We start from the raw sequence: 69,450 nt of genomic DNA, 5'->3' as shown, positions 1-69,450 counted from the left end.
CCTTGACAAGGCCCCCCACTACGCACTGCTGGCAGGCAAGATTGCAGGTGTGGGGACCTCTGGACCTGAGGCACTTTCCTGCACTTCCTCCCACGGAAGCTGCTGCAGAGTTTGGCCCACACAAACACCAAACACTTTCCTCGGGTCAGTATTTCACATCTGTTGTCAAGAGTCAAACACATCTTCAACATCTCCCTGGGTTGTTGTTCTCTGCCCTGTCACCTCTGACCCCCTCAAGGTCTCAGCCCCACAAAGAGACTCTCTACAGGCCCCCCAGGGAGGGGTAGGAGGTGGTGCTTTCTCCACTTCCTCTCCTCTCCTTTTTAATCCCGGTAACCTTTGCCTGAGTCAATAACCTCCTCCTGCAAATTAAAGGGAGAAGCCCCCTCCATCTGGAAGCCTTCTCTGCTTCCCGAACACACAGGCGCCTAGCAAATGATTGTTGCCTCATATTAAATTCTGGGACCCCTGCCTCATCCCTGCTGCCCCCTCTGCTTTTGTCATTAAATGACCAAGTCCCTAGTATCTGCCAGTAAGCTGGCGTACCTTCTGATCAGATGCCTGGCTGTCATTCTGTGCTTCTTAACCTCAGGAGCCCTGGGGGCACAGCTACATTTGAATGCCATCTGAAAATAGAAGGGGACAGGATAGTCCTTAAAGAGTAGAAACTGGGGCCTCCCCGGTGGCACAGCAGGTTGAGTGCAGCGCTGTGAAGCTGTCCGCAGCCTCTGTAGTATCGGTTCGATTCCCGGCCTGTTTAAAAAAAATTTGTTTAATTAAAAAAAAAGAGTAGAAATTGTTTCCAGTATTGTGTTTCTGCTCCCCACCACCAGCCAGAAAAGACATTTTCAAATTGCATTTCTATCGACTTCTGCTTATTTTGTCCCTGCAATCAGCTCCCAAGAATAGGGACAGACTCTGTTCCCTATTCCTTACTCTCAGTGTCAATCTGACCCCAGGATTCACCATTTATTATTTAAATCCAACATAGATTGAGTTTTTACTATGAGTGACTGTCATTGTCATCCCTTTTATAGATGAGAGAGCCAAGATTAGTGAGGATGCGGAACTGGAAAGGGTTGTACAGGCACAGGAGGCCAGCCTGGCCCAGGGTTTCAGATTATAACACTGTCCAGTGCTGGGAAACAGCACATCCAGCTGTGGGGGAAGGGATGTGGTGGTCAGGGACCGAAGCCAAAGTTGATTTTCTCTCACCCAGTCCTTGTATCCTCCCTACAATAAAGGTCAGAGTCCAGTAAATTCCCTGCACGTGACAATGACTCTGAAACTTTCCTGAAATAAGAATTGCTTGGCCAGGTCTTCCTGACCACTTGCCACCCCTTCGGCTGATGCTCCGTAACTCACTGTTCTCCAGTAGCCAGGTTTTCCGGGTTACCTTCCAGTCAGGGCAAGTCATCGCAATGAGGCTTAGAGATTTCCAACCCCGGATCCAGGACCGGCCCTTCAGAGGGTCCATCCCTGCCACCTCACCAATCCCACCTCTCCCTCCCTTTCTTTCTTCTGGGAATTTCTGCAGCTCAGCTCCCACTGAACCAAAGAAAAGTAAGTGTTATTGATAAGCAGTGGGGAGGGTTTGGGGGGGAGGGGCCCAGAAGTTACTTTTAAAACATTTACTCAGGTCCAGGAAACAGCTGTAAAATGGGACCTTGGCAATGTGGGTTCTTCGTCTCCTGGTTGTAAACCTGAGTGACACCCAGCACATCTAAAGGGGCGTTGTTTCTCATCTGGGGTTCAGAAGCCACACAGCACCCAGCCATTCCCAGAGAATCTCCCCCAGGCCTCTGCCTCCAGAAATGACCATGCCCCCCAAACACATGAAGACCACTCGCAGGAAGAAACCAAGGAGCTACTACCACAATTTGCTTGGGGCTTCACATTTTTGTTGCTGAGAAATTCCAGTCCCCACAAGAAACCATTAACGTTAACATGAGCCATGATTGAAGGTATCATAAGATCCCCACCTTACTGATGGCAAGCCAAGACTGGGAGAGGTGAAGTAAATCACGCAGGAACAGAGCTGGCTGAATTCAGAGTTTAACTTCAGAATCCATGTGCTTAATTAGTAATAAATACATTCTCTCTCCCTATAGTTTTCCTTTCTCCAAGTGGGATAATTCCCCCTCCATACACCCATCCTTACTATTCCCTTGGACAGGAAAACTACCGTTGATCCCAGGACCTTGAATAGATTTAGATCAGGATCCAGAGCTGTTGATGGTTTCCTTTCCATCACCAGCCTCTGACCACATCCACACCAGCTGAACCGTTACCCCGCACAGCTCCATCCTTCTCAGCAAAGTGGTTCCTAACCCCGCCTTAGCGGGAGGATCCGCTTAACCTTCCAGGAAAGCTCTGGCAGACCAGGGGCCCAGGTCACAAGGGAAAAAGGAGTCCCTACTTGCAAAACTGCTCTATTTGCTGATGAAAAGCCACTTCTACGGAATGCCTTTAAGGAAAAGTTATTTGGGGAAGCAGCAAGCTGTCAGTGGTTTCAATAGGAACTCAGCATTGAATTCCTGCTGAGGCAACAGTGGAGAAAAATCACTCTGAACACGTCCCATGGCCGGCTTCTCCTTCCCATCCCCTCCTCCTCACATAGTCGCGCGTGCCTCTGCACCCCTCTGATTCTCCACCTGCCTCCACACACAGTAGGCCGGTGCACCTCGTTCCAGAGCCCGGACTCTGGAGCCAGGTTGTCTGGCGTAGCTTTAGTCAAGGTACTTACCCTACCTGGCCTTGGTTTCCCCATTTGTAAAATGGCAGTGAAAATTATAGTCTCCACATCAACTAAATGAATTAAAATGTGTCAAGCCTATAGGACAGTATCTGACACATTGATTATAAGCACTCAGTAAATGCTCTGCTCTGCGACTTAATTAATAGCCCTGTAAAACTGGGCAGCCACTTTTGTTTATTGTTTTGGGCCACTTTGAAACCAGGTATGATGCAATGATTAAGAGCGCTGAGTTTGAAGTCAGACAGCCTCGCCCTTGAATCCAGACTTCCAGCAACTTGCTTAACCTCTCTGAACCTCAGTTTCCCTGTCTGTAAAATGAGCCTAATAATATCTGCATCTCAGGGCCTCCCTGATGGCCTAGGAGTTAAGTCTCAGCGCTATCACTGCTACAGCCTGAGTTTGAACCCCAGCCAGGGAGCTGACCCACATGGCACAGCAGACCTCTCCTGTCTGGCCCCGCTGTTCCCCTCAGCAGTGTATTTCAGTTGATCCGCCTGCTCTGCTCCCCACTCTGTCTCTGGTGAATCCTCTCACCCCGGCACCTCTGGCCTATATTCCAGTTCTTCTATGCAAAATTAAAAAATTAAATTAAAAAATAACAATAAAGGGGGATTCCTTCTTAAAAAATAATAATGATAATATCTACCTCTAGAAGATTAAATGAAATGATATATTTGGGGCTTAGCATCGAGTCTGGCTGGAAGTAAGCATGTAAGTGGCTCTTGATACTATTATGATTAACTCCCTAAATTCAGTCCCTTCATGTATAAACTGGAGATGACACCGCAAGAATTCTACAAGGCCTGAAGGGCCTGCCATGTAGTTTCCTCCCTTGCCCTCCTCCTCTTTTACGATCTTTCACTACTTACTGCCTGTGTCATGCTAACTCACCTGTCAAAACCCACCCAAAATGCTGCCTCTTCCAGGAAGCCTCCCTGGGTCCCACCCAGTACTTTAGAGTGCCCAAGTGGTTCTGACTTGAATTCAGAATCACTGAACAGAGTTCTGTGTTTATCTCCTATCTATTCCACCCATGGGCCACCCCAGTGGACATACCATACCCTTTCCTAGTCAGTATTTCCCCAGTGTGGGAAATTACGTAAATGAAATCCCACCCGTCTCCCATCTTACCTTGAGATCAAGAAAGATGGTGTTTGAGGGCAGCTGTGAACTGTTATCCTCTCGAGCTTAGCTCTGGAGGCTTCAGCAAAGCAACCTGTGACTCAGCAGCTGAATGAAAGCTCAGTGCCCTGGACCTCTGGCAAGGAGTCCAGGTTTCCGTGGACCACCCCCGTTCTGCTTACCTCCTCCAGGGATCTTTCCAAGGGCATCAAGAACCTTCACACTTCAGGAGTGCCCATACATGTCAGCAATACTAAGTCGCAGTTACACCCACATGAAATGTACTTATACACAAACTAAGCGCAGGTGGGGCTGCAGTTGACTGGTTGGTGTTTTATAGCCAATTATTTAAATATTTATATTTTCCATTTTGCAATTTTCTTTTTTCATTTTGAAACCAATAACTTTTTTTTAATGTTTAAACATAGTTTTAGGGCTAAGCTGATGTAAGGCACAGATGAGCAGTGACTCCAGTGCTTAAATCAGCTGTGCTCCTATCCCAGCTCCCAGAGCTTGTCAATTCCAGAGCCTTCTGGACCACACCCACCCATATATCCACCCACCTAGCCACCCATCCACCCATCCATCATCTATCTGTCTATCTATCATCTGTCATCTATACACACATACGTGTGTGTATGTGTGTATCTATAGCAAAGCTACCTAAGGTAGAAAAAGAGCTAGTAGGCAGTCTAGAGAAGCCGCGTGTGGTGTGAGACTGCCCTCTAGAGGTTGCTCCCAGAAGGTGCAGGTGCCGGGTCCCCTCTTCTGTCAGGCTAAGATCAACAACCCAGTCACTGGCATTTATTGAGTACCTGCCTATACCGGGCACGGTGGACACGCCAGGGACAAAGGGTAATACAAAGGGGGATAAAACTCATCCCCATCCTCCAGGGGGTTACCATTTTAGAGCAGCAGGTGCAGACACGTCAACACACCATTACCGTCAGGTGGTTAACATGATAGATGTGTGTGCCACGTTCTATGGAACACAGAGGGGCAACAGGGGAAGGTGTCACAAGGGAAGTGACCTGTGGGGGCCATGGCGCGGGGTGCTCCCAAGTTGGAAGCAATTATGAGGTACAATTAAGCTCTGTGTGGTACACTTCACAGTCTCTCCAAGGGCTCAGATTGAGGCTAATCTCCCAGGAAATCATATCCTTGCTTCCCTTTTCCCGGCTTCCCTCATTTCTCTTCTCCCGAAGGGAGTGGTCCTACTCCGTCACTTGCACGAGCACCCTGCCCAGGCTGTGCTCCGCAGCAGGCAACCTAAGCAGTCAAGGGCATGGGAAATGGACTTACCATGACTCACTTCAAGTTGTGCTCTGAGATTTTGCATGGAGCCCCTTCTCCCAAGTAAACGTTTTGGGAAAAGTACACTGGCCCCAAACAGAAGGCCATTAAAAAGGAAGAAAAAAGGATGACGTGATTATTTCTAAGGCAAACCAATGGAGCACTCTAGCAAATGACATTCTTAGGGGAAGCAAAGAAGGAATTTTGTCACATTTGGGCTTCCCATTGTATAAGGTGCAAGGATGGGGGTTTATGAAAGTTAAGTCTCAGTGTTTGCTGCCTGTGAAACACCTCTTTCTATCTGCCCACCATTTTAATAAATGACTTGATGTGGATTTTTTTGTTTGTTTGTTTTTACTTGCAAACAGAATCCCAAATAACCTGGAGATGATACCTGAATGAAGTTCATAAAACAAACCTTGAGAGAAATTGTGAACTTGGCTGAATGGGGGGAGGGTGTGAGGAAGAATATGTGACCCCAGAAAGGGAAGCTGGCAGTCATTGTCATGTGTAGTGAAGCAGTTGGTTAAGCTATGCTCTGATGTCTCCTGATGTATCCAGTCCATGTGTCCACTGAGGTCAAGACTTCAAGTAACTTTATAGCAAAACAGAGTGTCTTGGTCATTACTTGTGGACTGAAATAAGGTGCAGTCAGAGACAAGCTACTACCCAGATATCAGGCCCAGTTGACAAAAGATGGTAAAAACTGAGATTGCTGTGGTCCCAGTCAAGAATTAGCCTTGACCACTATTATTCAACATAGTATTGGAAGTCTTAGAGTAATTAGATATGAAAAAAATAGAAGGAATTCAGATCGCAAAAGAATAAAACCATCAGTACTTGCAGATCATATGATAATATACATAGAAAATCCTAAAGACTTTATTATTTTTTTTAAGATTTATTTATTTATTTACAAGCACTGGGTATAGTCAGAAGCGCAGGAGGGTGAGAGGATTCACCAGAGCCAGAGTGGGGAACAGAACAGCAGACTGATGAAATACACTGCTGAGGGGAGCAGGGGGCGCGGCAGGAAAGGTCTGCGCGCCATGTGGGACCCTCGCTGGCGGCTGGGATCGAACCAGCGCTGCAGAGACTGTGGGCAGCTTCACAGCCCAACGCTCAACCGCTGCGCCACCAGGGGAGGCCCCCTAAAGACTTTTTCAAAAAACTATTCAAAACAGTAAATGCAGTAAAGGGGAAGACTACAAAATCAATATACAAAAATATGTTGTGTTTCTATATGCAAACAACAAACTAAAGAGAAATCAAGATAACAATTGTTGGAGGCGGCCACCCTGCGTAGTAAGCAGAAGGGCCTTGACCCGAGTCTCTAAGGCATGTGAAAACACATGAGTCTCGGAGGAAAACCTCTGAGTGACAGGACCTGGTGTTGAGAGCCTGGAAAGTGACCTGCGTGGAGTCGGGCTTTTACATCTCCACAGTTTGAGAATAACAAAATGGAGAGATCCTGCGCAGTGAGCAGAAGGGCCTTGACCTGAGTCCCTAAGGCATGTGAAAACACATGTGTCTCGGAGGAGAACCTCTAGGTGACAGGACTTGGTGTTGAGAGCCTGGAAGTGAACTGCGTACATCTCCACAGATTGACAACAACAAAATAATGAGCGAACTTCCCAGGCTCAGGCTAGGAGGCGATAAGATTATGTGTGTGAGAACTAACCGCCTGGTATCCTACTGTCTGAAGTAAATAGATAATAGTAAGAAAATAGACTAATCATTCATACGTGTTATTATTATGTGGTATGCTTTGATGTTACACCTGCTACAATTAAAATAGTATATAATAAGCACTAAGACAATAAAGATTTGCTGCATGCTGGACATGACAGTCCCCCATGTCTGATTTCCTTCACCATCGCGGGTCAGGACTCACTAGAAGTCCACAAACAATAATTCCATTTAAAATCACATTAAAATAAGTTTAAAAATTAAGTAGTTTGGACTAAAAAGAGGCAAGAGATTTATGCAATGAAAGCTATATGACATTGTTAAAAAAAAATAGGAGACACATAAAAAAGGAAAGCTATCCCATGTGTATGGATTACAAGAATTAACATTGTTAAAATGGCCATTTTACCCAAAGCAACATACAGATTCAATTCAATCCCAATCAAAATTCCAACGGTTTTCTTCAAGGAATGAAACAAACATTACTAAAATTGGTATTGAACCACAAAGAACCCCTAATAGCGTAGGTAATCCTGAGAAAAAAAGGAGGGTGAAAGTATCACAGCCCCAATTCTTTTTTTAAAAAGATTTATTTATTTATGCATACAAGAACTGGGCTACAGGGCCTCCCCGGTGGCGCAGCGGTTGAGCGCTGGGTTGCGAAGCTGCCTGCAGCCTCTGCAGCGCCGGTTCGATCCCCGGCTGCTCCCCGGCCACCAGAGGAGGGTCCCACATGGCGCGCAGACCTCTCCTGCCGCCCGCTGCTCCCCTCAGCAGTGTCCTTCGGTCCTTCTGCCTGCTCTGCTCCCCGCTCTGGCTCTGGTGAATTCTTTCACCCTCCTGTGTGTCTGACTGTACCCAGTGCTTGTATAAACAAACAAACAAATAAATAAATAAATAAATAAATAAATATCTTAAAAAAAAAAAAAAAAAAACCTGGGCTACAGAGCCTCCCTGGTGGCGCAAGTGGTTAAGCACAGCACTGTGAAGCTATCCACAGCTTCCGCAGCACCAGTTTGATCCCCAGGCAGGGAGCTGACCCATGTGGCGCTTCAGACCTCTCCTGTCTCATTCACTGCTCCCCTCAGCAGTGTGTTTCAGTTAGTCTGCCTGTTCTGTTCCCCACTCTGTCTCTGGGGGATCCTCTCACCCCCTGCACCACTGGGAAGAGCAAGAACGTTCCTTGTGTTCAAGCAACAGCCAGAAGGTGGGTAGAGCTGGAACAGAGCTTGATGGGGGGAGTTACAAGGGAAGTCAGACCAAGTCAGGTGGAGTTTAAGACTTTGGCTTTCACTCTGAGGGAAATGGGAAGCAACTGTGGGACTTAAGAAAAAGGGATGACAGAGTGAATTTACATCTTAAAGGAAATCTTCTGGTTGCTGGATTAGATGAGGATGGATGGTAAGGGAGCAAGTTAATGCAGGCCAAGTGTTTGGTCTGCAGTATCCTGGATTAGAAAATGAGGGGAGTTAAGAAGGAACCTTAGCACTGGAGGTGTGTGAAGGTAGTCAACCCTGTACAGATTTTGAGGGCAGAAGTAGCGTGGTTTCCTGGTATTGAATGTAGTGCGCAAGAGACGCCAGCTTTATTTTATTTTAAAAAAAATTCTAAACCCCCAGGTCTCCCCAAAGTGTCTTCCATTGAGCCCCCTCTTCTGGACAAATGTGGAACTGCCTCCCTTTTTTTTTTTTTTTAAGATTTTTTATTTATGCATACAAGAACTGAGGTGTAGGTCAGAGGTGTGGAGGGTGAGAGGATTCACAAGAAACGGAATGGGGAGCAGGATAGGCAGATCTACTGAAATACACTGCTGAGGGGAGCAGCGGGCAAGACAGGAGAGGTCTGCTGGGCCAGGGATCGAACTCATATTGCAGTGACTGGCAATAGCTTGATAGCGCTGAGACTTTAACCCCTGCACCACCAGGGAAGCCCCCTGAATGCATGGATTTTTTAGTTCGTATTTAATTACATTGTGGTCAGAGAATGCGGTCTGTGTAATATTGATTCTTTGGTATTTATTGAAGCTTGCTTGTGGCTTAGTAAATGTTCAATTTTTTAAGTGCTCGTGTGTGCTTGAAAAGGATGTACACTCTGTAATTGCTGATTGCAGAGTTCCACGTAAGTTCAATAAATGAAGGTAGTTAATAGCATTGTTCAAATCGCCTGATCTATTGGATTTGTCAACTAAAACAAAGATGTGTTTACTCTCCCATCATATAGTGAAGTTCTGAGTTTTGCCTTATAATTCTGTCAATTTTCAGTTTACATGCATGTTATTAGCTGCATACAATTTAGAATTATACCCTCTTCGAATATAGGGGCACTAAATAAGACATCAGGGGAAAAAATAATAACAATACAAAACCAGCAAAACAAAACAAAAACAAACCAACAATTATAAACCAGAGACATCATGCAGGGGAGGAGGAGGGAGAGGGATCAGAGGGTGGGAGGGAGGAGCACAGGGGACTGTGGTGAGGTGCATGGGTACAATGGTGAAGGAAATTCTATGGGGACTATACCTGAGGGTGGGGCGGAGGGAAGCAAACATTGTTTAAAAATGAACAGTGATGTAAAATATATATAAATTTTAAAAAAAAGAATTATACCAGGCCTCCCCGGTGGCGCAGCGGTTAAGCGCTGGGTTGCCAAGCTGCCCGCAGCCTCTGCAGCGCCGCTTCGATCCCCGGTCCCACATGGCGCGCAGACCTCTCCTGCTGTGCCCACTGCTCCCCTCAACAGTGTATTTCGTCAGTCTGCCTGTTCTGTTCCCCGCTCTGGCTCTGGTGAATTCTCTCACCCTCCCGCACTTCTGACTGTACCCAGTGCTTGTATAAATAAATAAATAAATCTTAAAAAAAAAAAAAAAAGAATTATACACTCTTCGAATGAACCCTCTGGTTTAATAACTGTCCTTCATGTTCATTTGTCTATGCCAGGAGCCAGTGGCCATGCATTGCATCCAGTCTTCTATATGATCCCCCTTTGCATGACACTAACTTGGTGAAGGGACTAGACTAGCCATCCTACCTTCTCTTCTGGGTTTGTCTTGTAATACCAGCATGATATTAGTTAGCTTCTTCTATCACCTGAATTTGCTATAAAATGAATGTTTGATCTAAAGACTTAATGGATTCAAGTTAGATGACCTTGAATGGATATAGGCTAGATGATATCGTATACTTATATTGCATGTCATCAGAAAACATAATATTTTGTGATACATCTATTTAGACAGCACCATTGGCCGTTAGTTCAGGGTGATTCATCCATTATAAATTTCATTTCCTGGGGTCTCCCCTGGTGGCACTGCAGTTGAGCGCTGGGCTGCTAAGCTGCCTGCAGCCTCTGCAGCACCGGTTCCATCCCTGGCTGCCAGCAAGAGTCCCACATGGGGCAACAGACCTCTCCTGCCATGCCCGCTGCTCCCCTCAGCAGTGTATTTCATTAGTCTGCCTTTTCTCTTCTCTGCTCTGGCTCTGGTGAATTCTCTCACCCTCCTGTACTTCTGACTGTACCCAGTGCTTATATAAATAAATAAATAAATCTTTGAAATAAATAAATAAATAAATAAATAAATACATTACATTTCCTGTTTGTGACAACCTCTGTGGGGCCTCCCTGGTGGCTCAGGGGTTAAAGGCATAGTGCTATCAAGCTATTGCCAGCCACTGCAACAGGAGTTCAATCCCTGGCCAGGGAGATAACCCATATGGTGCAGCAGATCTCTCCTGTCTTGCCCACTGCTCCCCTCAGCAGTGTATTTCAGTCTATCTACTTGCTCTGCTCCCCATTCTGTTTCTTTTTTTTTTTCTTTTTTTTTTTTAATAGAGGCATGTTTTATTTATTTGTTTGTTTGTTTTGTTTATACATGCACTGGGTACAGTCAGAAGCGCAGGAGAGTGAGAGAATTCACCAGAGCCAGAGCGGGGTGCAGAGCAGGCAGAAGGACCGAAGTACACTGCTGAGGGGAGCAGCGGGCGGCAGGAGAGGTCTGCGCGCCATGTGGGACCCTCGCTGGCGGCCGGGATCGAACTGGCGCTGCAGAGGAGGCGGGCAGCTTCGCAACCCAGCGCTCAACCGCTGCGCCACCGGGGAGGCCCTCCCCATTCTGTTTCTGGTGAATCTTCTCACCCCCTGCACCTCTGGCCTATACCCCATTTCTTGTATGCATCAACAAAAAAATAATAATACAATAACTTCCAACTGACATTCCTACTTGTCCTCTTGTCTCCCCAACCTAATCTCAATATACTCTATTCTCAGAGTTATCCTTTTAAAACATAAGTCAGACTCTGGTAGTCTCCAAAATCCACTAATGGCTCATTATTTAACTTAAATTAAAAGCCACCATTTTTACTTCTAAACTTTATAAGAATTTCTTCTCTACCCCCACTGCTACCATTATCTCTGACTTCATTTCTAATGACTCATCCCATTGCTCCATCTACTCTATTCAAAGGAGTTCCTTGTTATTCTTTCTTCTGTCACAGGTTTTTTGCACTTGCTCTTCTTTCTGCCTAGAATACATACTCCTCCAAGTCTTTTTTCAAATGTTACCTTTTCAGTAAAACTTTCTGTTGTAGATAAACATTTTTTAATTTGTACTATCTTTGAATAACTTCTCTTTGTAGAATGATCTGTAGTTTCACTACAGTAGAAATGGTGGATTTTTTAAATATTAATTATCTTACTTGGGATTTGTTGAGGTTCCTAGGCCTGCAGATTTGTATAGTTCATTGGTCTAGAAATTTCTTAACCATTATATATTTTTTTTTAAAGATTTATTTTTTATTTATTTATACATGCACTGGGTACAGTCAGAAGCACGGGAGGGTGAGAGAATTCACCAGAGCCAGAGCGGGGAGCAGAGCAGGCAGAAGGACCGAAGTACACTGCTGAGGAGAGCAGCGGGCGGCAGGAGAGGTCTGCGCACCATGTGGGACCCTCCTCCGGTGGCCGGGGAGCAGCCGGGGATCGAATCAGCGCTGCAGAGGCAGCGGGCAGCTTCGCATCCCAGCGTTCAACCGCTGTGCCACCGGGGAGGCCCAACCATTATATTTTCAAATATTGCCTATTGCTATTCTCTCTACTCTCCACTTCCAGTATTCTAGTTCTATAGATGTTAGCTCTCATCCAGCCCTCCATGTCTCTTGACCTCCTTTTCTTATTTTTGATCTATTTCTCTGTGCTTCATTCTGAATAATTTCTGCAGACCTATTTCCAGCTTGCTAACTTTCCCTTCAGTTGTTCCTAACCTGGTTTAACCTATCCATTAACGTTTCTTCTTAATTTCAATTGCTATATTTTTCATTTTAAAAGTTCCATTATTTATTTTTGTAATTTGCAAGTTCTTTTCTATACCATCTTGATCTTTTCTTTTTTAATCTGTATGTTTTTAATCATTGTCAACATACCTGTTTTAAATAATAATAAATACTTCTGCACCACGATATGCCAAGCACTGTTCTAGACACCTTATAACTAGTAATTCATTTAATCCTCATTAACAATGTTTTATAAGGAAATGAAGGCACAGAGAAGTTAATCAACCCCCCAAGATCACCTGAATAGTAAGTAGAAATCCTAGACAAGAATCAATTGGTCTAGCTTGAAAGTCCATCTCTTAATCACTGCACTTTACTCCCTCTTTTATAATTGAGATGCCATCTGAAAATCCTGCTATCTGAAATCCTTGCTGTTGGTTATGTTAGGGGGAAAAGGATGTCCTAAAGCTAATTCCATGCAGGCTTTGTGGACTTCACCCACACCCCAGGCCAAAGCCAAAGACACTGGGAACTCCAAATCCCATCACCACCAAAGGGAAGGTGGCTGGGACTTGAGGGTGGGGTTAAGCAGCCAGGTTGGTATAAAGCCAGACACGTGGGCTTTGGAGGGGTCCCCCATTTTGGCTCTCCGCCAGCTCGCAGCGTCCGGCCAGCTCTGAGAGTGCTTTTTGGGTTTCCAGGTCAGCGGATCGGGTAGGACGCATTAAAGACTTTATTTCCCTATTTTCTCCCTGAGTTGTACATTTTCCTTATTTCCTTTTCCCTTGTAAATAAACCTTTTATTAACCTTTTGTGTGTGCCTGTAGTGGAGAATTAATAAGTCCCTTGTAAGCGCGTGGGTGAGGACCCACAGGCAGGAACCCGTTAAATATCGGGGCTACCCTATAACAGTTATATGTGTTGATCCTTGTTAATTGTAGAGTGTTCCTTTATGGCAATCACTTTTCAGTTATTGTGTGAATGCTGCATGTATCTTTTTTTTTTTTTTTGAATTTTTTTTTTAAATTATGTATTTTTTTTTTTTTTTAAGATTTATTTGTTTTATTTATACAAGCACTGGGTACAGTCCGAAGCGGGGGAGGGTGAGAGAACTCACCAGAGCCAGAGCGGGGAGCAGAGCAGGCAGAAGGACCGAAGCACACTGCCGAGGGGAGCAGCGGGCGGCAGGAGAGGTCTGCGCGCCATGTGGGACCCTCCTCCTGTGGCCGGGGTGCAGCGGGGGATCGAACTGGCGCCGCAGAGGCTGCAGGCAGCTTCACAACCCAGCGCTCAACCGCTGCGCCACCAGGGAGGCCCTGCTGCATGTATCTTGAAGAATTTTACATTGTTTCAGTCCCAGGACACCCCAGGTTCACAACCACTTTTATTTTTAAAGATTCTCTTTATTTTTGCATAGAAGAACTGGGGTGCAGGCCACAGGACTCACCAGAGACATAATGGGGAGCAGAACAGGCAGGGCTACTGAAATACACAGCTAAAGGTGTTAGGGGGAAAGGATGTCCTGAGTTAATCCCACACAGGCTTTGTGGACCCCACCCCCACTCCAGACTAAAGCCATCAAGACATTGGGAAAGACAAATCCCGTCACCACCAAGGGAGGGTGGCTGGGACCTGAGGGTGGAGTTGGGCAGCCAGGTTGGATATAAAAACCAAACACGTGGGCCTTGGGGGGCTCGCTATTGCTCGCCTCCTGGCTTCACCGCTCCTGGCTGGTGGCCAGCTCTCAGAGCGCCATTTTGGGATTCCTGATCGGTGGATTGGGTAAGACTCATTTAAAACTTTGTCTCCCACTTTTCTCCCAGAGCTGTACATTTCCTCATTTCCCCTTCCCTTGTAAATAAACCTTTTATTAACCTTTCGTGTGTGCCTGCAGTAGAGCATTGATAAGTCCTTTTAAGCGCGCGGGTGAGGACCCACAGTCAGACACCCCGTTTTGTATCGGGGTTGCTCTACAACAAAGGGAGCAGCAGCAGAAACAGAAGAGGTCTGCTGTGCCATGTGGTTAGCTCCCTGGCCGGCCGGGGATCGAACTGAGACCTATGAGTTGGGCCTTTGTGGTGGTAGCGCTGAGACTCAACCCCTAGGCCACCAGGGAGGCCCTCAGAACCACTTTTAATGCCAATTCCTCAGTCTGGGCATTCCTGGATGACAGGGTATAGATTCAAATATGAAGCCAACATTAAGTATAGTCCTGTATTTACAAATTCTCAGCAAATTTTTCCCCACCCAGACAGAGAAGCATCCTTATTACCTCCCTGTGAATATGAATTTTAAAAAGAAAACTCCCCCTTCAAAGAGGGTGGCCTTTTGAGGATCTTGGCTTTATTTGGAAATTTCAATTTCAACTTCTTACCTTGCACAGGCCCCAAGCCCTTCTGTCCCCACCAAGGATTGAAACTCAAGCCACTGAATTCCTATCACTGACCCCACTTTCGCTTTTCCTCCATATTCTCAGCCTTGGCAGCTTCAGTTTAATGTTACTTGTTTACTGTTCTGGTTTTATGTTCTCTCTTTGCTTGCAGTCCCTAAGGACTTTCCATACTTTCTTGTGAGCACAGTGATGCATTTGAAAGGCAGCATTTATCACCATGAATCATTTCTCCCCTTCCCCCCACACCTCCTTCCAACTAACCCCCACTCAAACACCCTCCATTTATATTTCTTCCTAATGTTGTTTCAGAATATATCATCACCAGCTGGGTCATTGAGTTGAGAAGGTGTCGTTTCAGTCTGTGGGAAATTGGTGATTTGGATATAATATAGATAATATTTTCTTTTAGCTATCAAAAGCAAGATTATGCATTATATTTGTTATATTTTATGTAGCATGTTTAGGGGTCACAGCACTTTTGGTGCAGCAGTATTTCCAGAAAGGGAAGTGCCACAGTATTATTGGTGCTGCCAGTTGGCCATGGCTGATTAGCTTAAGACTGGATACATCGGGCCTCCCCGGTGGCACAGCGGTTGAGCGCTGGGTTGCGAAGCTGCCCGCGGCCTCTGCAGCGCTGGTTCCATCCCCGGCTGCTCCTCCCCGGCCACCGGAGGAGGGTCCCACATGGCGCGCAGACCTCTCCTGCTGCCCGCTGCTCCCCTCAGCAGTGTGCTTTGGTCCTTCTGCCTGCTCTGCTCCCCGCTCTGGCTCTGGTGAATTCTCTCATCCTCCTGCACTTCTGACTGTACCCAGTGCATGTATAAACAAAACAAACGAATAAATAAATAAAAACACATGCCTCTTTAAAAAAAAAAAAAAAAAAGACTGGATACATCAACTCTCCTCTTGCTTTTCTACGTGCTGTTCCAGCTGCCTGGAGCAGCATCCATTCAACCCCTTTCCCGTGACACGTGTAGCTGACTTATTTTATCCTCAAAACTCAGTCCAGAGACCACCTTTTTCCTAAAGTGCTCCCTTGGTTCTGTTCATTTGGAGTTAGTCCCTCTCTTCTTTGTACTTTGCAGATAGTTTTTTTGTGGTGTTCATTAGCATAAATTTTAATTATTTGTTTATGTATTTATTTTGCTAATTTTGAGGGTTTTTAATATTCTGAGACTTTTTCTCTATTTTTTTAAAGATTTATTTATTTATGTATACAAGAGCCAGGGTGTAGGCCAGAGGTGTGGGTGGTGAGAGGATTCACCAGAGACAGAGTGGGGAGCAGAACAGAACAGGCAGGGCCTCCCCGGTGGCGCAGCTGTTGAGCGCTGGGTTGCGAAGCTGCCCGCAGCCTCTGCAGCGCCGGTTCGATCCCCGGCTGCTCCCCGGTCACCGGAGGAGGGTCCCACATGGCGCGCAGACCTCTCCTGCCGCCCGCTGCTCCCCTCAGCAGTGTACTTCAGTCCTTCTGCCTGCTCTGCTCCCTGCTCTGGCTCTGGTGAATTCTCTCACCCTCCCGCGCTTCTGAATGTACCCAGTGCTTGTATAAATAAATAAATAAATCTTTAAAAAAAAAAAAAGAACAGAACAGGCAAATTGACTGAAATACACTGCTGAGGGGAGCAGTGGGCGAGACAGGAGAGGTCTGCTGAGCCATGTGAGTCAGTTCCCTGGCCAGGGATTGAACTTGTGCTGCAGTGACTGGCGATGGCTTCATAGTGCTGATACTTAACCCCTTGTGCCGCCAGGGAGGCCCCTGAAACTTTTATATATTATTTATGCATAGAAGAACTGGGGTATAGGCTAGAGGCGTGAGCAAGTGACAAGATTCAACCAGAACCAGAGTGGGGAGCAGAACAGGTGGATTTACTGAAATACACAGGTAAGGGAAGCAATGGGCGAGACAGGAGAGGTCTACTGTGCCATGTAGGTTAGCTCCCTGGCCGGGGACTGAACTTGGGATCAAACTTGCGATTGAACTCAGGCCATAGTGGTGATAGCCTGAGGCTTAAATCCTGGGCCACCAGAGAGGCCCCTAATTTTGAGTTTCTTGAGGGTAAAAACTGGTTTTATTCATCTGTGTCCTGCCAGCATCAAGTACAATGCTCAGGGTGTTTAGTACTCAAAAATGTTCTGTTGAACTGAATTCCTAAATTAAGAGTGAGGAAATGGGCTGGAAAGAAAGGGGAGATCTGAGATAAGACTCTAAAAATGGAGAAGAGCATAAGGGACTACGATGATGGTTCATGGGTGAGTTGGTGGTGGGAATTCCATGGGGACTACACCTGAGAAAAGAAAGCAAATATCATATAAAAATGAGCAATGATGTAAAATATATATAAATAAATAATTTTTTTTAAAAAGACTAAGAAGTGAGTTCTGAGAGTCAGAAATGCCTTTGGCAAGAGGACCTGCTGATTTATAATCCACAAGCTTGCCCTTTGCCTCTGTCATCGAAAGTTTTTCTACCTACTCAGGAATTCTGAGTTTCCAGAGGTTGTCTGGCCTCCTCCAAGCCAGGAGGGTATCACCCCCAAGATGCCAGGGCTGGACTTAGGCTATCTTTCACTTGGCACAGCCTCTTCTGGGATACCAATACTTTCTACTTCAGTAATTAATTAAAAGAGCACTTCTGCGTACACTATCTCATTTATTCCTTTCCACTATCCTGTTGAAAAAGGATTATCATCCACCCTTTTATAGATGAAGGCAGTCTTAGAGAGGCTAAGAAAGTTTCTTCCAATCACACAGACAGTAGGAAGTGACAGTGCCAAGATTTAAATCCTATTTAACTCCCAAATTCACATTCTAAACTTGACACTGAACTTCCTGGTTTCCAATCAGTCACAGGATAAACCTGACAGCTTTGAATGTTTGCTCTAAGTAAAGCTATGTCACAAATCTGTATGCAGAAAAACAAAACATGTAGACAAGTCAGGGATGATCCAAATGAAACATAATTGCTCAGAGACTAGTAACAGAAGGGGCACATTCACCATACCAAGGTATGTCTGGCATTTAGCTCATATTTATTTTATAAGGTGATTTTAACTCTGTTTTACAGTGTGAAAAAGAAACAACAGGCCCCAAATGGAGTTACTTGTGCTAAGCCCAAATCCCTAAACCGAGACTTAATACCTAACCTAAGTGCAATTTCGACCTTCTCTAGGAAGGTTGAATGTCATCTTAACCAGTCAGTCTGGAATCTTCCGGTCAGCAGGAATGAGATAATCTGCCACACAGCCCCCTTCCATTCCTCATAGCTAGGTAGCCTGAAAAAAAAAATCCTTTTTTAAAATTTCAATTTCCTACTCCTGACTTTAAATCTTTCCATTTTGTTAGCTCTTTGGAACTCTTTTCTATTTCCAGATGAGAGGCTGTCCGGTTCATGAATTCCCTAATAAAATAAATTAGATCTTTAAATGGACTCAGTTGAATTTTTGTTATTTAACAACTAGTTACTTGGCTTTAGGGAGACCAGGAAGCTGATGGCAAGGCCTTCTGTTTTGGACCCAGAAAGACCTGGGTTCAAATACTTGACTTTACCTCCTACTAAATACATCACAATGGTAAAAGACATACTGTAAAATGAGGTGACCTGTAAAATGGGAATACTAATGCCTACCTGAACACTAGCTGCAGGATTAAATCATACAATGTGTGAATACCACAATACTTGCCATATTGTCCTGCCTTAATAAATAATAAATTGTAACACTAAGAGAGATTTGATCATCTATTCAGGGGTGCACCTAGCCAGTTAAACAGTAGAGTCACACTAACCCAATTCTGTGATTTCAAAACACCACAATCTTTCCATTATACTGTGCTGGCAGGACATCTTAAGTCTCCTTAATCTTGAAATGTTTTTCTAAGATCACAGACTTTCCAGATTTGTATTTTTTTTCTGTTGAAAATTTGATACTCACAAAATATGTAAGTCAATCTTACTACAGATCCAGAATTAGCTATTTATTTTCTCGCAATCTTTTTCTATATTTTTCACAATGCTGTATTTTACATTTTTCTTGTCTTACATCATGAAAATTTTCTCAGTATAAGATATTCTGCAAATAATTAAACTCTTAAGAACCATTTTAAATGTCTACTTATTTCGTTAAATGGTCTAATTTATGTAACCATGTACTTGTTTCCATGTCAATAAACTGCACAGAATAAAATCTTTGCATTTCTGAGTTTTTCTCCAGGATTCCTTGTCAAAGACGATGGAGAGGTTAAAGGCTCTCAATTCCTCAAGAATTTCTGGGTCAAAGAGGATGGACCATTCAAAGCCTTTCAATAAACATTACCAAACTGCTTTCGAGGTTTTCTAATTTTCTCACCAGCAGTATAGCCAAGTGTCTGCCTTACAATAAAAAGAATTCTATTCTTCTGAAAAGTGCAAAATGTTGCACTTAAACTTCTATTTCTTTGATTAGTGTTTCCAGTGACATGTCTTCTTTAGTAAGTGGCCTGTCTCGGGATATTAAGTGCTTTATTCTTAGAATGTTTTTACAATATAAAGATATTTTCCACAAAAAAAAAAAAATCTGGTTGCTGGCCCAGAAGTGCTAAACGCCGGCCGAGGACCACGAAAGCAATCTCGCCGAGGAAACAACTTTCAAAGCCAGCGGCCGGGTTTATCCTCCATGGCGGAAACGGACCCCACAAATCACTACCGCGGGAATTGCTGCAAAGGCGTTGGCTCTCCGGGCCTTGGAAGAAGGTCTCGCGGGATCTCCTTGGCGTCCTTGGCGTTCCGATTCGACTACACATCCCAACATGCAACGCGCCCCAAGGCACGAGCGCCCAAATGAAGGCTCAGGTCCAAGGTCATGTGCCTGTGCGCGTAAGGCGTCCGGTCATCTCTCCCACGCCTTTTTCAGCAGCTTCCACCTTGGTCGCCATTTTGTGCGGGAGGTTGTGGCACTTCGAGCCCCACCGACTCTATGGTCGAGCGTCTCGGGAATCGACCAATCGGAAGCCAAAGATCGGGGACAAACCCCGCCTTTACCCGCAAGGAGGCGGGACCTGCCACGAAGCGCCTGTGGAGAGAAAGGAAGAAGCTGCGGAGGACCAATAAGAAAGGAGGACTCGAGGACGTTAACCAATAGGAGTTCGGGGGGATTCCGGCCAATGAGAGTGGGGGGACCTCGGGACACGTGGGTGGGGAAGCTGAGCGCCTAGACCTAGAGCAAAAGCTGGGAGGTGAGTCAGTCACCTTGAGCGGGGCGAGCTGTCGTCTGAGCAGGGGCAGCTGGGCAGTGGGAGTGCAGGTGACTCGGGGCCGGCAGCCAGCGATCGGCCGAGGTGTGGGCTGGGCTGTGCAGAGGGGTCTTGGTGCTCAGGGCCGGCAGAGGCGGCGGGCGTCCGCAGCCTTAATAATGTTAATTACCAACGGTAATGAGGGATTAAAGGTTTCGGCTGTGGGGGACCGAGGACAGCTGTTAAAATGGGCAGCTCCCTGCACGGATCTTGCCCAATATCTGCCTCCAGGCCTCCCGGGGGACCATCCTCTTGAGCAACATTTCCCTCCTGGGGCTCAGGCCTCCTGCCTTTATTTCCGATCTCTGTGACCTTCCTTTGCAGACCTGTCCCGTTGAAAGTGGTGGACTGTGGAGTTCGCTCTGTTCTCTGACCTCTAATGCCCTCCTCAGCTGGGGCACGGTGCGAGGAAGAGCGTGGTCCAGGGAGGACGGGCGGGTGAAGGGGACGATCGAAGGTCGCCACTATAAGCAAACAACCAGGTTGTCGACGGATTTTTTTTTTCCTCTGCAGACTGAAAAAATGCAGACCACCGGGGCGCTGCTCATTTCTCCAGCTCTGGTAAGCTGCGGCTTTGGGGTGCTCTGTAATGCTAGATGTGGAAGCCATCAATATTTAATGAATGAACTGAAAGGAGCTTGGCATGCTGATGATGTTGGCTCTCTGGAGGAGGCCGCAGGATGCGATGCAGTTAGTCCCCGTTTATTTCAGCCTGTAAACCAAGCTATCTTTGGCTTTGGAATGTCCTCAGAATATGGAACTGACCTTTACCCTCAGTCTGACTTGGCCACAGTCAGACATCCCAGTAAAGCAGTGATTCTCAATCTCGGTTGTACATAGGAATCATGGAGAGCTTTTAAAAACCCTGATGCCCAGCTGCATCCCCTGCCAATTCATCAGACCCTGGGAATGGTGGAATCTCTTTGGTTTTTAAGAATTCCTTAGGTTTTCCCAAAGTTCCACCAAATTTGAGAATCACTCCATTCTGTTTCTGGAAACATTTTAGGAAAGCCATGTTACAGGGGGCTGTGCTCCAATCCATACTCAGGGATCCTCACCAGGCTTCCTGGTCCTGGTCCACTCCAGGGTATATAGCACCGTATGTTTTAGCAAAATAAGATTTTCCCCTCTGATTCCTTTGGTTATCTGGGCCAGATCCTTCCTGTATCTGGTTTGGTAATGGGGTAGGCTTTTGTTCCATTCTAGGATACTGATTAGGGCCATCCCCATAGAAGTGAACTTTGGTACCTGGTTTTTAATGGGAAGGTTGCCACTGCTGACTACACCAAGCCTTTGGGACAGCTGTCTCTGGTGCAGGCCTGCCTGGTAGAAACAGGAATATATTAATTGACCTTTAGATGCACTGGACTTTTTCAGTTTATGATATTTGTAGTTATTTTTGATAACACTTAGTTGGTTTTTTCTTGCCTGATTTTTTGTGGGGGGAATGAGCTATCTTCTGATTTTACAGATGCGCTGCTGTACCAGGGGCCTGATCAGGCCTGTGTCTGCCTCCTTCCTGAACAGGCCAGAGATCCCATCTATACAGGTAAGGGATTGTGGGCCCTCTTCTGAATTTTCCCCAAATGGGTCTTTCAAGTTAGTGGAGTCCCTTTTAGGCCAAAGTGGGAGGAGAGTAATACAATCTGGTACTTTAATAGTTTCTAGGTACCCCAGTGTGAGCTTATTTCCCTATCCTATCTGGAAATGAACCCTAAAACTAATCTCCAGCATGCTCTGCAGTCCAAGCATTCTGTAACTTGCCAGTTTGCCAACAATTTCAGAGCTCAGGTGGGTGGGGTAGGGGGTGGAGTCTGACACCTGTCCTGTGCCTTACTATCTCCTCTCTCCCTCCCTCCTCCAGCCTTCCTACAGCAGCTCCCCGCTCCAGGAGGCCAGACGGGAGTTCCAAACCAGCGTTGTCTCCCGGGACATTGACACAGCAGCCAAATTTATTGGTGCTGGTGCCGCCACAGTTGGTGTGGCTGGGTCAGGGGCTGGCATCGGGACAGTGTTTGGCAGCTTGATAATTGGTTATGCCAGGTAAGTTTAGGGATAACCTAGAGTATCTCCCACCATAAATTCCACCCTATTTGGAGAAAGCCTCAGCAAGAGGAGCTCCCTTTAGGAGCCTATTTTCCCCAGTGAGCTCTAAATTCAAATTTGTTTCCAGCCTACACTTGCCACTTAAAGTTTCTCATTTAAACATACCACATGTTGGTACTCTGTCCAGATCCCCAGGTATATGTGGGTTTCTCCCAGTTCCAGCACTCCCCACTCACCTAACCTACCTCGTCCTCCACCACCACCCGTGCCCTTACCCCGCCCGCCTTTGCCCGGGCTGGCTCCAACCTCTGTCCCTGGCAGGAATCCGTCTCTCAAGCAGCAGCTCTTCTCCTATGCCATTCTGGGCTTTGCCCTGTCCGAGGCCATGGGGCTCTTCTGTTTGATGGTCGCCTTCCTCATCCTGTTCGCCATGTGAGGCTCCGTGGGGTCACCTACCCATCCCTGCTGCTTCGACTCCTGGCCACACCCGGTGCTGGAGTGTGCTGAGCTTTACCATTAAACACAACGTTTCTCTAAACCCTGTGCCTGTGCCTCTGTCCTTTGCCCTGGGGGAGGGCCTTGGTGGAAAGGTAGGATGGGGAAGTGGGACTGGGTCAAGCATCGGTGATTAGGAAGCAGCTTGCCAGACTGTAAGAACTTGGAATGTTCTCTGTATCTCTCAGGGGAATGTGGATTTGTCTGAGCAATAACCTGTTTTTTTTTTTCCCTGTATTATTAGTAGTATAATAACTTCTTGCGGAGTTTATTTTGCATCAAGCACTATATGGTGTTTTATGCTTGTTATCTCAACCTATGAATTATAAGTACATTCACAAAACCTGTTTTGCAAATGAGGGAGCTGAAGCTCAGGGAAGCAAAATAACTTGTCCAACACCATAGAGGTTTTAAGTGTCAGAATCGGAAAGTCCCCCACTCACACCAGCCTAAACCTTTAATTGCCATGCTAACCCGTCTATTCCATTTTGGCCACATAACTGAGGGGCACAGAGAGGGAAACTTAGTCTCTCCCCTGATCACCCAGGGGAGAGAAAGCTAAATTGCTAGATCTACAGCTGCTGTTCTCTCAGCCCAAGCATGAACAATCCATGGGCAGAACAAATATAGAGGAAAAGGAGTAATCACTTATAAGAGGCACCCGTTCTGTGAAAACCTTTTATCTCAACTGGTTGGAAAAGTTGTATGAAACAGTGACACCAAGAACTTCCTTAATTAGTATGAACTCCCAGCTAAAAGGCAGCTACCAGTTAGAGATGGGGCCAGGCTTCCTTCTGCCCGCATTTAATTTCACTTTGTAATGCAACTTGTAAGTTTCATTTTCATTTTCTATTGGCCTCTCTTAGACTCCTTAATAAAGTGAATAAGGAATGCAGTGCTAGTTCTTAGAGAATTGCAATCTTAGTTTTACTAGGGAGGAAAAAAAAGAGTGTTTTCTGCGAGTGAATTGCTTGAGTGAATTGCTCAGAGAACTTCATGCAGCGTCTTCCTTGTGGTCTCAGTCAGGCACCCCTAACTGAAGGGTGGGGCTAATCACCCAGGGGAGAGAAAGCTAAACTGCTACATCTACAGCTGCTGTTCTCTCAGCCCAAGCACTAGCAATCCTTGGACAGAACAAATGTAGAGGAAAAGGAGTAATCACTTATAAGAGGCACCCGTTCTGTGAAAACCTTTTATCTCAACTGGTTGGAAAAGTTGTATGAAATAGTGACACCAAAAAGTTCCTTAATTAGTATGAACTCTGCTAAAAGGCAGCTACCAAAGAGAGATTAAAAAGAATTTTTTTTGAGTAAGAATGGTTTCAACTTACATACGATCTTAAAGCCTGGTATTTAGGTACTTAAGCACCCTCCTAGGTGCTTTGAGAAAGGCGAAGAAATCTCAGGTCCTTGCCTTCAAGGAATTTTGGCAATCAACACAGTGGGAACAATAGTGAATGATGCCTTGCATTGTGGAGAGAATGTGGGTGGAGAAGCTGTGTGCTGTGAAGGTGTAAGGAAGAGTAAGGAAGCTAATGCTTGTTGTCATAACACCACCTAACACTGGAGCACATGTAGGTCAGGCTCAGTGCTAAGCACTTTCTCAGATTACTTTCTACAACCCTGTAAAATAAGTTATTTTACAGATAAGGAAACAGGGAGGTGAGGGGCACATGGCTGGTTAGAAAAGCTGGTGTTCGAATTGCAAAACCTGCCTTCCCACCGCTGTGCTGACTCGCCTGGCTCAGTGACAAGCCCAAGCTCTACAGCAGGCCAGTGTTCCTAATTCACTCAGTCATGGTCTTTTTACTTTGGCACATTTGGCATCCTAATTCACTGTTGGGCATTATGGGATGTGAGCAGCATTAGATGCTGGTAATAACCAGCCTTCCCCAGTTCAGATGGTCAACTACCAAATATCAGATATTAACAAGTGTCTCCTGGCTTGGGGACAAAATTTCTCCCAGTTGAGAACTGGTCTACTGTAATCTCCTCTTAGCCCTTTCTCTGTTAGTAACCCGAGGTTGTCCACAACAAGCCAGTGGTGAACTTGATGCACAGACCAGGAATCTCAGGGCCCAAAAAAAAGAATGGGACTGAGGCTGACCTGGCAGCTGAGGTATCACCAAGGGAGCAATGGATTAAGTGGTAATGCTGTTACGAAAACAGTACTGTAACCCTTTTGGGATGTCACACTGGCATCCTTGCCAGGCCACTACCTTCCGGTGGTAATCAAGGAACAGCCTCTAGGGAAGGTGGTTGCATTTTTCTTACTGTGGCATTTCAGGAACCTAGTTTTACCAGTGGATTGGTAAGAATTTCTCTTCATCATGGGTTCCAAATAGCCTTGGAATTGCTGAACTTGCAAGTCCAAATCAGCGGGGTTGGGAATGTGGTTGGTAGGCCCATGGAGCCCAAGGTCAAGGGAGAAATTCCTTTTATCCTCAACCTGGTTAGTCAGTTAAATTACCATAAAGAACAATAAGTAAGGGCCTCCCCGGTGGCTCAGCGGTTGAGCGCGCTGGGTTGCGAGGCCGCCCCGCGGCCTCTGTGGCACCGGTTCGATCCCCTGCTGCTCCCTGGCCACCGGAGGAGGATCCCGCATGGCGCGCAGACCTCTCCTGCCGCCCGCTGCTCCCCTCAGCAGTGTACTTCGGTCGTTCTGCCTGCTCTGCTCCCCGCTCTGGCTCTGGTGGATTCTCTCACCCTCCCGCGCTTCTGACTGTACCCAGTGCATGTATAAACAAAACAAACAAATAAATAAATAAATAAAACATGCCTCTATTTAAAAAAAAAAAAATGCACTGATCTTTAAAAAAAAAAAAAAAGAACAATAAGTAACCAGTGCCTTAATATTAGTTCAACATGGGACCTCCCTAGTGGCCTAGGGGTTAAGTCTCAGCGTTATCACCACTATTGCCTGAGTTGGATCACCAGCCAGGCAGCTGACCCACATGGCAGAGCAGACCTCTGGGGTCTCGCCTGCTGCTCCTTTCAGCAGTGTAGTTCAGTAGATCCACTTGTTCTGCTCCTCAATCTGTCTCTGGTGAATCCTCTCACCCCCTGTACCTCTGACCTATAGCCCAGTTCTTAAAAAAAAAAAAAAAAAGTTCAATATGGTGGCACAGGAAAGGACTTGGGAGTCAGACAGGACAGTAAATCCCAGCCCTGCCTCTTCCTGTCTGGGAAGCTAATTATCTTCTCTGTGCCTTGATTTCCTCATCTCTTCTGTGGGGATGAGAACAATTCATGGTGGTTGTAACAACAAAATGAGATGATACAGATAGATAAATGCAAATAAATGGTAATACTGTGATATATACATATATAGTATTCAAGAAACATATGCAGTGCCTATGAAAGGGAGAGCTGTAGTGATGAGCTAACACACGTGGATTTTAAATATAACTATGAGTACTTATAATCAGAAGCTTCAAACACCCAGTCCAAGTTAAGATTTTTCCTTGTAATTCAGGAACTCAATTTTCATCTATCCCTGGCATTGAGCCCAGAAAAGGCTGGGCCCTGGAGGGAAAGGGCTGCTCCACAGGGTGGTGGGACAAGGGCCTTTGGGGAAGGGGAGAAGGATCTTCAAGCTTTATCTACTTAGAGAGGGTTGAGGCCCAGCAATGACCTGAACACCAGGACACTTGGCCTCTGTCCTTGGGTGAGGGCACTTGCCTAGTTGCCATGAGCATGTGCTACCAAATTTTGTTGCACAAAGAGAAGTTTCAGTGAAGGACAGTGCAGTGCTGGGGAGGAGAGGTTTGGATACCAGTTCCAGGGAGAAGACCTCTCAGTTGTGTCAGCCATCCCCAGAGGGTATGGGAGCAGCTCCAGAAAATATGCTTGCGCTCTGGCCACAAAGCCAGGTGTTGCCTTGAAAAAGTCAGGGAGCAGCAGGCTAAGCCATGCCCACTTATGAGGCCCCGCCCACTAGCCTCTTCGAGCTCCTTCCTCCTCCCCAGTTTAGAGGCCTCCTGGAGTTCCATTGGAGGCAATGAGCTGGTATTTAAGCAGTTGCTATCCCCTGCAGCCCTTCTGGCCTTGACTTGTACTTCTCTTTGCAAACTTGGCTCAGTCTTTTTGGAAAAAACAGGCATATCAGAGGAGGAGGAGGGGGAAGAGTCCTAAAGATCCGTGGCCAGGGGCAGCTGGCTACCGTGGCCTCACTTTGTTAACTGTTTCTTCAGTAACTACTGAATGTCAGGTCCTAGAGGCACAGAATAGTTGCCTCATGCTCCCTGCCCTCTGGTAGTAACCAGACAGGTGAGTAACCAAACCACTAACATAAATGGTGTGGCTAGGTAATAAAGGCATGAGTAGTCAGCCATGAGGACCAGAGAATGGTGTCATTAGGAATGACTAATTAATAATACTATGTCTGGAGGTATTAAATCTTGGCAGAGAAAGTAATATTCCAGATGAGTAAAAATAATGAGTTAATAAATTGAAACATATGCCCTGGCCAAGCGTTGTACACATTCATTATCACATCTCTTCTTAGCAACTACTATTATTTTACCAATGTCACTGATGAAATGAGTCAACTAGGATTTCTCCTGACAGAGAGAAAGGGTATTCCATGTAGAGAAACTACGTGATGAGCAATGGCCTGGAGGAGAGAAAGTACCTGGGAAAGCAAGGTGTCAAGTATTAAGACTGTGCCTATCACCTTAAAAACACTTCTGGAAATGTCACACTTTATCCTCAGAAAAATCCCTGAGTTAGGATGATCACCAGTCTGTGGGTGTAAAATAGATATTTGCAAAGTGGTACAAATGAAAAGCTTGAAACTCCTTCAGGATCTAAAGTGTTTTCTGTTCATTGCTACATCACTAACAGACCCTGCACTTGAAAACGGTTCGGTAGTAACAAAGGGACCCACTGAGGAATCCTCCCACCAGTGGCCATCACTGGGCCTCTTTAGTCTAGCCAAGGGGGGAGTATGGAATAGGTTTATTTCTTTGTGTGAGGTTACCTAGAGCATTGACTTGGACCATCTTACTAAATAAGACCCAAGCAAAATTCTGTAATCTTTTAAAAATGAATAAAACATACACAACATCTAACAGGTACAAAAAGACTGTTAGCAACCAAACCATTCAGAGGCAACCACTGTTCACATTTTCTTGAAATTCTTTACAAGGTATTCAGGCATCTTTATTATAAAGTGGTAAAACATGCCAACAAAACATGAACTCTGTGTGAAATAATTATACTGATTCATTTTCTTAAAGTTAAGAAGCTAAGCTGTGCCTGGCGCTGTGCTGGATTCATAGATGAAAGAGACGTAACAGAGTTAGATAATACATGGACTGACTAGAGCCCCAAGTGTGTTGGGGGGGGAGGGAGATGGGAACAGCAGATAACAAAGGACCATAGTTAGTACAAAGCAAAATTCAGTTAAGTGTGGGAGAGTTTCACGCTCTAACAGTATCTCATAGTGGCTAGACCCTGTTCTCTGGAGTCACATCTGGCTTAGAGTCTCAATTCTTCTCTTGCTTTCAGTATGACCCAAGGAAGGTAAGTGAAACTGTCAGCCTATTTTTCCATCCGTCAAAATGGACTAATAATAGTAGTTACTTCATAGGGTTGTTGAAAGGGATATATAAGATAAAGTATAAAAAGCACTTGGCACATAGTAAGCGCTCAATAAATATGAGCTAAAGCCAAAAGCTTAGCTCTCAATAAATGCTGGCCATTATCATTCAAGTCAACGGTCTCTTATTGGAAAAATCACAAAGCTCTGAAAATTCGCTTTAAAAAAAAAGTGGGCATCAAAATATAACCCAAAGTGAGACTATTTCTCTGATTAACTATGAATATTCATAAATGTACCAAACTAGTATGAATTTTCATACTTTGCTGCAGAAATATCACTATATTTGGTTACAGGGAATGACCCAGCCCTACTGGTAGTGTTACTCTAAACTCTGAAACACTGCTGGCCCCAAGGGTTTCGGGATAAGCTTAGACTAACCCTTTATCCTTGCTAGAGAGAAATGGGAGCTTTTTTTTAAGATTTATTTTTATTTATGCATATAAGACCTAGGTGTAGGCTACAAAGGTTGGGGGCAGATGAAAGGTGGAGGGGGCAGGGGTGAAAGGATTCACCAGAGATTCACCAGGATTCGAACTTCCCCGCAGGACAAAGGCAGGCCCATAACCTAGAGCCTCCGGCTAGCTCTTGGCTAGCTCTGGCGGGCTGCTAGCTCATAGTTCCTCCCGCCCTAGGGAGCCCTAGGGAGTAGAACAGGCATATCTACTTAAATACATTGCTGAGGGGGGAGCAGTGTGCAAGACAGGAGAAGTCTGCTGCGCCATGTGGGTTAGCGCCCTGGCCTGGGATCGAACTCAAGCCTCAGTGGCTACCGATAGCGCTGACTTTAACCCCTGCGCCACCAGGGAGACCGTGGGAGCTCTTTTTAAGAACAATTGTTTTCTTAGCCCATAGTATTATTTTTCACCTTACATAGTTCAGAAAAGTCCTTCGGAATCCTCCCAGGATTTAAGCTCACAGCTCCCTGATTCCTGTATATTCAAAGACTTGTGGGAGGAAAAAAATACCTGGCTTGGTGTCAGCACTGATTTTCCTCCTTTTACCAAGCCTCTCCAGGGCTGTTTCATTATCCCTATGGCAACGCCTAGCAACAGTGCTTGGCATTTAGTAGGCCCTTTTCAAGTACACTGAATAAACTCTAAAACGGGGTAGTTTATCATTCGCAAGTTCTGATTCCTTCCTTCCTCCTGGTCCCGCCGCAGGCACGGGGCACTCACTGGCGGACTGCCCTGGGCGGCTGAGGGTGCGCGAGGAAGGATGAGCTAAGCCTCTCGGGCAGGAGGGGCTGCCCCAGCCAACGCACACCCGACCCGGAGACTCTCCTCAAGCCGGATCCCCATCCTACCCCACGTGCACGACTGAGAGTCGCTCTCTTTAAGGATGGGTATGGTCCTCCCTTTCAGTACTTAAAAATACTCCGCGGACTCGGGCTCTCAACCGCACCTCGGCGCCCCAGGACGCCCGCGCACTTCCCGCGGGACAAACACAGGCCCAGAACCCAGCGCCGCCGGCTAGCGCCGGGCCCCGCCCGCCCTGGAGGACCGTGGGTGGACGCTCTTGCAGCGCGCCTCTCGCTGGTCGGGGCGGGGGAGGGCGGAGCCAGCGCCGCCCGTGCTGGGGAAGCGGAGGGTGGGGACACTCTGGCCCGGCTCTCGGTGGTGCGGGAGCGGGAGCGCGCAGCGGCCGCTCTGGTCGGCGGACGTGCTGCCGAGCAGTCCCGGAAGCGAAGCAGCGATGGCGGAGAGTCCGACTGAGGAGGCGGCCACGGCGACGGCGGGCGCCGGGGCGGCGGGCCCGGGGCAAGCGGCGTCGCCGGCGTTGTGGGCGTCAGCGGCAGCGGCGGCGGGTTCGGGCCGCCTTTCCTGCCGGATGTGTGGGCGGCGGCGGCAGCGGCGGGCGGGGCCGGGGGACCGGGCAGCGGCCTGGCCCCGCTGCCGGGACTCCCGCCCTCGGCCGCTGCCCACGGGGCCGCGCTGCTCAGCCACTGGGACCCCACGCTCAGCTCGGACTGGGACGGCGAGCGGACCGCGCCGCAGTGCCTCCTCCGGATCAAGCGGTGAGCCGGGGTTTTTCCTCCCCTAGCCCCACGCTCCGCGCCGGGGCTCGGCCTTCCCCGCCCCCGCCCCCCTCCACCACCCTTCCGCGGCCTCAGCGCCTCCCTCGCGGCGGCCCGGCTCGGAGGCCCGCGTCCTGCCTGCCCGGAGCGTCGAGCCCCGAGTCCCCGCTCCACCCCCACTGCCGGCAGCTCACGCAGCAAACCCCACCTCGCGCGCCCAGGTCCGACCCCGCCCCTCGCAGCCTCCCGCGAGCCCCGGTCCTCGCCCGGACGCCCTCCCCCCACCTCCCGCCCGAAACCCGACCCTGGCGCGCTCCAGTAACACCCCCTCCCGCCCTCCGCGCCGCCCTCTCCCCCCCCTTCCCCACCCCAGTCTTGTTAGATGCTGCCCAGAGGCCCCACCCATTGCTCGTCCCTCTCTCCCCTACCTCCGTCTCCTCCCGAGCCCCGTTTGTAACACACACCCACACACACAGCCACAGCCACACAGCTTCTTCGCGCGGCCTCTCACTCGAGGCCAGTCTTTCCTTTCATTACCGGTTTCTCGAATCCCCTCCGCAAGCCTATATTGCTTCCCTCACATACCCGCAATCTTCTCTTGAGCCACTTTTCCAGAACCCCAAAACTGTCCTTAGACCTATCCACTCTCACACCTGTTCCAGAAACTCAGATTTCCTCTCCCCAGTGTCACTCTGGTTTGCAATATGCCACTCAAGCCTTTCTTCCCTGGATTTTTTGCTCTGGATCATACAGTTTACTTTTCTGAAGCAAATATAACAGTTCCAATATGAGAACAAAGGCCTGAAGTCCTTTCTGTGCTTATTTCTTGGGTGACTGATCTTAGATCATATCTTTTAGTAAATAATATTTTTGCAAAAATGCTTTGCATAGTAATGATTGCACTGGAAAGGGTAATACTTTTTAGCTGCTGTTAATCCTGAAACCTGTTTCCTGAAGACCAGACTCTTCCTCCCCCATGCTCCCATCACAATCATCCTCATCTAGGTATTCTCAACCTTTCACATTCCAAATCCCTACAAATAACTCTCTACCTGCTTTTCAAGGTTTTGATAAAAATGTTAAATGGCACATTGTATTTAAAGTACCTGGCCCAGAGCCTGAACCAGGATGCCAACTCTATCAGCTTTGCCACCTCTAACTTAAGAAATCCAACCCTCCCCCTCTCTCTTACTTCTTCAGCCATTTCAGTCTTCCAGTCCTGATACATCTTGAGTTCCACTAGTGCTACTTTGCTCTGCCATTTACACATGCTCTTTGTATCCTTACATACCCTAGCAATTCCTAGACTTTTTACTAACCAGAATGCCCTTCCTTAGACCCATATTTCCAATGGGACCATTGTAGTTTGTGACATCCAACCTAGAAATCTTCCAAAGTAGTCACTGCATGTCATTTTTCAGATAGGATGTTTTCAGCAACTTCAGAGGGTCCCCTCCCCAACCTGAAGCCAACTCTACCTTGCTAGCCCCCTTGGCAAGACTACTGTTCTTGCTCCCTTCTAGCTTTCTTACTTCATATAACCCTATTGCCAACATAGTCCACTGTGTGGCTTACACAATTAGTTTTTAGTGGAGTTGATTATGCCCCCCAGTTACTAAAAATATCTTTTAGCATGCAGTTGTACCTGGTACTCTTGGAGGTAGGGAGTGACTGTATTGTCACGTGGGAGGAAGTGAGAGTAAATGGGATGTGACTTTTCCAGGGTGACATCTGATGCCATTGGGATCTCTGATTTTTTTTCCCCCCTCTTCTTGCCCTCCCCCTAAGGAAACAATACCCCTTTGATAATTTGCTCTCTGCCTGCCTGACAAGTACTCAGCTGAGCTTTCTCAGCCAACAAGACAGTGCAAACATTTGTGGTACCAAGCACCACTTTCTCAGCCCTGGTCTCATTGAGGTGATAACAGCTGTCCTGCTTAAGGGATTCCCCTTTTTTCTCTCCCTCACTCCCTCCCCCCACCTCCTCTTGGTGTTATACAGGGATATCATGTCCATTTATAAGGAGCCTCCTCCAGGAATGTTCGTTGTACCTGATACTGTTGACATGACTAAGGTATGTAACTGTGGGGGCTGGGTTATTGGGAAATTGGGCCCATAATGTTGGAAGAATCTAAAAGTATTTGATTTACATCTCTGATTATAAAAGTGAGAAACCAGACCCCAAAAGAGTAGCGGCTTGCACAGTGAGGTGGAGCAGAACCTTGAGTAGCTGTCTGTTTATTAGGGTCCCAGTGGTCTTGGTTGGCTTGGGAAATACCAGTTTACACCTATTGTCCCAGCTTCACTATTAGTAGGGCACTCACTCACTCTCAGAAGCGCTCCAGTTTGGATGATAAATTACATGGTCACCCTATCCATTGTGCCCCTAGCCCTTCCCCCTTTCCTCTGCTGTTGAACTAAGTGTGCTGCTATTAAAGTAGATGCAGAGAAAGTTGAGGATGGGGCAAGCTTGGGTGAACCGTGTTTATAAAGGACCTTGTTTAGGCTCCTATACGTGTTGCTTTTGAATATCCCTTCTACCCCAAAGACCATTTCTCTATCTTCCACATACAGGCACAGAGAACATTTAGTATGTAATGTCACATTCCTCGCTTCTCTGTCATTGAATTCTCTGCCCCCAGAAGTCAGTTTATGCTTGCAGTGATATTGGGAAGAAATCAGACTTGTAATCTCGTGTTGTTTAAATGAAAAGTTCTAGTTTCACATTTCTTACAATAAATACTCAGGTTTTATATTGTTGGTATCTGTTTTGTTTTTAATAATTTTCCCTTTTCATTGATTTTTTTTTTTCCTTTTTATGTGGTTGGAAATGTTTTTCCTGGGATATTTTGCCCTTAGTCAAGTATCAGTGTTAATATGCTAGTCCCCGGGGTCCCAGAATTGGTGCCATAATTGTACCAGTTGCGCTTTCTCTTCCAAATAACTGAAGGCTAAAAGGTAAACCTGGGTGTCACCAGGGCAAGGTAGGGACTGTAGAGGCATTGTGTTGCAGGTCCTTTTACTTCTTTCTGTTCAAATTCTGAGCAGACTTAACTGCCTGGGTACTTTTCTAGAAGAAGAAATCTAACTGAATTAGTTCAGGTTGCCCTCCCCCCACCTTTGGGGAGGGAAATCTTGCGCAATAATCATGGCTGGAGAAGATAATTTAGCGTTCTAAGTGCTACCGCTGATTTTATCATTTAGTTATTAACCTTCAGTGTTGGAAAGTTCTGGGGATGGTCTTATGGCTCTAAGTGGCCCCTGAGTTTTCCCCATTTTTCTTTGTATCTTTGACACACCTGGTTGCTGACTGCTCCATACCTTCCACAATGGGTTTTATCCTCTGTGGAGGAAGCAGACACCTTAGGCCTCCATCACGACCCTTGGCTCTGCACTGTGACTGGCACAGGTGCTGTGACCGCCCCCACCCCAGACCCTTTCCTCTTTTCCATCCATCTTATCTCCCCTTTGTGCCATGTACATGGAGGGTGGAATTGCATCATTAGCTGTTTATTTAACCTAGGCAAATTCAAACATGCATACTGTGTAAAAATACATTGATCTCTTAAAATTAAACATGCAAGGGTAATATTTTACAGCTGTATATTATATTTTGCACATCGGTACTCTGTCCATTTGTTACACATAGCACTGTTCAGGGAAGTCCAAATGAAAACATTCTTTGGGGGAGTTTTAAGGGTGATCTTGACTAGATTCACTTTTCACCTTGGACTCTAGAGTGTAATCCCATTGTAATGGGATTTCTTAAAATTTCAGTTATTAGTATGAGAGAGAGTAGGCTGTTCATTCTGTATGATACGGAACATGGATGCCAAGTGAAGGTCCTGCTTTTGGCGTGGGCAGCGAGTGGAAGCCAGGAGGGGTTGGGATGGGACATCACCTCACAATTTTGAGATGGGGTTTTATTTTGCAGATTCATGCATTGATCACAGGCCCATTTGACACTCCTTATGAAGGGGGTTTCTTCCTGTTCGTGTTTCGGTGTCCGCCCGACTATCCCATCCACCCACCTCGGGTCAAACTGATGACAACGGGCAATAACACAGTGAGGTTTAACCCCAACTTCTACCGCAATGGGAAAGTCTGCTTGAGTATTCTAGGGTAAGAGGAGACTTCTAAGTGGCCAAGTTGGTTGTTAGCAAATTATTGCTCTAGGCCAGCCTTTATCAACCAGGGTTCCTCATCTGACCCACAGAACTCAGAAACTAATTGGTATGACTATTTCCTCAGTTCTCCCCAGGATGGTACAAGACTAGCATCATTCTAGATGCAAAGGAGGTTAATTCATTACATAAAACGATTACCTTAGTGAAGTGGTTCTCGCTGAGCAGTGGTAGCACCTGGGAACTTGAAGCTGTGCAGATTCTGGGCCCCACTCTAGATTTACTGTATCAGAAACTCTGGGGTTTGGACCCAATAGTCTGTCTCTTAAAAACCTTCCAGGAGGTTCTGGTGTACACTCCAGCTTGAGAACCATTTCATTAGGGCATCAAGACTTAATTCTCTCCCAAACAGGTTGAGAAAGGCTGCAGATCTGTGCCATTCAGGATTGTGGGTGTCTTATTTCTGAGTCTCAATGAGTGCTTTGGAGGCGGTGGTGGTGGTGATGATGATTGTGATATTTTAACAAGTGAATGAAAAATGTTTGAGGTTGGAAATCACATAAGATACAAAACGCAGAAGTATCAAGTACATCTGTTTCTGAGTGCTACTGAGATTTTGGTTCATGTCGTTCTCTTCTATTCCCTTTTAATTGTATTTGGGGGTTAAAAATTCAGAATGGAAATGTCTTCTAGCGTATTCTGGATTGATCATATTAGTGTGGTCTGAATTTCCCTGGGGTGGAGAAAAAAATGCAGGTTGAAGTTGAGAAGGTTGGCCAAACTGGTGGTACTGTTTTCTTTCTTCCCGTCCAACGTTTCCAGGTTTGTGTGAGGGGAAGGGCAGCTGAAACGAAGTGGAGACAAGACTTCTCTTTTTTTTAATCCCTTAAATCCAGATATAAGTTCTGTGATTGTGGCAGTAAGGAAGTCCTTTAAAGATTGTATTTCAAGAAATCTGTCATCTCATGAGGGTACATAATGGTCTGCACGGTGGGGTAGTATATATATAACCCATAGTGGTAAAGAAATTAGTTGTTTCCTTACGAAATTTGTTCCTGAAAGTTTTTTGTCATAGGCTCTCATTCATTAGGCCAATATAAAATTATTTCCAGCAAACAGTAGCTCATAGTAGAAATAGGGGAGAGAGATGGTGGGGGTAAAAGTGGTAGAAGTGTGTTGGGTGGAAAGAAGCTCCCCTGACATGAAAGTGTGCTATGAATCAGAGAAACTTCCCCTGTATTTGTAGTTGACTGTGTTAACTTCATCAGCCTCATTCCTTCCCTCCCTATCTAGAAAAAAATTGGGCTGGCTTACTGTCAAAAGAAATTTAATGAACAATTACCAATTGACTTGAGTCCCTGAGTTTATAAAGCCTTATGAGTGCAAGGTCTAGAGTTCTTGGCAGCAAAGCAGAGAAGAGAGGTTGAGAGGCACTGCGGAGCAAGCTCTGGTGAAGTTACTGTTACACTTACTTGGGCTTCCTGGAGTCTGGCAGGGCGAGGGAAATGGCCTGTGTACTTGAACAAACCAGGTGTGGCTCAGATTGTGTTCAGCTTCCAGCATAGGTGCCCCCTCTTCAAAAAGTTGAACTAAAAACAAATGTCAAGGGCCACGTGGCCTGCTCCTCCCCCTCCACCTCCCCATACTTAACTAGATATAAAAATGAGGAGCAATTTTGATGTCTCTTGCTCAAGATGTTTCCTATATATTATATTCAGACATTCCACAGTCTGGAAGTACCCCTTATTCTCTTCCTGTCTTTTGGCAGAGTTCTGTAGTCTCTGGAGAATTTGTCACTCCTGGGGGCTTGATACAGAAATGAATCCCTAATTGTCACCAAATGGCCTCAGTCCCCTCTGCCTCTGTGTTCAGTGTCTCTCTCCTCACTAACTCCATCACTACCCAGACATAACAAAAAAATAAGCAAGCTCTTTGAGGTCCACTAGGTTAACATTTAGTCTGCCTTGGGAGCCGCTTCTTACTTTAGTTCTTTCATGGTGATGCTCAGTACCTGCCCTGGCTAATCTTTCTTTCATAGCCTAAAGAAAATCCCCTCAAAGTTATCTTGCTCGCTTTTGCCTCTCTTCTTTTGTCCTACTTGATAAGAGGATTAGGCAGTTGGCTGATTTCTGGTGAATGAGGGTTAGAGGGAAGCTGGGGAATTCCGAATATTGATAGTGAAAGAGTTACTTCTGATGGGAGGCCAGGCCCCAGTGTTGTGCACTGGTCTTTCTGTGGCTGCCTTTCCCATCACTCTGCCTCACCCCATTCTCCCCTCTGATGTGTTTTGCAGTACGTGGACTGGCCCTGCCTGGAGCCCAGCCCAGAGCATCTCTTCAGTGCTCATCTCCATCCAGTCCCTGATGACTGAGAACCCCTATCACAATGAACCTGGCTTTGAGCAGGTAAGGCCAGCTGGGCCCAGCTCTGGGGTATGAATTATTGGGTTTTGAGAGATCTGCTTGAGTCTTTTTTTTTTTTTTTAAACCTGACTCAGCCTTTTGTGTTACAATCATTGCTATAGAGAAAAAGGAGAGCAGCATTTGTGCTTCTTAATAATGAATTTTTTACTTATGAATTACAATAACTCTTAGGTTCTTTCCATTTGATTTATAGTAATCTACAGTGGGGCGGTCAGTAGAGTGAATTGGAAACTAATTCTGAGCCTGCTTTTAGGGCTGTTGCAGCCGTGGGCTCATCTGTATGCTGTGTTCTCCAAGGTGCTTCCTCGTGACTACTGCCAAGCCAGACATTCTTCTGGAGTTAGGAAGTACTGTTACCTACAGAGCTGAAGGAACTAGTCATTAGCTAGGGCAAGAATATTTTTAGTCAGTACTGTGTCAGAGAAAAGGGAGGAGAAAATTTACATTCTCCGAGGGTATGCTGTACCCTTGGAGGGTACAGCACTGCCAGGTTTCGTGCATAGTTTCATTCAGTCCTCACAATAACTTGGAGGTAAATATTGTTATCCCCATTTTCAGAGCACTTAACTTTCATAAGGACATCACAGATCATGATGAGGACCCAGGATTTTCCCTGGATCTCATAAAGTTTCCCATTGTTCCAAAGTGCCTTCCATGTTTACTCCTCAGCGTGGGGAAAGCACCTCAGTGAGTCTGAAAAGATTAGTGTTTCAGTGATTAAAACAACTTAATTCATTTTTAAACCATTTGGGGAGGGAGGGAGGAACTGTGGTAACACTAATATGATTCTTCTGAGCAAAGGGAAATGTCCTTTAAGAATGAAAGAAATCGGGCCTCCCTGGTAGCACAGGGGTTAAAGACACAGTACTTTCAAGCTATTACCAGCCACTGCAACATGATTTCTATCCCCAGCCAGGGAGCAGCCCACGTGGTGCAGCAGACCTCTCCTGTCTCTCCCACTGCTCCCCTCAGCAGTGTATTTCAGTAGATCCACTTGTTCTGCTCCCCACTCTCTCTTGGAATCTTCTCACCACCACCCCCACTTCTGGCCTTGTATGCATAAGTTCTTATATGCATAAATCTTTATTTTATTTATTTTTTAAAGATTTATTTGTGCATACAAGAGCTGGGGTACAGGCCAGAGGTGTTGGGGGTGAGAGGATTCACCAGAGACAGAGTGGGGAACAGAACAGGAAGATTGGGGCCTCCCTGGAGGCGCAGCGGCTGAGCACTGGGTTGCGAAGCTGCCCCCAGCCTCTGCAGCTCTGGTTCGATTCCCGGCTGCTCCCCAGCCACCGGAGGAGGGGCCCACGTGACGCACAGACCTCTCCTGCCGCCCGCTGCTCCCCTCAGCAGTGTACTTCGGTCCTTCTGCCTGCTCTGCTCCCTGTTCTGGCTCTGGTGAATTCTCTCACCCTCCCGCGCTTCTGACTATACCCAGTGCATGTATAAACAAAACAAATAAAATAAATAAATAAAGCATGCCTCTAAAAAAAAAAAAAAAAAAAAGCAGGAAGATTGACCAAAGTACACTGCTGAGGGGAGCAGTAGGCAAGGCAGGAGTGGTCTGCTGTGCCATCTGAGCTGCTCTCTGGCTGTCCAGGAATCGAACTCGTGCTGCAGTGGCTGCAGACAGACCCATAGGTTGCGTCCTAACCCTTGTGCCACCAGGGAGGCCCTTTTTTTTTTTTTTTTTTAAGATTTATTTTAATGCATACAAGAGCTAGGGTATATGCCAGGTAAGACAGGAGAGGTCTGCTATGCCATGTGGGTAGCTCCCTGGCCGGGGATCGAACTCTTGTTGCAGCTGCTGCAGATAGCTTCATAGTGCTGAGATTTAACTCTTTGCGCCACCTGGGAGGCCCCCAATACTTAAATCTTTAAAAAAAAAAATCATCCTCTTAGCCATCACTTGTAAGTAAGAGCGTAGTTGATTTCAAGTTTAGGTAGAAGTGGACCTCATCTACTAACCAGGGAGCTGATCTTTTTTTTTTTTTTTTTTAAGATTTATTTATGCATACAAGAACTGGGGTATAGGCTAGTGGTGTGGGAGGTGAGAGGATTCACCAGACAGTGGGGAGTCGAACAGGCGGATCTACTGAAATTACACTGCTGAGAGGAGCAGTGAGCGAGACAGGAGAGGTCTGTTGTGCATGTGGGTTGCTCCCTGGCCAGCTGGGGATCAAACTCGTGCTGCAGTGGCTGGCAATAGCTTGATAGTTCTGTCTTTAACGCCTGCTCCACCAGGGAGGCCCTCATTTCTTTCTTAAATAACTACAGTAGCTTAATAGAATGTGTAGACCTTTGGGTGCCATACAACTTTTAAAATCTAAAGATCATATTGGTCCCCACTACCCTCATTTCTGTTCCCCACTGTTTTCATATGCTGTCTTTACAAAGTAGTAACTGAGAATCCTGCTTCACAAAAATAATGTCATTAAAAAGAATGTAGCACGGTTTAACTTTCAAACTGAACTCCATTGCTCAAGCTAGTAGTTCGCATTGTGTTTAACTGTGTTGAATACTGTGGTGGTTTCCTCAAAAGTTTAAAATATCCCATAGCACCCCTGTGGTTTCACACTGGTACAGCTTGGAGTAGGTGTGCAGATCATGAAGGTGCATAGCTCTTCCTGTCTGTGCTATGTTTGTATCTGAGGCCCAAGGCTCTAATTAACTGAGGTTGGTAAGAGAAGCCTTGAGGAACATAAGTTCAAGGCTGGGAGACTCTCCCTTCTGTTGTCATTCACACATTTATATTAGCTTTCCTGACCAAAATTAGAGTTTTTTCTTTTGAAAATTTCGAGTTCTGCTTCTTGTACATTCATAATAGTTGATCGATTAGATGAAAGTGGATTCCTTCAGATATGTAAAGGAGTTAACCAGGAAGGGTCCTCGTGCCTGTTAGTTTTCCAGACTGGACTTCATTGTCATTTATACCTTCAATGTCATTTCCACCATCATTCTATGTTTGATTATGTCTCACTTAGTCCTTGCCTAAGCGGCCTTTCATTTCAGGCTTAGAGAAGTATGGTGGATGTGGCTTGCTACTTATAGGTTGAGTGACCTGTAATGGGATGGTTATTGACACACACACACACACACATCTATATATACACACATACATATGGAGGAAGGTGGGGAGGGAGCAGGGAATAATGAGGGAGCCTCACATAATGGCTTAACTGTTCATGTGTCTGCCATACAGTAGGAAGGGTGCCCTCTCAGTTCATTGCATGGGTCATGTGTCCCTTATTAATCCTGAAGTCTCTTCGCATTAGCTTTTCTCTGCCTAAATTTTGCACTTGGGTATAAAGGTGTCTGTCACATTCCAGGAGAGACATCCAGGAGACAGCAAAAATTACAATGAATGTATTCGGCATGAGACCATCAGAGTGGCCGTCTGTGACATGATGGAAGGAAAGTGCCCCTGCCCTGAACCCCTACGGTACGTGTGGGGAGGTCCTACTCGATACTTGGTATATTCCCTTTGGAGATTTAGCTTGTTTGCACCTTTGATGGCCTTGGGGCAATGTCCACCGTTGAGCACCAGAAGAAGACAAAGAAGGAAAGATGTGGTCTCCACCCAGGAGGAAGCTCAGAGCTCTCCCCTGTCCTTGGAAAGTGCCTATCCTGACGGACACAGTATAGCCCATGTCCTCAGGGAGGTTCCAAGATTGATGAGAACCTGCGCATACTGAAGATGTTCACCATTCTGTAGTCAAGTGAGGTGTAGAGCATTTCATAATATAATATACCCACTTCTTAGTGTTTAAGTTAATTTTTAAGTGTTAAAACCAGATGAACAAAGTTAGAATTAATGAAACAAAGAAACAAACCCTAGGAGAATATCCAGTGAAGTTTGAAATCAGGGAAGGCTTACGGAACACAAACAAGATTGAACAAGTCATGAGTTAAAGTTGAGATTGGAATGATTAGTATTTTTTTTTTTTAAAGATTTATTTTTATTTATTTATACAAGCACTGGGTGGGCCTCCCCGGTGGCGCAGCAGTTGAGCGCTGGGTTGCGAAGCTGCCCGCAGCGTCTGCAGTGCCGGTTCGATCCCCCGGTTACTCCCGGCCACCGAAGGAGGGTCCCACATGGCGCGCAGACCTCTCCTGCCGCCCGCTGCTCCCCTCAGCAGTGTACTTCGGTCCTTCTGCCTGCTCTGCTCCCCGCTCTGGCTCTGGTGAATTCTCTCACCCTCCTGCGCTTCTGACTGTACCCAGTGCATGTATAAACAAAAAACAAACGAACAAACAAACAAATAAATAAATAAAGCATGCCTCTATAAAAAAAAAAAAAAAAAGACTGCATATACAAGCACTGGGTACAGTCAGAAGCACGGGAGGGTGAGAGAATTCACCAGAGCCAGGGCAGGGAGCAGAGCAGGCAGAAGGACCAAAGGACACTGCTGAGGGGAGCAGCGGGCGGCAGAAGAGGTCTGCGCGCCATGTGGGACCCTCCTCCAGTGGCCGGGGAGCAGCCGGGGATTGAACCGGCGCTGCAGAGGCTGCAGGCAGCTTCGCAACCCAGCGCTCAACCACTGCGCCACTGGAGAAGCCCTGATTAGTATTTTTTTTTAAGATGTATTTATTCATGCATGCAAGAACTGGGGTACAGGCCAGAGGTGCGGGGGGCGGTAAGAGGATTCACCAGAGACAGAATAGGGACAGAACATGCAGACTGACAGAAATACATTGCTGAGGGGAGCAGCGGGCGAGACAGGAGAGGTCTGCTGTGCTGTGTGGGTTACCTCCCTGGCCAGCCGGGGATGGGACTCCTGCTGCAGAGGCTGCGGATAGCTTCACAGTGCTGTGCTTAACCCCTTGTGCCTCCAGGGAGGCCTGGAATGATTAGTATTGATAATCCAACTTAACTGCTGAGGTGTGAGGAAAATCAGCCATGTGTAATCAGTTGTTCCTTCATCCATTTCCATTGGAAAACCTTTGTGGGAAACTAAATCAAGTCTTCGGAACTCTAGCAGTTTTAACTTGGCATTAAGGTTAGCTAGTGAAGTAGTGAAACACGGACCCCCATCCCCACACCTGCATGTTCCTAATTTATGCTTCTCTGCTTGTTTTCTAGAGGGGTGATGGAGAAGTCCTTCCTGGAATATTATGATTTCTATGAGGTGGCCTGCAAAGATCGCCTGCACCTCCAAGGCCAGACTATGCAGGTAATACAGCCTTTGTTGCTTACTCCAGGGCCTGATAGCAAACCATGTGAAATCCTCCCCACACAGGTGACATTCACATCTCTCCATAGAATTCAGAGTCAGGAACCTGTATCATTGAGTAGCTGAGGCCCAGAGAGGAGATTGACTACCCTGGTCCTGAGGAGCTGGTTCTCAGTTCTAGCATATGACTGTGATGGTCGCTCCTGATGAGGACCCACCCTGTGTGACCTGGGTAGTCATTTCACCCCATTGGGCCCCAGGTTCCCTGTTGGAAAAATGGGGCAAATGGTCATTCTAACCTTTTGTTACTAGGATTCTGTAAACTGACTGTGGCGCATAGAAAGAAAGTAAGTTCTGGTCTGAAGTAGGCACTCATGAGTAGACTCTGAATTATTGTTCTTTCTAGCCTGGAGCTCCTTCCCTTCTTGGTCAGTAGTCTTTTCAAGCCCAGAACATTCAGTCCTCTCAGCATCTTACAGAAGATAAGGATTACCTATTAGCTTTCTTTTTCTGGTGTTCACAGAGAAAGAGGATTTAGGGGAACAGGTATACAGTGTTATATGTTGAACGCTTCCTATTAAAAACTAATTCTTTGCTCTACTGGGGAATGTGCTTCTGCTTCCCATAACAATGAAGAATTTAGGCTCCTTTAAAAAAAAAAGTTTCTTATTAAACCAGATTATAAATAGGCTCAAATATAAACAACTTGGTTGGTAAGAATGTGAGAACCTTCCTGTCCTGAAGGACCAGTGCATGTGATTTACAGGTGGTCTTGCTTGGAAATGTGGTAAAGGAGTAAGACAGTTCAAATTTGCTCCAGCTCTCCTTGGGCTGTTGTTTCTGCCCATCCAACACCCCCACCAACGGGAGTGAATGTCTTGTTCCCTTAGGTGCTGCTTAGAATTGGTAGTTTCTCTGGGCTTCCCGAGGACTGCCCACTCACACGCCACATTTATACTCGAAGGGCAAGGTTAGTTCAGCTGAGGTCAGTTTGTTTCCTAAACCCTCTCTGGAGTGTGTAGAAGGTGACACATACACACATCAGGAAGTCTCATTGCCCGTATCCAGCATTATTTCCAGTATTCCATCTATGAAGGAAAAATAACTCGTGACAAGGCAAGGGAGAGGGAGGAGTGACATCTAGGGAGGAGAAGGTGGGGTGGGTGGAAACAGCGAACAATGAAAGAGGGACAATTTGGAAAACTGACAGCTTCAGAGTAAGTGTGGATTCAGCCCTTGGGCATCTTAACCTTCCTCCACCCTTCTGCAGTTGACTTGCTTTTGAGGAATGCAGATACCTTTTAATGTCAGCCCAAGCCAGGCCTGTCCAGGGCACTAAGCATGCCAGAGATCTTGTTGTCTGCCATTTAAAACTTCGACACCGTACTCTGTTCCATGACTCAGAAGCTGAGCTTGTGTTTTACATGGTCCTAAAGCTGATCCCTCTAGAGTCAGCCAGCCAGACTTGACTCTTCCATCCGGCTTGTCTCCTTTCCCCCCACAGGACCCTTTTGGAGAGAAGCGGGGCCACTTTGACTACCAGTCCCTCTTGATGCGCCTGGGACTAATTCGCCAGAAAGTGTTGGAGAGGCTCCATAATGAGAACACGGAAATGGACTCTGATAGCAGCTCGTCTGGGACAGAGACAGACCTGCACGGGAGCCTGAGGGTTTAGACCCTGCTCCCTTCTCCCCTGCCCCCACTCGAGAGTCCCAGCAAAGTCCCTTCCCCCAACCCCAGGGTTGGAGAGGCACTGTGTATCTTCCCTCCAGACGTGGCGTGACGTCATCCCGCAAGATGGCAAGAACCAAGCAAGCTTGGATCCCAGGGTGTGGGAGTGGGGAGGCTGGTCCCCATCTGACATCCTTGGCTCTCGAGCTTCTGAGGCGATGTTCCTCCCATAATCAGGGGCCACGGTTACCTATGCAGGAGCACGTAGGGGAACGGCCTCTGGCAAAAACAAAACAACCAACACACCTCTCTGCAGGGCCAGCTCCTTAGGGATAAGTGGGAGGCAGCAAATCTCGAGAGGGAGTGTGCCCAATGATTTGTGGGGATATCTGGAAGGGAGCTTGGGGTGGGGGACTGTCTGTGACATTAAGCAGTCTGGGTGGTTATCTGTCTGTCTGTCTGCAGTCTTGAAGCAAGGCTTCCCGATGCCCTTTCCTCCCTGCTTCTCTTTCCCATGGGCCAGCATAATTTTGTTTTTCCTAATTTATAGTCACTGTTCTAGACAGACCAAAGAGAAGGAACAGTGGTGGAGTCTAGGCTGCTGATGAGTAAGCTTTACCTAGCACCTGAGCACCTTTCTCCTCTGCGCCCTACCCCCCATTTCTAGATTTAAAACAAGGTAAATGTGACTGGGACTGAAACAAGGTCTTGGTAAAGCCTGCACAGGCACCGAAGATGCTGAAAATGCCATTTGTTCCCGCAATCACTGATTTGAATAAGTTCCCAACACTGGCAGCTGCTGTGTGTGTGGGGTTAGAGCCATTGCATAGAATAGTCTTAACAGATTTTCATGAATACTAGTCACAATGAGGGTATTTCCCCTGGGGGTGGGGTGCAGCGGGGAGACTGATGCTAGTCCTGTTGTATTTTGTTTGGCTGTCCTTGTGTATTTTTCACCCCTACCTGTAGTCCCTCTCCCATCACTTCAATGCCCAGGGACTTGTGGTGAGCACAGGTAGCCAATGGCAGAAGGGGGTTGGGGCTGGGACTCTGGAGACTCCCCCTATCTCCCCAACCCTTCCCTCACAGCTGCTCTTTGTCACTGACTCTGATGGACGTTAGCCTGGCTATGTCGCTTCTCTATCTGTATTTAGCTGCAGTGATCCTTTAGCTGGTTGGCTCAGAAAAATGTGCTTTAGGTGTGCCCGGTGACACTGGGCATTGAGGGAATCCATCCTTCCCCTCTTTGGTGTGTTCTCCCCATACTTTCCAGATTCTTATTGATGCGGCTCCCAGTGGGGTTTTGGTGGTCCACATGACGCGCAGGGCCTCAGTCAGTATCCAGCCACGTGTAAGGGAGAGGATAACTTGATGCCTGCCCTGCCCGCTGCTATGGAGGCCTCTGCTTGTAGATCATGGGACTTCCCTGGGAGGGATTGTGGGGAGGGGTTTGGGCACAAAGGAGAATGTCCTACTTGGGAGGGCAGGAAGCAAAGAACCTGGACAGGAAGTAGGCTTGGGGAACGGAAGTTCATCTTGAATACCTGAATGTCTTCACATGGAGACTTAGAAAGGGACCCTGCTTCCAATTTCCCTTTTCCATTCCCAGAGCTAGTACAGGGCTTAGAAGAATGCCCTGGGTCTGTTGGTCCAGTGTTGTCTGTCATCCATTTAAGTGTTCCCACTTTCAAGTGACAATCCTCTCCTTGGCCCTGCCTTGGGCAGAGCACGTCTGGCATATGGCCTGACTTTTACGCCCTAATCTTGAGTTGAAGAAATATATGCACAGGAGTCAAAGAGATGTCTTTATATCTGACTGTACATAAATGAAGTTTTTTTTTTCCTTTTTGGTGCAATAAAGTTTGTTTTGGCAGAAGGAGGAAGCGCCTATGGGTGTGGGAGGGTTTGTGTAAAAGAATGGAGTCATCTCAACAACCACACCTCACCTAGGCCTGAAACTGTCGGGCAGAAAGTGCTCAGTGAGTTGTCTAGAAGCCAAAAATGGGTATATGGTGTGAAGAAAAGCAGGACTACTGGTGACATGTTTTCTGCCAACCAGAATAGAAGGGTCCCTTTGAGGCTATACTCTGGCAGTCAAGGAGAGGAATGCCATCTTAGCCTCAGTTGCTTCCAAAGAACCACAGGAGATGGGGAGTGACCTATGAGGACAGACAAGATGAGCTTAAGACTATATAGATTCCCTATGAAAGGAAAGATGTCTTGGTATGAATAGACCATCGGCTTTTCAGTTCTCTGGCACTAAAGCAGCCCTCCTTTGGAGATAATCGTTGAGACCATGACTTCCCAACTTTACACTGGCTTTCCAGCTCACCACCTTCCCCACTTGCTATAGAAGGCTCCTGAGTTTTGGTGCAGTTTTCCTCATGGTTGACCATGTGTGTGGGAAGAAATTACAACAGCCTGTGCTGTGCTAAGTGGAGATAGGGAAACGCATGGCTCTGGCTTAAGCAGAGCTCAGTAAATTGCTTCAATTCCTCGCTGTGGAGTTTAGGCTGCCTACTTGACTTCTGAGGTGTATATAACACTGGGCACTGGGTAGGTGTTCAGTAAATGATTCCTGTCTTAAAGACGAGGGATGTGATCATTGTAGGAGGGGAAGTTAGTAGGGAATTGGGAAAATAGTACTACATCCACTAATGGTTGGTTCCCCTCAAATTCCATTGTTCTCTTTCCTCTAGCCACTGTTTAACACTGACTGACTTCCTTCATACTCGTAATTGAGTCTGTCATAACCTGGAATCTCTACAGAGGAAGATGGAAGAGACTGAGAGTAAATATTATTTACTGGTCCATTGGGGTCTGCTGGTTTGAGATAAGAAACATAAGGGACAAGTTTGAATTAACAGCCTGTAATATATGTGTCAGGGCTATAAAGAAACTGGACTGTCTGGCCAGGAGACAGCCTTCTTTCTAGCCCAGCTCTACCATGAACTTGTAGATGACCTGTGCAAGTCATTTTACATGTGCTCACTGTTATCTATGTTACTCAGGTTATCCTTCCTGGATAAATGAGGTTTTCTCCAATAAAGATGCAATGTGAAGGCACTTTAAAAAAATAAAATAAAATAATGGGTGAAGAATACTGGGGGAAGAAAAAAACTTGGAACTTTTTCTGGTTTTCTTTTTTTTTTTTTTTTTTTGGTTTTTTTTTACAAAGTTGTCCAGGTTTTATTCACCAACAGCTCCTCCCTCTTCTCCCTGCCTGCTGTCCCCTTCCACACTTCCAGGGTCAAGGGAGGGCTTCTCTGGCCTCCTCAGCTGTAATCTCCTGGGAGTAGAGGTCAGTGAAAAGAGCTGGCAGCCAGTAGTGGGCCTCTCCTGGAGCCTGCAGGTCCAGCCAGGCTAGCCCTTCCTTCAGCAGGTGTTCCTGGAGAGAAAAGGTAGGAAGAGACATTTAAGGAGGGGATTTCCATAGTCAAAGTAGGATAGACAATCCCCAAACCTATTTTGGCCTCAGAGGGATTTTCAACCAAAATCTATATGGGTGCCTTCACATAACTACATAATCAAAAGGAATGATCTGTTTGGCCTTAACCTTTGGCGAGCTGTGAAAAATGCCACTCAGTCGGTCACTTAACCTGCTGCTAGGGAAGAGGGTAAAGACGAGTAGAGCGGGACACTGTAGAAGACTAAGACTACAGAAATATTTGCTGTGTGGCCTTGAGCAAATCACTGAGGCAAAATGGAGATCACTTTCAGCAATCTTTGCAGTTAACTTACTGGGAACAGATGCGGTAAACCTTTTTGGAACCGTTAATGGAAGGACCATGAGTATTAAAATGGACTCATTCCCTAGAGCTAGAATATGTTCTAGTTATGCCCAGTATGTTATTGTTAGCCCCTCCTTACAGATAAAGTTAGTCTATAGCTATTTGCCTAGATAAGGTGTTCAAAGCCAGGGGTACTGCATTCTCATGCTGCTCCCTCTTCACAACATCAGTCTTTCACTAGTTCCATGAAATCTGTATATAGAAAACTATAATATGCAATAAAAAATAAGAATATAGATGTAATTATCATAATTAGTTCATTCCCTTCACCCTGCATGAACAGTGTTACTTCCAGTACAAACTGTATTAGCCAAGTGACCAGACTACGGGTCAGGAGAGTAGGTGCTGGTGACTGGCCAGTAACAATGGCAAAACCCCTGGGTTTACACACATGGCAGGCTCAGAGGCCGGCCTTTGTGAGTTCTACCTCTCAGTGCCATCTCCAGAGAAATGCTGGGGTTATTTCTAGTGGCTGCAGTAGCCTCCAAGGCAAGAGGCCAGCAGAAAGAGGCTAAAATTCTGCCTGTGTGGTCCCTTTCCACCCACCTCCTGGCCAGGGCCCATTTTCTCTGGGCCATTCCAAAAGTCACATACCAGCACTTGCCGTGCTCGCTCGGTCTCCCATTTAAGACTGGCTTTGATATCACTGACAGTCACGTAGCCATTTTTCTGAAGGAAGGAGGAATAGGAAGTGGGTTAAGAGTGCTTTCCTTTAGAGCCACCATCTGCCCGAAGAAAATCAATTTATTTGGACAGGAGAAGGAACTGCCCTGGAGCAAAGACTCAGAGTGTAGAAAAATGCTTAGAGGTCCCAGCAGAGAGAGTGACTTTCAGAGTAACAGAGACAGGGTGGGGGGATTCAGTTTGAAAAGCAAGATCCTAAAGTATTAATTCAGACTTTCTCAGAGAACTCTATATAGAGTATAACAAGGAAAAGCTGATAAGAAGGAATGATAATCACTCACTGTTCATAGACTGAAAGATTTAAATACTCAGCCTTCGTCCTGCTTCCCCTTACCCATTCCTCAATCAGTCCCCATGCCCTCTTATTTAGTTTGTTCTCCATCAAAGAATTAAGGAAACTCAACATGTCTTCCCTAAATTCATGATAAAGATTTGGAGAAAGATGGTATACTCTTAAGGCTTGCCAAGAAACAGGAGGATATAAAGAAGATTCAATATTTGTTTAGAAGAAGCCATAAAGTAATTTTAAAAAGAGATCAAAGAGTCTGTCTACCCAAGGAAAAATAGCTGCCTGCATGCCTGTCTATTCCACTAGACTGTAAGCTCCTTGAGAGCAGGAACTATATGGTACCCATCTTTATATGCCCCACAGGCTAGCCCAGGAATCTGCACTGTAGCTGCTCAATAAAGGTCTGCTAAATAAGCACAGGTCTGAGTAGTTCATCCCTTAGACATTCTCAGCAAAAGACCTGAGTGACAAAGAGAATATCAGCACTGAGCAGAATCCCCTCCCAGACCGCCCCTCATGCACCTCTCAGAAGGCACACCAGTACCTCTGCCAGCTGCAGCACCACAGTGTGATCCATATTGAGCTCAGCTGGAACGGACTGAATGAGGTAAGTGCCGCCCACAGGGATGATGCCGAAGCCAGTGCCAAGTGCCTTTAGCTTCTTGATGGCCCGGATCAGGTCGTCTCTGAGGTGAGGAAGAGCTGCTTAAAGACTACTCTTGGTAAACCAGGCCTAGCTACAATACAGTTTCAGCCCTGGGCAGGATTTCCTGACAGAAGACTCAAAAAGCTGAGCCACAGGTAACAACATTTAACATTACATACTAACAAACATTTAATTAAAGGCACCAAATGGTGTTTCAACATTCACGAGAAATGGAACAGGAGTCGGGCTCTCCACTCAGGAAGCCATTCCAGTATCCAGAGGTCAAAAGTATGCCCAGGGCCTCCCCTAGTGGCGCAGTGGTTGAGCGCTGGGTTGCGAGGCTGCCCGCAGCCTCTGCGGTGCCAGTTTGATCCCCAGCCAGCGGTGGGGGTCCCACCAAAAAAAAAAAAAAAAAAAAAAATGTATGCCCACAGGAACCCATCAGGAAATATGAATGAATGAGCTGAACTTAAGAGACAATAGGGAGTAGTGTGAATTGTGGCAAAAAAGAGTGCTTATCCATTTCAAAGTGGGCAACCCAGCTGATCAGTGCCATTTGGAAATTCAAACCCAATTCTGACTTTGATTTCTTAGTTGACAATGAACTCAAGTTAGGCAAAAAGAAAACCCACAGATCAATATAGCCAGCCCACACACTGACAGCCTTTTACCTTTTTATCAAATTGAAGTCATACATCGAACCAGAAGAACCAGGTCAATATATACCCCAACTTCTGACCCCACAGCCCCTTCCCCAGCCTTTCTCAGTGCCTGTTCTACTCTTCCTTGACCTCAAATAATCAAGAGCATACAAGCTTTTAAAAAATGGCACAGAAAAGCAAAATGCTTATATGCAAAATGTTTTCAACATTTTGTAATCTCCATTGAAAAATGAGTGTTTTTTCTGTATTTTCATTTTTCAAAATATCTTTTTTTTCCTGATCACAAGAGTGAAAATAATTTCTTCCCTAGACATGCAAGCAACATAGAGAAAAGATTTCCATTTGATTTTAAAGATTTTCTATACTCGAAGGGGTTGGAAGCAAGACCTACTGGCTGACATCCTGGGCGAATTTGCCCCTTCCTTTTAACACCTGTTGATGTAGTTCTTCCAGAGTTATCAGACCTATTGGAGATGGGAGGACAGAAAGCAAATGAAGGATTACCTTTATGGCTGACAAAACAAAGGTAGTATCACCTCTAAAAAACTATAAATGTTCTTGATCACAAGGCTCTTTCTATTCATAATAATTTTTTTTTTTAAAAGATCATGTATCTTTTTTTTTAAGATTTTTTTTTTTTAATTTATTTATACAAGCACTGGGTACAGTCAGAAGCGCGGGAGGGTGAGAGAATTCACCAAAGCCAGAGCGGGGAGCAGAGCAGGCAGAAGGACCGAAGTACACTGCTGAGGGGAGCAGCGGGCACAGCAGGAGAGGTCTGCGCGCCATGTGGGACCCTCCTCTTGTGGCCAGGGAGCAGCTGGGGATCGAACCGGCGCTGCAGAGGCCGCGGGCAGCTTCGCAACCCAATGCTCATCCGCTGTGCCACCAGGGAGGCCCCAATAATTTATTTTTTTTAAAGATTTATTTATTCATACAAGAGCTGGGGTACAGGCCAGAGATGCGGGGGGTGAGAAGATTCACCAGAGACAGAGTGGGGAACAGACCAGACAGATTGACCGAAGTACACTGACAAAGTGAGTCAGGAGAGGTCTGCTGCGCCATATGGTTTTCTCCCTGACCGGGGACTGAACTCATGCTGCAATGGCTGTGTATAGCTTCATGGTGCTAAGACTTAACCCCTTGCACTACCAGGGAGGCCCTTAAGTTGTCTTTATTCTGCACACCATGCAATGTGCTTATGACCATTTTTAAGGCCATATTTTGGGGAGCACAGACAGTTAGTGTTATATTCTAGAGGGGCAGACCAGGCCTACAATCACTATAAAATTAGAGCCCAAGCACTTCAGGGCCTATTTCCTACCTCCCTACTATTTTCTGTAATGATGAGGGGCAAGATCTTTCTGGTCAGCAATCTTTGGAGAACAGAGCAATCATTCAGGTAATTTCATTTACCCTTGGCCATGGAGAACTGCCATGCATGAAGCAACTAAGATTTCTCAAGACCTCATAGCTTCTCAAGACCATGCAGTCCTACAGACGGCAGGACGAAAAAAGATCGTCTATCAGGATTTTCTCCCTCTCAGGTAAATTCAAATTCTAGTCCACATGAACTTGCCACTCTCACCTCCATTCCGGTGCTTCAGGGCCAGGCACACTTCAATAATCTGGACACCCAGTTCATAATAGAAGTCCCCCACGCCTAGCATCTCAGACCAAAATCCTTTTCCAGCTAAAAGAAAAGCAAAAGCTAGGTTACTCATCAATTTACATCTTTTCTTTCAAAGCTAACTTAAACAGCCATCCTATGGGAAATCTTCCCTGCCTCGCCTTAATGCCTTTTGCTCTAATTACAACTCAGGATCCTCAACACAATCTAACTCTTGATGGATAATTTCTGCTAAAGAACAGGTTCAGACAGTTCAAAAGGGTGGGCAATCGAAAAGCCATTTTCATCTGGCCACTAATTCTGGCTCAGAATACTATAAAAATTAGTTTCTCTTTCCAAAGCATATACTGAAATATAGTAGGACATGTGGACTAGACAAGGCTAAGGCATACCCAGTACTCAAAAATCCACTGGAGGCAATGTATTATTGACTGAAAAATGCAGGTTATAGAGTGGTGATTACAGCATAATCCCATATATGTAAAAAAAAGCGTACATACAAGAAGGTTTCTAGGAAGATAGACTTTAAACCATTAACAGTCCTTTATCTCTATGATTATGGGTTAGGAGACTTCTACTTTCTCCTTTTCTTCTTTCCCTTTTGTTGATGTGTTTTTATTTCTTAATAAAGGAGAAACATAGTCATAAAAAATTACTCTGTAGATCAAAAGAAGATCAGCCTACTCCACAACATCCCCCATCATCCCCATCACAAGGGGCATGCAATCATCCTGCTAGGCACTCCCTAAAGACAGCATCTTCTGGATCTCCCTGCAGGCCTTTCTGAAGATACCCCAACAGTAGTAATGACAACCAGGTACGCTGCTGTCCCTTAGGAAACCTAGGAGAACACTGGACCCCTATAGACAACGCCTTACAGGCCAGAGGATCCACCCCAATGGTGGCACACATGTCCTGGAACTGCACCCGGAACTCAGGATTCTTCCGGATCTCCTGCTTGTGCTTGCTGGCAAATTCCTCCAGGTTGGTCTTGAACATGTCCAACTGCTTTGACATCTGTCAGATGGACAAGGGGGTGGTTAGGGGCAGCCCCGCCAGGTGATAATCAAATGCCAAAAACAGGTACCTGACCCAGAAGTAGGCTATCTCCTTCAGGCCCCATTATGCTGTTTACTGTTCCCATTCTTTTTGTCCCTGTCTCTCCTTCACAGTTCTGCTGTCAGCAGAAATGAAATGCTGTAGTGTTTCCTCAATTTATTTTCACAAGTTCCTGTTGTAAAGTCAGAGTGCATCTAACAATCGATGTGCACATCTAATGTGGCGCTTCATTTTATTTTTTCCAGAATAAAATATCCAAAACATAGTTACTAAACTGAAGGAGCACATAATAATCCATTTGGCCTTAAAGTTCGGGAATTCATCATTCATGCAGTGGAAAATTTTCAGCCACTGACAGAAAGGCTAGATAGGAGAAAAAGGAAGCGTGGCATAAACTAAGTATGTAGCGGTTGTTTAATCTTTGAGTGATGGACATCCTTGGGGATTAACTCCAGGTAGAGAATTCCCAATGGAGGATGTGGGTGCAGCAGATGATATTCTAAAGCTCAATACAAATGGTTTAGAGATTTTCTGACTTCTTATTTGTATACTCCTTTTCTTTCCCTAAATAACAGCCTATCTCTTGGTCCGACATTTCCTCATTTGCTGCATATTAGAAACTTTCCGTTGCTACTGCCGTGAGTGCAAACTTCTGAAGAGCAGAGCCTGTGTCTACTAGCTCTCCTCAACTCCAGGGCCAGTTTGCCTTGCCTCCTCCTCACCTTCACCAGTAACAACAGAATTCACCAAAGCATGCACAGAAAAGGGAAGTGTTAGAGAAGGAGACTGCCAAAGCAATGTTTTCATGTTATTCTTAGGCATTTAAAGAAAACCTCCCGCACACATACCCTGAAGACCTAAATCAAACAGCTCCAGCATTTACTACCCATGTGACCTGGGATAAATTACTCGACACCCAAGTCTCCTCAAGTCTAAACTGGAAAGAATAAAGTTCCTGATAGGATTGTAAGGAGAAAAGAACATAATAGTGTATGTAAAGAAAATGGACAGATGCCTGGAACGCTACACGCAGGTAATCACCCAGAGACGTTAACTATCATTGTTATTAGCAAGTCACCTAAGGGATTTGAGCAGCCCAGAAATCGGAAGGACTTGCCATCTACCCTACTTAAAAGTTCAATCCAAACAGTCTTGTTTACATCAAAGGCATCCTTTCCAACCTTGGCGGGGCTCCCTTCCTACCTCGGGCCCTCTAACAGACTCACCTGCACCAGCTGGTCTTCAGCCAAGACAGTCCCTCGCTCCTTATACTTGGCCTGTCAGACAAAGAGACCAGCGTGAGTTGAGAGTGGGCGCTGCCTCATACTTCATGACTCAGCTGAAGTATGAAAAGAGGAGGGTCGTTCTTAAACAGCTTCTTAGGGAGAGGGAGGAGGAAGTTGAAGAGACTCATCTGTAGTCAAATTTGGGGGAGGGGGAGGGGGTTGGCTGGTGGATCTGGGGGTGCTGACATTCCAAGCCACCGGAAGCAGGAGAAACTCAGTTTCCCAGGAAGGTGAAGGCTGTCAGATTCTGACGGCAGGCGAGCTGAGGATACAGAGCTCTGCTCCGCGGCTTCAGTCCCTCGCGGGTCAGGGGTGGCTGTGGATGGGCCTTCTCCCCTCACCTCAGCAAGCTTCTTCTTGGCGATGGCGCCAGCTCCCACCCCGCGGCGGTGCATCCCGCCCTGGGCCCGCGGGCCGCCCCGCAGCCGGGACCCCGGGTCTCCCCGGGTCTCCGCTTCCCGGGATCCGCCGGCAGCTCCCCAACGCGGAAGCGCGAGGCGCGCGTCAACTCCGCGCGCCGGAAGCCCGTCGCCTGCTTCCTGCCGCGGGCGGAGAGCTCCTGCGGCGCGGGGCCCAGCCGCCCCGCCTTTTGCTGGTCGCGGGGCACGACGAAACCCGATGGTGGAGAAGACGCGGATACGAGCCCCCAGCCAGCTTCGCGCTGCCCCCGGCTCACTTTCCACGCGGGCGCCTTGACCTTCTGATCTTCCCACGACCCCCCCTCCACTCCCACCCCGGCCTCCAGCAGGTCATCCAGTGCTCTGGCCACCGAATGCGTGCAGAGTTGGACGCCGAGGGTTCCATTGTGAGCATAAAGGAGAATCCAGGCCGCTCTCATGAATTTACCTGTTGAAATCACGCAGAGATTCACACCAAGGAAGGCCTTGCGGTTAAGAACTAGAACTCGAGTTAGATGACCAAGCTCCATAGCTCAGCTCTGTAACTTAAGACAAATTCTTTGATCTTTTGTGAGAGAATAATAGCAACTCATGAGGTTATTGGGAGGATTAAGTGAGAAAATATACAACAAAGCATTTAGTGCATGCCTGGCACATAAATACCAGTCAGTTATGACTGTTACTCATCAGATCCGGGGTAAAAAATAGTCTTCTGTATGATTGGAAAGCTCCATAGGTCATCTCGATGGCATTACCGAGTTTAACAAGGAGCTAATGGGGGATTCTTTTTTTTTTTTAAGATTTATTTTTATTTATATGTGCAAGAACTAGTGTACAGGCCAGAGGTGCAGGAGGGACGGTGAAAGGATTTACCAGAGACAGAGTGGGGAGCATAACAGGCAGATCCACTGAAATACACTGCTGAGGGGGAGACAAGAGAGGTCTGTTGCGCCATATGTTGGTCAGCTCCCTGGCTGGGATCGAACTCATGCTGCAGTGGCTGGCAATAGCTTGACAGCGCTGAGATTTTAACCCCTCACCACCAAGGAGACCCTAATTGGGGGATTCTTAAATCAGGGTATATTAATATCAAATTTTTGTTTAAAAAAAAAACAGCAAATCTGGGCTTAATTACGTCATTTATAACAAACTGAAACAAATGATGAGGGCAGTGAGAATAGGAGAGATTCATGAAATGCTAAGAAGGTAAGATGGTAACACTGATTAAAATGGGGACAGATTGGATGGAAAGTCAGCACAATTGTTAAGTTTTCAGGCTTGGTTAAGTTTTCAGTTTTCTGGCAGTATTCAGAAATGGGGGACCACAAAATGAAGTTCGGGAAGTAATTAAGAGTGGTTTCGGAGATGTTGAAATTGAGGTCTGTGGTACATCACAGGAGACCTAGCCAGCTGTTAATTGGATATGATGGCAAGAAGTTCTATGGTAGAAACTGAGCTAGCCTACATTTCTTCAGCAGGGAGAAACCATGTGTGTGAATAATACCAGAGAGGTTTCAAATAGAAGGAGAAAGAAAAAGGAAGGGAACAGAAATGGGTAGCTGGACATTTAGCTGTCACTTCAGACCTTGAGAGACAATGGATTCCAAGCCCGGTAAACCTGGGTGCCTGAGAATTTTGTGGAGCGCAGCATACCAGTCATGAATTGGCAGCCTGTCTCTAGATGTTTACAGTAAAGAAAATAATGTTCAGTTTGTTAAAGCAGTGACTAGTTTGTGTTTTTCTGTTACTTGAAACAGAATCTAAGGTTAATGGATGCAAGGACCAAAGTTAAGCAATCACTCAGCCTTTCATAGCCATATCTTCAGATTCACTTTCATATGTCCTCAGATATATAGCCCAGACAGCATAAGCCACCTTTGACACAAATTTACATTCTCAGACACAGATTTGTCCCTTCTTTTTTATTTATATATTTTTTAAAGACTTATTTATTGATGCATACAAGAACTGGGGTGTAGGCCAGAGGTGCAGGGGTAAAAGGATTCACCAGTGACAGTGGGGAGCAGAACAGGCAGATGTACTGAAATACACTGCTGAGAGGAGCAGCTGGGGAGACAAGAGAGGTCTGCTGCGCCATGTGTGTGAGTTGCTTGCTGACTGGCAACAGCTTGAAAACCCTGTCTTTTAACCCCTGTGCCACCAGGGAGGCCCAGAGCACAACTTTTAATTCTCGACCTCCTGGAGGCGCTGTTGTGTGTGGTTGACATCTATTATGGTGTTATCTTAAAGGGTTTTGATGAGGCTTTAAAGATCAACATAATTTTTTCCCCAATGAGGTTGATTAAGTCTGGAGCACAATGCCTAGCCCATAGTGAGAGCATTGTGTGTGTGTGTGTATTTATTTATTTGTTTGTTTATTTATTTGTTTATTTATTTATTTATTTTTAAAAAACCTGATTCACTGACACCCTTCCCCCAACCCCACACACTCATATCCAAGATCCCAGAAATATGGATCCAAACTTGCCTACATAAAGAGTTCTATGGAGCATCACTAGAATATACCCTCTGAGCAGAGGTATGCTCTCAGTTGTGTGGTGCACACTGTCAGAACTCCAGCAGTTTAGAGGAGAGGAAATCAAGGAGGTCAGAGGGGAAGGAAGAGATTGCAAACTGGCAGCCCTCAGGCGAATTCAATTCTCAAAAGAGTTTTGTTTGGTCAGCAGAAGGCTTTAGGGGAGCTTGTCTTTTCCATTTTCACAGTCCGCATCCTCCCCATTGTCCCGCACCCTTCCCACTTTGCTCATTCATGTTATTGGCACAGTCGTCCAGCCTATCCAGTTTGCTACTCCCTGATTTTTAAACTAATACCCTTGTATTTTTAAACTGAGGAAACTGAGGCTTAAGTGTGTGAAGAAGAATGGCAAAAGTTAACTTTCATTGACCACTTACACTGTACCAGGAATTATCTTAATTAATATTTACTTCAATCCTATGAGGTAGATACTTCTTTATCTTTTTTTTTTTTTCTTCCCAGGCAAGAAACTGAGGCTCAGAGAGAGGAAAACCTGCCTAGTCACAGACCTAGTAAGGGATTTGAATCTAAGTGTGTTTAACTCTGGGCCACTGAATCGTGACTAGATCACATTTGACGTGATCACTTTTTTTTTTTTTTTTGACGTGATCACTTTTGATAGAAGAGGTAATATTCAAGGCAAAGGTAGTCCCAGCTAAGGAGGAGAAACAACCTTGCCTTCTGCGAATGCAGGGCGTGGGAGAAGGCAGCAGACTGAGCTCAGGAAGGCTTGGAACACTGGAAGTTAAAGGTATAAGGTTTGGGGGCCTCCCAGCGCCGGTTCGATCCCCGGCCACCAGGTGAGGGTCCCACATGGCACGCAGACCTCTCCTGCAGCCTGCTGCTCTCCTCAGCAGTGTACTTTGTCAGTCTGCCTTCTCTGCTCTCCCCTTGGCTCTGGCGAATTCTCTCACCCTCCCACGCTTCTGACTGTAGCCAGTGCTTGTATAAATAAATTTTTTTAAAAATTAAAAAAAAAAAAAGGTATTAAGTTTGGGACAAGTTTGCCCACTTCCCTTCACCCTCTCCTCCATCACCCTAGTGTAAGCCTAGAATCCTACAGGAGCAGTCTTCCACTTCCACTTTCATCCCTGTTCATCTCAATATAATCTTCACAATCATCAGAGTGATTGTTTGGAAATGCAAATAGATCTTCTCTGATCTGTTCCTGCTTAATATTCTACCAGGACTCTCCCTTGTACTGAGAAGAAAATCCAAAAGCTCTTAAGTGTTCTGATCAGCCTCTACCTGTGTTCCTCTCCCTATTGTCCACTTTGCTACATAACAATAACATTGGCTAATATTATTAAGGCTTCACTCGCTCTGTGTATAAGTGTGTGTTTTAGAATGTCTTACATTTTTAATCCTTTCTTTACAGGCTATTTAGACCACTTTTGATTAAGAAAACTGGAGGAAGTTAGTAACTGCCACATGCAAACACCAGGTGGTGACATGTTTAAGTTTTCCGGAGTCCAGCTTTGCAGGGTGTCTGAATGCACTCTTGGGGGTTATCTCTACTCACTGTGGAAGCAATCATGGGAGATTTTACTCCACGGGTCACTTTTCCCCATATTTATTTGTAAACTCTCCAACATTCTTATGGTCTTCTTTACAGTTCTTAGAGTATTTCGTTAGGTCAGCCTGAAGAGGGTGCTTTGGGTTGGGGGGGGTCATTCACCAGTGCTCTAAGGGACTAGATTACTCATCAGTTTTGGTGCTGGCTTCCAGTTTTCAGCAGTAGTTATTGGCAAACAGACCTGTCCTTTTTCATCTGTGTTTAGGTAATAGATTTTTCTTCCTTTTTTTTTTTGTTGTTGTTGTTCCTTTTTTTTTTTTAAAGATTTATTTATTTATGCAAACAAGAGCTGGGGTGCAGGCAAGAGATGTGGGAAGAGAATTCACCAGAGACAGAATGGGGAGCAGAACAGGCAGATGTACTGAAATACACTGCTGAGGGGAGCAGCGGGCGAGGCAGCAGAGGTCAGCTATGCCATGTGGGTCAGCTCCCTGGTTGGGGATCGAACTTGTGCTATAGTGGCTGTAGACAGCTTCATAGTGCTGCATCTTAACCCCTTGTGCCAGTAGGGAGGCCCCAGATTTTGGTTTTAAATGTGATTTTCAGTGCTAGAAAGTTGATTTCAACTATAAAGACCACTTATATACAGGGTTGTCAAAGACGATAAGCCCTCATCGAGTCAATAAATTAGCTTCCTCAGCCTGGTTGTTAGGGAAGTTTTTCATTCCACATTTGCAGATTTCTTCAAGCTCCTTTGTCAGACTTCTGCTGGCTGCCATTGTGGACCTGACACTGCTGCTTCCTTAGAATGATCCACAGTCCACCAGTCCTTTGGCCATTTTATCCTTCAAATCTCACTCAGCATAAGAGTCATTTTCTTGGTGAGGCTCTCCTGATGACCCCACTTCTTCTACATAAGGCTTCTTTACCCTCCCTAGTAGCACTCTAGTCTTTTTTTTTTTTTTAAGATTTATTTATTTATGCATACAAGAGCTGGGGTACAGGCCAGAGACCCAGGGGGGTGAGAGGATTCACCAGAGACAGAGTGGGGAACAGAACAGGCAGATTAACCGAGGTACACTGCTGAGAGGAGCAGCGGGCAAGTCAAGAGAGGTCTGCTGCGCCATGTGTGTAACTCCCTGGCCAGCCAGGGATGGAACTCATGCTGCAGAGGCTGTGATTGCTTCATAGTCTGGTGCTTAACCCCTTGCGCCACCAGGGAGGCCCCCACTCTAGTCTTTTTTCACAAAATTTAGCATACTGGGTGCATGGATATATTGGGTCAAAGGGGTCAGCTGTATGATGGGAGCAGAACTGGACATTTAGTGGTAAACTTAATGTAGTATAGACACACGTTGATGCACACCTGAAGCAATGTCATATGCAAGGTTAATTCGATAGAAAAATAAAAACTTAGCACACTGTGTGATTCCTAATGTGTTTGTGTGTTTAAAGATTAAAGTCCATCTTTATCACTAGACTGTAAATCCTCCAGGGACAAGGATTATTTGCTGTGTTGCTGTTGCTGATCTCAAACAAAAAGCAACCAATGAATCAACAAAATGGGTTTATTTGGAAACAATAACAATAAGGAAATTTGGAAAGCACAGTCTCCTGGTGAGGCTGACATGCACTTTCCTAGATCAAAAGCCGGCACCCCCTTAGATAGTCTTTGGAAGGGCTGCTGCCGAGTAAAGAACATTTCTTCCACCGTGGTGGGGAAGCAACATCACTTCTGGTGGAAGGCATGTTGGGTCCTGTAGTTGCTGATTGAATATACCTAGGAAGGTTCTTCTAGCCTCCTAACCTCATTTAAATAGGGTTTTTGTATGTTGATTTTCAAGGTGTATACCCAGTGGTTGGCACAGTTCCTTCCTATGTGAAGTTTCCAGTAAATGTTCGTAGAATAAGTGGATGAATTAACAGATGCAGGTAAGAGCCATGTCTCATTTTTAATGGGTGGCACACGCACAAACATACACTGCTAATGCTCTAGACATTTGAATAAGTATTTGACAATGGGCACAGAGATTTTATGTCAGCTTAAGCTTTATTGGTTTGGTTTCTCTTGGGTACCCGGGAGTGGGGCTATGGTGGGAGCACAGTATGTGGAGGGCACACACCAATCCTGAGCTGGCTTTGGTAAGAATCACTGAAACCTGGGGAGGGTGGAGAGAGAAGAAGAAGTGGTGGAGCTCATTATCAGCCTAGAGTCAGCAAAACCAATTTATCCCAACATGCAGCCATAGCTCACCTGATCCTATCTCCAAATTACTTTTCAAATCATAACTAATCAAACTAATTCAAGAAAGTGCAGACTGTAGGCTACCCTCCCATGGAGGCTTTCTCATACTTCATTGTTCCGGTCACACTACCTCTCCCTTCTTACCCTCTTACACTAAGCCACCCCAGGTTTGTTCCCTCAATCCTTCCCTGGCTTCCCAGCACCGAAGTCTGAGTGTGTTTTGGTTTCTTTGCCTTTGCCTTGGTATCTGTGTCTCGAGCAAGTGTCGAGTCTCACCCTTTAGGTAAATGGATCTCTCCGTGGTATTTAGCCATCCTCACTTTGGGGGCATGATAGATTGAAACACTTGCTACCTGGTGAGATGGATTCAAGAACAATTAGGACCAGTGGTGGCTACAGAGAGGGCGAACATGCCTCCAGCTATAAAGCTTCTATCACTGGGAAGGTGTCATGGCCCATGGTACAGGGGGAAAGCTGAGAATAGGGTGAATAGCACAGCCCAGATGGGGAGGGGTGCTGAGGGTAGCATCTCACCTGGAGGAAACTGAGTAAGAAGTGCAAGTGGTAATTATCACTGTCAACATTGTGGAACTCTTAGTGTTCCTCACCTGTTTCTCCCAGCTCTTTCCATGGAATTATCTTAGTTACCTTCCAAAAACATGTTCAGAAAAGCTAAGTAATTTGCCAGCATGTCTTGGGTGGAGATCTAAATTTGCATCTGACCCCAAAGCTCCCGCTTATAACCACAGTGTAGAACACTTAAAACTACCCAGACCCCCACCTGAGCCTGCAGAGGTTTGCCTGATCCACCATCCAAGCCAGCAGCTCTTGAAACAGTAAGTCCTTTAACATATCTTCATCACTCAGGTCCTTGTGTGCAGAGCTGCCAAGGAGAAAGAAAGGCCCAGGCAGCCCTTATAGTCTGATCCCTGCCGGAGGGAGTAAATACTAGGACTGGGACTGCAGGGGCAGGTTGGGGCTGAGGAGAGAAGCAACACAACAGCCTGCCTCTCAGTTATCTCAGCTTTCAAAGTTCCACCCAGATCTGGCAGGGGCTGGTGTGTGTGGAGGTGGGGGTGGTTATGGGCAAAGCCAAACAAAATTCTTGTAGGAGGGACAGACCACTACCCACCTTGATGAGTCTCCCTGAATGCATTCCAAAAACCCAAGAAATTTACATTGGGAATATTCACTGGTTAGAATGACATGTTCCATAGATTCCTAACTTCCTCAGAGACAGGGTAACTGATTTTGGGGGACTGGCCTTGGGAGAGTCCTCCTGTTCCACAGTCTTCCCGAAACTTGGCAGAGAGAGGTGGGGAAGCCAGTGCCAGAGGTCTCTTTCTCTACTGCCACTCTCCTTGACTCGGTAACAGCACACTCAGCTCTATCTTAGAAACCCTGGTGCCCAACCCCCTCCAAGACCCCACCCCCATTCCTCCCAGGCTTCTCCCTTAAGGGGCTGACCTCAGGAGGTCAATGAAGACCCCTCTTTGAACTCTGAGTGGAAGAGGATTCTTATCTGGATCCTCAGCTCTGCTTGAGGGAGGAGGGGGTCTGGTGGAGGGAACAATAAGGTGGGGGCGTGTCAGGAGGCCCCACCACTACCCTTTCCCCTGGGGGCTTACTCACCCCTGCTGTTCCCTGGCCTCCTCCTTCCTGTTAGATTGATGGGCCAGCTCCAGAGCAGGGGCCTCCCTCTGGGTGAGGTTGTGTTTCCAGCTGGTAAGATAAAGATTTGGGAGCGGGGGGGGCTTCCCCGGTGGCGCAGCGGTTGAGCGCTGGGTTGCGAAGCTGCCCGCGGCCTCTGCCGCGCCGGTTCGATCCCCGGCTGCTCCCCGGCCACCGGAGGAGGGTCCCGCATGGCGCGCAGACCTCCCCTGCCGCCCGCCGCACCCCTCAGCAGTGTACTTCGGTCCCTCTGCCTGCTCTGCTCCCCGCTCTGGCTCTGGTGAATTCTCTCACCCTCCCCCTCAGCAGTGTACTTCGGTCCCTCTGCCTGCTCTGCTCCCCGCTCTGGCTCTGGTGAATTCTCTCACCCTCCCGCGCTTCTGACTGTACCCAGTGCTTGTATAAACAAACAAACAAATAAATAAATAAATAAAACATGCCTCTATTAAAAAAAAAAAAAAAAAAAAAAGATTTGGGAGTGGGTGGGACTGGGGGAGACTCCAGATATTCTCCAGTCTAAGAAACTATGGAATCTTTTGGTACCTCAACCAGAGAAGCAGAACGGGTACCCCTTTCTCCACTGAATTTTACCACTCGTTATCCTCAGCAGCCAGTGAGAAGCTCTCCAGAATCAACCATGCTGACTAAAGACTCAGGGCAGGGAAAGAGTCTTGGCAAAGAGAAGGAAGGATGAAACAGTTGATCCTTTTCCAAAGTATAAAGGGACTACCACCTAACAGTCAATGGCAGCGGCTCAGCTCCCCTTACCTTCATCCCCAGCCCCCTGGGATCCTTTGTGAGCCCCACAATTTCCTTGGACCCCTTTCCTTAGGAGGAAAGGATTGGAAAACTGGCCTAGGGTCCTGGCCAGGGCCGCCATGCTGTCATCTAGCACACAGGGGCGTGCCTCCCGTGTGGTATTACCTGACCCACACAGCTATGCACGGCACCTGTCTGAAGACAGGAAGGCAGAGCAAGAGGAACAGGAGTGGACATGCGCAGTGACTCACTCGCTCTTCTTCCCCTTTTGTGCCAGCAGCCAGTTCACAAAGTCTTGTTGGCGGATCTTGTCCATGGCAATGCTGTAGTCACTGATAAAAGTTCCCTCAGCATACCTGGGGCTTCGAGGTTGGGGGCCACTGACCTTAGGATGGAATCTGAGGGACAGGGAGGGAGAGAGAAGACAGGGTGCCATAGCAGCTGGAAAGGGGGAGGGGCTGATGAACTGTAGGCCAAGCTTGAGAACAAAGCAACCGTTTCTTGAGTTTTTATGGAGACACCCTCTTATCCTTGCCCCTTGGACTTTATCCTGGCTTGAAGACCCACTCCCTGCATCCTCAGTGTTTGTGGCTCTGACTTCCTAGCAAAAAGGGGTCTGAGAATCCCTTGTCCCAAAGGACTGGATCACAGCTCCTCCTTTACTCCTCTTGCCCTAGTCATTGATGATTAAGTCCTCTGGTTCGATACTAAAGATAATAAGCGCCCCCGTAAAGCTCTTTTTTTTTAAGATTTATTTATTTATGCATACAAGAGCTGGGGTGCAGGCCAGAGGCACAGGAGTGAGAGGATTCACCAGAGACAGCAGGGAGCAGAACAGGCAGATTGACTGAAATTCACTGCTGAGGGGAGCAGGGGTGAGATAGGAGAGGTCTGTGCGCCATGTGGGTCAGCTCCCTGGCCGGGGATCGAACTCGTGCTGCAGATAGCTTCATGGTGGTGACGCTTACCCTTGAGGCACCAGGGACAACCCCCCCCCCCCCCCCCCCCGCCTAAAGTTCTTGCAGTGATTCAGGTCCCTTAGAAACCCTCTAATACACATCAACTGATTTTATCCTCAGAACACCACTAGGCAGGAAGGACTATTTATAGCCACTCTTTGTGAATGAGGAAGCCAAGGTGTAGAAAGATTACTTCAGCACATAGCACAGGTGACAGATCCAGGGTTTACCCCCAGGCAGACTGGGCCCAGGTCTAGATCTTAACTTCTACATGAGGCTGCCTCTTCTGGTACATGTCTCTGACAACTCTGCCTCAAATTTACATAGCCAAAGTTCCCAGCTCGGCTTATAGCCAAGAAGGCCCCAATCTACTCAGTCAAGCCTCTCCTGTTCCCCGCAAGGCCATCAGAGCCTGTAGCTGTTCTCACTCCTAATGCCCTCTGCTCTCCCTCGTGTACTCAAGACAATTTGCAACAGGCCTAGATGGTTCTTTGTCTGGTTCCTCTTTGGTCCACATGCCCATGAAGGCAGGGTGCCTCTGTGGACCATTCCTCACATATATCCCCGGTGCCTGGCATACAGGAGGCCCTCTATAAAATTTGATGGAATGAGGACCACCCTGGTGGCGCAAGGGGTTAAGATGCAACCTATGAAGCTGTCCGCAGCCGCTGCAGCACAAGTTCGATCCCCAGCCAAGGAGCAACCCACATGGCGCAGCAGACCTCTCCTGCTCCGCCCGCTGCTCCCCTCAGCAGTGTATTTCAGTTGATCTGCCTGTTCTGTTCCCCACTCTGTCTCTGGTGAATCATGTCACCCCCCACACCTCTGGCCTATACCCCAGTTCTTGTATGCATAAATACATACATACATACACATATACATACAAACATACATCATTTAAAAAAAATTGATGGAATGCACTCATAGATGAACGGCTAAAGCTTTTCTTAGGAAGAGAGATGCTATCATCGCTGCAGACACTTAACTGCTGAGCAGTTCTTCCAGAGAGCTAACCACAGTGTCTCCTGTTGTAACTGCAGCTCATAACAAATATTCTTTTTCTGGTCTCTCTTTGCACTAGACAGCTGGCAGCCCCGCCCCTTCCTAAACCCCCAGTTGCTTTCTTCTTGGCCTGGGGTTCCTCCTTTTCTCACCTCCCCCTTGAATCCAGAAACAACCAAGTCATTCCCCAGCCCTCCCCTCCCCTGCCCCAGTTCCCTCCCTTCCCATCTCTCCTACCTAGAGCTGCTCTCTTCCTTCTCCCCTAGGACCAGGGCCAGGAGCAGGGACGCCAGCAGCAGAGAGAAGATCTTCAGGGCCATCATTTCCAAGGGTGACTTCCTGAGCTGAGAGAGGAGAAGGGCCAGGATGAAAGGTGAGGGGCACTTCTGGGCCCTCGGAGTCATTAAGGGTTCTGAGAGCCAGAGGCACTGAGCCCTGGGAGTTGGGATTTTCCTAAGAGGCTGGAGCAATGTTTGGAGGAGGGTGGGGGTGCTAGGCATTAGAGTTAGTGACTAGGAGGGAGTGGAGCCTGGCCAAGAGGTGACCCTGCTTTTGTTCTATTTCATTTCTAAGTGCAGTCGGAGTGGGCCGGGCGGAGGGCAGTGGGGAGAGATCCAGGCAGAAGAACACAGTGGAGACCCGTGTGTGTGACCCCCTTCCTGGCTGTGGTGACTAGACACCACAGGCATGTGGTTGGGCAAGATTCTCGCCTTGGGGTCCTCCAAAGTTCATACCAGCCAGCTTTGCAGCTCTCAAATTGGCTGTCTGTCACCTAAATCACAGCCTCTTGCCTGGGCTGAAAAACACATATAGAACCATCCATGCTTCCCTTCTTGGTTTCACAGTCTTAGCTCAGGGACATTTTCCCTTGAGTCTGCCCCTTGGCTCATGTTACCCAATGTCTCTCCTGTAGAGAGGCAGAGCAATAAGGAACCTCCCCTCCAAGAGCTGCAAACCAAAGTTAGACATGAACCTTCTGCAGAAGTCCTTCTTCCTACCTTTGTCACCTGGGTGTTAAAGGCCCCCATACCTCCACCTTCCTGTTTCTAATAGAGAGGAACAGTGAGCTGTGAGGGTACAGAGCACCTCAGGGGTGCCAAGACCCACCTCCTCTCCAGAAGCATGTCCATCCCCCATCCTAGTTGCCCTCTTACCAGACTTCCTTCCTGGCTCTTCCTGAAGAAGGACAAGACTAGGTCTCCCCCTCCTACCTTCTGGCACTTGGGAGCCTTAAGAAGGTCTCCCCTGTCGCTCCTTTATATATGCAGGCACCAAGAGCCACTGATTAGCCTAAAAGCATCTTATCTCAAGAAATTAAGCCCACACATTACACATAATAAAGTTGCCCTTTCCACTTGAACTGTGCTAATTGGTGATTAACATTTGGGTATCTCCAACTGCAATCTGGACCTGCCCCTAGGGGACCATAAGTGCCCCATACTTCTCCCTGCTCCTCCCTTCTGGGTGCAGGACCCAGTATTCTATCCCCCACTTCCTTTAGAGGTACCCTCAGAAAGAATGACTTTGGTGAGGGGCAGGCTTTGGACAGGGTGGATGGGGGCACTCCCACTGACAGAAGGTCACTTCTAGGTGGGTGAGTCACTTGAACCCCAGCTCTGGAAATAGTGGCCGGTTTTGGCAATGTCCCCTTTGTGATCTGGGTGGGGAGCTCCCAAAAGGCCAAGAAAGGACTGGAGAGTGAGAGGGTAAAGGGTCAAGGGAACATGGAAATGGGGGCTCCTTGTGGATAGCTGTGTAGATTGAGAACTTGCACTCAAACTATCTCCCTGCTTAGTGACGGAGTGGAGGAATGACGCACATTTATGCCTTGAGAACTCAGGGAGAGATGGTGGAGGCTACAACTCTGTAATGATTTATGAAGAAGGCAGCTCCAGCCCCAGACTGCCTGCCTGTGTCTGCACAGGCGTCTCTTTTGACAAACCCGTCTTTTCCAAATGCAGCTCTGCCCACCTGCGGCTATGTCACTTTCTTGTCTCTTGTCTCTTTTTCTTGGTAAACTTACCCTTCTGAATAACAAACAATAATAATAAATAATAATAATAATAATAATAATAATAAAACAACCACAGGTCTCTCCTCAAAAGCCCTAGCTTCTATTTTTTTTTTTAAGATTTATTTATTTATGCATACAAGACCTGGAATACAGGCAAGAGATGAAGGGAGTGACAGGATTCACCAGAGACAGAGTGGGGAACAGAACAGGCAGACTGACTGAAATACACTGCTGAGGGGAGCAGCGGGCGAGACAGGAGAGGTCTGCTGCGCCATGTGGGTTGCTCCCTGACTGGCCGGGGATTGAACTCGTGCTGCAGAGGCTCTTGACAGCTTCATAGTGTGGTGCTTAACCCCTTGCACCACGAGGGAGGCCCAGAAGCCCTAGCTTCTAAATGAGAGTATGTGGTCCTGTCTCTGTCATCAGAATGGGGACCCCTGAGCAGGCTGGCAGACTGGAAGGCTCTCCAAGGCAGGGGCTTTATCTCGCTTATCAGACCTGGGCTTTCTGAGATCTGGGGTGTGATCCAGGGTTCTGTCTTCCCCACAGTACAGGAGCTTCCTGAGGCCAAGGGTCCTGTCTCCCCCCACCAGGCTGGAGACTCCCACAGGTGCTTCCTTTGTCTTTCTCCAAGTCCTTAGCACCCAACTGTCCACAGGCTCTTAGTCTAAAGGGGCAGGGCACAGACTGCATTTTTGGCAGACCCAAGGCCTCCTTCCCAGGCTCTCCTATCTCCACTGGCCAGGAGTACTTTGAACCATCAGCAGCCAAGTTCATGCCTATCTGCTCCAGGCCTAATAAAGGCCCCTTTCCTTTCCAGGTGAGCTCCCCAGCCAGGAGCAGCTCCAGCATGAAATTGAGTGCTTGTGTGGGATGAGATACCCGAACCAGGAGGGCAACTCACCTCTGCTTCCTAGAAACCTCGCCCACCCACCACCCATTTCTCACCATCTAGCAAAACATCTCTCTGGGCAAGCTCTCCAAATTCCATCTCCCAGCTATCAATGGGCCAGGATTAAGACACCCATCCAGATTTGACCTCTGAAGGGGATGTGGAGGCTGCATGATCACTTCCTGCTGAGCAGCACAGTTAATGGGGTCAGGAGGGTTTGTTAAAATCTGGGTAGGCTGTCTGGAGGTGGAGGATATCCACGAAGGGTGAACAGTATTTCCTGGGACCCCTAATTCTGATGCCACACTAGAGTCAAGAGTCATGGAAGGTTTTGTGATGGGTTGGCAGCCCAGAGGCCCTGCCTGGGGCTCTGTGAATTTCTGAGGGGTGGGTTTTGCTGAAAGCCAAATTATGCTTTAAGTCCCCACCACCCCACCTCTGGGAGGGGCTCTCTCTGCAGCCCCACTCGCCATTCCCCTTTGATCTTTGACTCTCATTTCTAACAGTGAGCAGACTAGGGAGAGTGTGACCTGGGCCTCGGGGAGGGAGGTATGTGGGGACAGATCTTAGACAAGACATTAGACTCCAAGGGGGGACCCATAGGCCTCTTCCCTGCAGGGTATACTGGGAAACCAAAGAATGGCAAAACTGGCCATGGGAAGTTTCTGGGGATCAGCAGGGCCTTCTAAACTTGACCAAAATTAATAAATCCAACTGGCAACTGGGCCAGCCCATCCATACCATACTGAGAAGTCTGGGGTGCAGAGTCCAGGGTTATGCAGGGAGGGGAGGCTCAGGGGGTTGTAGAGATCTAATTCACTGCAGAGAATTTCCAGGACTCCAGCTGAGGGGTGACAGAGGACACAGGGGATACGGAGACAGGAGGATGCCCCCATATGCAAAGGCTGATGACCCAGACAGGTGGAGCATTGGAGCTGGTGACGTCTGGGGGCTCACAGAAGTCAGCGTAGGGAGGGGGTGATGGGCATCACTGTCCCAAGAGAACACAGGCTCTCGCTCCCCAGCTCCCTTGGGCTTTTTTTTTTAAAAGATTTATTTATTTATTTATACAAGCACTGGGAGGGTGAGAGAATTCACCAGAGTCAGAGCGGAGAGCAGAGCAAGCAGAGTGATGAAATACACTGCTGAGGGGAGCAGCGGGCAGCAGGAGAGGTCTGCGTGCCATGTGGGACCCTCACCTGTTGGCCGGGGATTGAATTGTTGCTGCAGAGGCTGCGGGCAGCTTTGCAACCCTCCCTTGGGTTTTGAATCAGAGTTCCAGGGTGAGAGCTGGAGCAGCCTCAGACAGAACCTTTGAGGTTTGCTGGCTCTCCCAGCTCATCGTGGTGTCTCATCACCCCCACCCCCTCCACCAGGCCTTCAGGGCCACTGCAGACATTCCGGGCCCCAGCTCACAGCCAGGCCAGGGTGAAGCAGAGGGCTGGCAGCAGCCCCCCTGCGCCTGCTGCTGCTTTTGAATTTCACTTGGTCTTCAAGCTCACAGCTGACTCAGAGAGCAGCTCCCCTTTTACACCAGGTGGCAGATTAATCCTCCTCCCTCAGAGGAGACAAGAGGCAACATGAACCATGACAAGCTCTGCGAGTTCTGGTTTACCCTGGTTGTCAGAAGGACTACCTCCAGCTTTCCTCCCCCGTGTGGCACCAACTTAGTCATGGTCCCCAGCATTTGTGCCCACCTCTGCCCTCAGTACCACTTTGGTCCAGATAGATACTTTCCAGAAGGATCTTCGAGAAAGAATATACTACTGACAGCCTTTCTTGATCCTTTGCTGCAAGGGATCAATTTGGAAGTCCCCTCTCAGTTCTAAACTCAACCCTTTTTGGCGTTTTCAAAGGCCATATTGTCTGCTTTTGTTAGTCAAGAAAATAGCTCAGCCCTTCATAGTTGTAGACTAATCCTTGGGATAACTGCCCTGGAGAGTTAGAACTGGGAAGGGGTGGCCACAAGGGAGAGAGGGAGGTTCTTCTCCCAGGGGAAGGGAAAGAATTGGTGATGTATTTAGGATAAAACGTCTGAACCTCCCAGACCCAGCATTCCTGAATGCTGGCT

The 69,450-nt window shown here is 46.9% G+C and overlaps 4 protein-coding genes and 1 pseudogene across 5 annotated transcripts; 2 read left to right on the top strand and 3 right to left on the bottom strand.

Moving 5' to 3' along the window:
• The first annotated feature begins 19,671 nt into the window (after positions 1-19,671).
• Positions 19,672-22,370, top strand: ATP5MC1 (ATP synthase membrane subunit c locus 1). 2 transcript variants are annotated; one of them, XM_037494242.2, is made up of 5 exons: positions 19,672-19,729; positions 20,300-20,347; positions 21,258-21,335; positions 21,651-21,829; positions 22,154-22,370. In XM_037494242.2, the coding sequence occupies exons 2-5, from the start codon at positions 20,309-20,311 to the stop codon at positions 22,266-22,268; spliced, it is 411 nt and encodes a 136-aa protein (XP_037350139.1). In that variant the 5' UTR covers positions 19,672-19,729; positions 20,300-20,308; the 3' UTR covers positions 22,269-22,370. The 2 variants fall into 2 exon arrangements, with proteins under 2 accessions (XP_037350139.1, XP_037350140.1); XM_037494243.2 differs by having other exon boundaries at positions 19,677-19,797.
• Positions 22,371-29,548: 7,178 nt separating this feature from the next.
• On the top strand, positions 29,549-45,216 carry UBE2Z (ubiquitin conjugating enzyme E2 Z). Its single transcript, XM_037492535.2, is given in 8 exon segments — positions 29,549-29,674; positions 29,677-29,945; positions 31,947-32,019; positions 33,880-34,067; positions 36,363-36,474; positions 39,825-39,937; positions 41,579-41,669; positions 43,174-45,216. Coding segments are annotated over 8 exon segments (1,068 nt in total). The 5' UTR covers positions 29,549-29,623; the 3' UTR covers positions 43,345-45,216.
• A 1,238-nt stretch (positions 45,217-46,454) lies between these two features.
• On the bottom strand, positions 46,455-53,830 carry SNF8 (SNF8 subunit of ESCRT-II). The gene is made up of 8 exons (XM_037493760.2): positions 53,729-53,830; positions 53,328-53,378; positions 51,921-52,059; positions 51,001-51,105; positions 49,804-49,876; positions 48,649-48,790; positions 47,726-47,800; positions 46,455-46,728 (listed from the first exon to the last, which is right to left on the bottom strand). Exons 1-8 carry the CDS (start codon positions 53,780-53,782, stop codon positions 46,591-46,593), a joined length of 777 nt encoding a protein of 258 aa, XP_037349657.1. The 5' UTR covers positions 53,783-53,830; the 3' UTR covers positions 46,455-46,590.
• A 4,036-nt stretch (positions 53,831-57,866) lies between these two features.
• Positions 57,867-58,633, bottom strand: LOC119232574 (ubiquitin-conjugating enzyme E2 L3-like; annotated as a pseudogene).
• A 1,240-nt stretch (positions 58,634-59,873) lies between these two features.
• GIP (gastric inhibitory polypeptide) lies at positions 59,874-65,682 on the bottom strand. The gene is made up of 6 exons (XM_037494099.1): positions 65,628-65,682; positions 64,711-64,817; positions 62,764-62,910; positions 61,715-61,804; positions 60,864-60,965; positions 59,874-59,996 (listed from the first exon to the last, which is right to left on the bottom strand). Exons 2-6 carry the CDS (start codon positions 64,794-64,796, stop codon positions 59,987-59,989), a joined length of 435 nt encoding a protein of 144 aa, XP_037349996.1. The 5' UTR covers positions 64,797-64,817; positions 65,628-65,682; the 3' UTR covers positions 59,874-59,986.
• Between the last annotated feature and the right edge of the window lie 3,768 nt (positions 65,683-69,450).

The sequence above is a fragment of the Talpa occidentalis genome, unplaced genomic scaffold, assembly GCF_014898055.3.
Source record: "Talpa occidentalis isolate TD23 unplaced genomic scaffold, MPIMG_talOcc4v2.1 talOcc4.7, whole genome shotgun sequence".
Classification (NCBI taxonomy): Eukaryota; Metazoa; Chordata; class Mammalia; order Eulipotyphla; family Talpidae; genus Talpa; species Talpa occidentalis.
Note: the sequence above shows the minus strand (reverse complement) of the source record. Positions and strands in the feature narration are given on the sequence as shown.

What these genes read in the sequence shown, in the direction of transcription:
- ATP5MC1 (XM_037494242.2), top strand. Translation starts at nt 20,309, where the DNA reads ATGCAGACCACCGGGGCGCTGCTCATTTCTCCAGCTCTG. An exon ending in TGCTCATTTCTCCAGCTCTG is followed by an intron (nt 20,348 to 21,257) that starts GTAAGCTGCGGC and finishes CTGATTTTACAG; the next exon opens with ATGCGCTGCTGTACCAGGGG. An exon ending in TTGATAATTGGTTATGCCAG is followed by an intron (nt 21,830 to 22,153) that starts GTAAGTTTAGGG and finishes TGTCCCTGGCAG; the next exon opens with GAATCCGTCTCTCAAGCAGC.
- SNF8 (XM_037493760.2), bottom strand. Translation starts at nt 53,782, where the DNA reads ATGCACCGCCGCGGGGTGGGAGCTGGCGCCATCGCCAAGAAGAAGCTT. An exon ending in CCAAGAAGAAGCTTGCTGAG is followed by an intron (nt 53,379 to 53,728) that starts GTGAGGGGAGAA and finishes TTTGTCTGACAG; the next exon opens with GCCAAGTATAAGGAGCGAGG. An exon ending in AGCGAGCACGGCAAGTGCTG is followed by an intron (nt 46,729 to 47,725) that starts GTATGTGACTTT and finishes TTTTCTCTCCAG; the next exon opens with GAACACCTGCTGAAGGAAGG.
- GIP (XM_037494099.1), bottom strand. Translation starts at nt 64,796, where the DNA reads ATGATGGCCCTGAAGATCTTCTCTCTGCTGCTGGCGTCCCTGCTCCTG. An exon ending in AAGGAAGAGAGCAGCTCTAG is followed by an intron (nt 62,911 to 64,710) that starts GTAGGAGAGATG and finishes CCTGTCCCTCAG; the next exon opens with ATTCCATCCTAAGGTCAGTG. An exon ending in GAGGCCAGGGAACAGCAGGG is followed by an intron (nt 60,966 to 61,714) that starts GTGAGTAAGCCC and finishes TCTCCTTGGCAG; the next exon opens with CTCTGCACACAAGGACCTGA.